The 72,089-nt window shown below is 37.2% G+C and overlaps 1 protein-coding gene across 1 annotated transcript; it reads right to left on the bottom strand.

The window, feature by feature from the left end:
- Nucleotides 1–37,416: 37,416 nt before the first annotated feature.
- Nucleotides 37,417–57,193, bottom strand: LOC128657534 (mucin-4-like). The gene is made up of 21 exons (XM_053711907.1): nucleotides 57,160–57,193; nucleotides 56,883–57,017; nucleotides 56,456–56,575; nucleotides 55,938–56,143; nucleotides 54,837–54,912; nucleotides 54,112–54,297; nucleotides 53,875–53,976; nucleotides 52,694–52,951; nucleotides 51,929–52,063; nucleotides 51,339–51,517; nucleotides 51,011–51,170; nucleotides 49,471–49,569; nucleotides 48,462–48,629; nucleotides 48,202–48,275; nucleotides 45,032–45,099; nucleotides 44,315–44,490; nucleotides 43,496–43,649; nucleotides 40,480–40,665; nucleotides 38,881–38,924; nucleotides 38,662–38,768; nucleotides 37,417–37,850 (listed from the first exon to the last, which is right to left on the bottom strand). Exons 1-21 carry the CDS (start codon nucleotides 57,191–57,193, stop codon nucleotides 37,818–37,820), a joined length of 2,700 nt encoding a protein of 899 aa, XP_053567882.1. The 3' UTR covers nucleotides 37,417–37,817.
- Nucleotides 57,194–72,089: the final 14,896 nt, after the last annotated feature.

The raw sequence follows: 72,089 nt of genomic DNA, 5'->3' as shown, positions 1-72,089 counted from the left end.
CCTTAGAAAAATAATTTACTGCACATACCTCGTTTGCGGGATTCCCCGCATGCTATTCCCTTTCTGAAAGTTACCCCACTCCTCAGAATGTGCGAGAACAGCCAGTGGATCTTAGTTACTTCCGCTAAGATCATAGAAAAACTCAGGCAGATTCTTCTTCTAAATACTGCCTGAGAACAAACAGCACACTCCGGTGCCATTTAAAATAACAAACTTTTGATTGAAGAAATAAACTAAGTATAAAAACACCACAGACCTCTCACAACGACCTATCTAGTTGAGTTGCAAGAGAATGACTGGATATGACGTGTGAGGGGAGGAGCTATATAGCAGCTCTGATTGGGTGATCCTCTTGCAACTTCCTGTTGGGAAGGAGATATAATCCCATAAGTAATGGATGACCCGTGGACTGAATACACTTAACAAGAGAAAATACGAAAGATTTTGCGGGATTTCCCTCCATGCCGGTAAAGTTTTGAATATCAGGCGCTCTGTGATTTTGCTAAGTTACATACAGAATAAAGCATTTACCACAGACCTTGTGAGTGCTACACATAAATTAAATAACATACACTTAGATTAGTTTTGCGTTAGAGGCTTTTTCTCTCACCGCTCACTTACATACAACGCTGGTATTACGAGTTTTTACAAACCCGTTGTTAAAAGACAAAAAGTGAGCGTTGAGCAAAATTTTGCTCCAAATCTCACTCCAATACCAGCGCTGCTTAAGTCAGCGGTGAGCTGGTGTAACGTGCTCGTGCACGATTTCCCCATAGGAATCAACGGGGAGAGCCAGCTGAAAAAAAGTCTAACACCTGCAAAAAAGCAGCGTATAACTCACTAACGCAGCCCCATTGATTCCTATTGCGAAATAAAATTTACGTTTACCTAACACCCTAACATGAACCCCGAGTCTAAACACCCCTAATCTTACACTTATTAACCCCTAATCTGCCGCCTGTACTTTTTAACCCTTTAGTTAAGAGTTTTATGCTATGGCTTTGTAGTGTAAAACTCTTAACTACTGACTTTAAAATGCGGTACCAGTCTTGACAGGAGAAAAAAGAGGATCCGCAATTTACATAAGTGGATTTGCTGTATTGCTAAGTCTGGCCAAAAAAGTGAGCGGTACACCTGTACCTACAAGACTCGTAATACAGCGGGCATTAAATAGCAGCGTTAGGACCAGCTAACGCTGCTTTTTAAGCTTACAGCAAAACTCGTAATCTAGCCGATAGTTCTCATATTTTTAAAGTCGTACAATTTATTCGGACATTTTAAAGTATATAAAACATGTTGTCTTCCCACTATACTCTGAAAATAATTTATTTATTTTATATAAAAATATATACTTATATAGAAATGCATGATCCTTCCACGTGTTTGTATGTGGAGCAATTAAGAACTAATATTGCTTAGCTGGGGTGTCAAGGAGGAATCATATTTCCCATTGCTTAGAGCAGTACAAAAACTAAATATGTCACTGAGTAACCCTCATCACTGCCATAGCAGAAACATTCGGCTAGAATACGAGTTTTGCGTTATGAGGGGTACGTTGCTAACTTGCACGTTATTCTCACCGCTCACTTACCTGCAGCACTGGTATTACAGGTTTTTACAAACCCGGCATTAAAAGGCAAGAAGTGAGTGTAGAGCAAAATTGTGCTCCTTACCGCACTCCAATACCAGCGGTGCTTAAAGGGACATTAAACACTTTAAGATAGTAATATAAAATGATAAACCGTATATATAAAAGAATCTCTACAATATACTTTCATTATTTATTTTGTCCCCAATTTCTGTAATTGCATTCTGAAATTGTGAGCGTTTCAGTTCCTGTTAGAAATGGAAGTGCAGAACACTGTTATATTTCACACAGCTATTGACTGCACACTCTAGTGACCTATTTATAACTGTCCCTAATTGGCCACAGCACAGAAGGTAACCTAAGTTACAACATGGCAGCTCCCATTGTTTTATAGACACTTAGGCCCCAAGTTATCAGGTCCGACAGACCTCGCTGAATACGGCGAGGAATACGCTCTCCGTATTCAGCATTGCACAAGCAGCTCACAAGAGCTGCTGGTGCAACGCCACCCCCTGCAGACTCGCGGCCAATAGGCCGCCAGCAGGAGGGTGTCAATCAATCCGATCGTACTCGATCGGGTTGATTTCCAGCGATGTCTGTCCGCCTGCTCAGAGCAGGCGGACAGATTATGGAGCAGCGGTCTTTGTGACCGCTGCTTCATAACTGGTGTTTCTAGCGAGCATTCGGAGCTTGATAAATATGCCCCTAAATCTTTACACTTATTTTGTCAATATTTAAACAACTAATGAAAAATACATCTACAGCTTATTCACAGACTAATCTTTTCTTTGAATGCATCATTCTATCTAACATTTATTTAGTGCTTAATGTCCCTTTAAATGAGTGGTGAGCTGGTTATACGTGCTTGTGCACGATTTCCCCATAGACATCAATGGGGATAGCCAGCTGAGAAAAAGTCTAACACCTGCCAAAAAGCAGCGTAAAGCTCTGTAATGCAGCCCCATTGATTCCTATGGGGAAACAAAATTTATGTTTACACCTAACACCCTAACATGAACCCCGAGTCTAAACACCCCAAATCTTACACTTATAAAACCCTAATCTGCCGCCCCTGACATCGCCGACACCTACATTATATTTATTAACCCCTAATCTGCTGCTCCGGACATCGCCGCAACCTACATTATACTTATTAACTCCTAATCTGCTGCCCCCAACATCGCCGACACCTACATTATATTTATTAACCCCTAATCTCCCTCCCCCAATGTCGCCTCAACCTACCTACATTTATTAATCCCTATTCTGCCGCCCCCAACGTCGCCACCACTATTCTAAATTTATTAACCCTTAAACCTAAGTCTAACCCTAACCCCCCTAACTTAAATATAATTTAAATAAATCAAAATAAAATTACTATCATTAACTAAATTATTTCTATTTAAAACTAAATACTTACCTATAAAATAAACCCTAAGCTAGCTAAAATGTAACTAATAGTTACATTGTAGCTAGCTTAGGGTTTATTTTTATTTTACAGGCAAGTTTGTATTTATTTTAACTAAGTAGAATAGTTACTAAATAGTTATTAACTATTTAATAACTACCTAGCTAAAATAAATACAAATTTACCTGTAAAATAAAACCTAACCTAAGTTACACTAACACCTAACACTACACTACAATTAAATAAATTACCTAAATGAAATACAATTAAATAAATCAAATACAATTAGCTAACTTACAAAAAAAACACACACTAAATTACAGAAAATAAAAAACAAATTACAAGATCTCGTAATACCGGCGCTATGGAAGTCCCATAGAATAAAGACTATACGCAATTTGCGTAAGTTAGTTTGCTTTAAGGCCTAAAAAGCGTGCAAGACTTGTAATAGCAGCGGGTGTAAAAAACGCTGCTTTTTCACCTTCCCGCAAAACTCGTAATCTAGGCGATAGTTAATATTGTTATAGTCTTTAGTTACCTGCATTGCTTTAACAATTTTTCTAAACAATGGACCAGATTATGAGTGTAGCCCTATTTAACGCTCCTGAGCATTAAGGGCTAGATTACAAGTGAGGCGCAAATGGTTTTGCACAAGTGATATCTTGTTTTCGCAAGCCTTTTTATTGCGCAATCTCCATTTACGATTCAATCCTTAATGCGATCTTAGAGCTGTGGTTAACTGTTTTTCAAAACAAAAATGTTCTAAAAAAAAACTCTTAAAAAATACATTACAAAGTACAGTTACACTCATATTAACACTGTCTAATAAAACAGTGTTGGAAAAAAACCCAGCCAAAGTACATAGAGATAATGCAGATACATTGATAAAGATGTATTTGTATATATATATATAGAAACAAAAGGTATCAGCGCACATCCATTTTACCAAGCACAACATATTTTTTGAACTGCTGCAAAAAAATGCTTGCAAACAACATCAAGAGACAACTATACTTTCTCTTGTAAGGTGTATCCAGTCCACGGATCATCCATTACTTGTGGGATATTCTCATTCCCAACAGGAAGTTGCAAGAGGACACCCACAGCAGAGCTGTAATATAGCTCCTCCCCTAACTGTCATACCCAGTCATTCTCTTGCAACTCTCAACAAGCAAGGACATTGTAGGAGAGAGTGGTTAAATATAGCTAGTTTATTTTCTTCAATCAAAAGTTTATTTTTAAATAGTACCGGAGTTGTGCTATTTTATATCAGGCAGTAAATAGAAGAAGAATCTGTCTGAGGTTTCTATGATCTTAGCAGGTTGTAACTAAGATCCATTGCTGTTCTCACATATGTCTGAGGGGATTACACAGATGAGGTAACTTCAGCGAGAGAATGGCATGCAGGTTACTCTGCTATGAGGTATGTGCAGTTATAATTTTTTCTAGAGATGGAAAACACTAGAAAATGCTGCTGATACCGGATTAATGTAAGTTAAGCCTGAATACAGTGATTTAATAACGACTGGTATCATGCTTACTCCCAGGGGTAATACCCTTATGATATTGCAATATAAAACGTTTGCTGGCATGTTTAATCGTTTTTATATATGCTTTGGTGATAAAACTTTATTGGGGCCTAGTTTTTTCCACATGGCTGGCTTAAATTTTGACTAGAAACAATTTCCACTGTTGTAGTATAAAAGTTACAGTTGGTGCAGTTAAAATTACAAACTGTGACATCCAGCTTCCCTCAAAGGCCCTCTGAATGCTATAGGACATCTCTAAAGGGCCCAAAGGCTTTCCAAAGTCGTTTATTGGGGAAGGTAGGGCCACAGCTTGCTGTGGCAGTTGGTTGTGACTGTTAAAAAACGTCTATTTCGTTTTTTTTTATCCGTTTTTTTAACTAAGGGGTTAATCATCCATTTGCAAGTGGGTGCAATGCTCTGTTAGCCTATTATACACACTGTAAACATTATGTTTGATTTACTGCATTTTCTCACTGTTTTTCAAATTCTGACAAAATTTGTTTCTCCTAAAGGCACAGTACCGTTTTTTATATTTGCTTGTTAACTTGATTTAAAGTGTTTTCCAAGCTTGCTAGTCTCATTGCTATTCTGTATAAACATGTCTGACATAGAAGAACTCCTTGTTTATTATGTTTAAAAGCCATGGTGGAACCCCCTCTTAGAATGTGTACCAAATGTACTGATTTCATTTTATGCAATAAAGATCATTTTCTGTCTTTAAAAAATTTATCACTAGAGGAATCTGACAAGGGGGAAGTTATGCCGACTAACTTTCCCCACGTGTCAGACCCTTTGACTCCCGCTTAAGGGACTCACGCTCAAATGGCGCCAAGTACATCTAGGGCGTCCATAGCGTTTACTTTACAAGACATGGCGGCAGTCATGGATAAAACACTGTCAGCGGTATTAGCCAGACTACCTAAACTTAGAGGTAAGCGAGATAGCTCTGGGGTGAGACAAAATGCAGAGCATACTGACGCTTTAAGAACCATGTCTGATACTGCCTCACAATATGCAGAAGCTGTGGAAAGAGAGCTTCAGTCAGTGGGTGATGTTAATGACTCAGGAAAGATACCTGATTCTAATATTTCTACATTTAAATTTAAGCTTGAACACCTCCGCGTGTTGCTTAGGGAGGTTTTAGCTGCTCTGAATGACTGTGATACCATTGCAGTGCCAGAGAAATTGTGTAGACTGGATAAATACTTTGCAGTGCCGGTGTGTACTGATGTTTTTTCAAATACCTAAAAAGGTTTACAGAAATTATTAATAAGGTATGGGATAGACCAGGTGTGCCGTTCTCTTCCCCTCCTATTTTTAGAAAAATGTTTCCAATAGACGCCACCACACGGGACTTATGGCAGACAGTCCCTAAGGTGGAGGGAGCAGTTTCTACTCTAGTAAAACGTACTACTATCCCTGTCGAGGACAGTTGTGTTTTTTTTTTTTCGATCCAATGGATAAAAAATTAGAGGTTACCTTAAGAAAATATTTATTCAACAAGGTTTTATCCTACAGCCCCTTGCATGTATTGCCCCTGTCACTGCTGCTGCGGCGTACTGGTTTGAGTCTCTGGAAGAGGCTTTACAGGTAGCGACTCCATTGGATGACATACTTGGCAAACTTAGAGCACTTAAGCTAGCCAATTCTTTTATTCTGATGCCATTGTTCATTTGACTAAACTAACGGCTAAGAATTCTGGTTTTGCTATACAGGCGCGCAGAGCGCTATGGCTTAGATCATGGTCAGCTGACGTGACTTCAAAATCTAAGCTACTTAACATTCCCTTCAAGGGGCAGACCCTATTCGGGCCTGGTTGAAGGAGATTATTGCTGATATCACTGGAGGAAAAGGTCATGCCCTTCCTCAGGACAGGTCAAAATCTAGGGCCAAACAGTCTAATTTTCGTGCCTTTCAAAACTTCAAGGCAGGTGCGGCATCAACTTCCTCTAATAATAAACAAGAGGGAACTTTTGCTCAATCCAAGACGGTCTGGAGACCAAACCTGACCTGGAAAAAAGGTAAGCAGGTAAAAAAGCCTGCTGCTGCCTCTAAGACAGCATGAAGGAACGGACCCCTATGCGGGAACGGATCAAGTAGGGGGCAGATTTTCACTCTTTTCCCAGGTGTGGGCAAGAGATGTTCAGGATCCCTGGGCGTTGGAAATTATATCCCAGGGATATCTTCTGGACTTCAAAGCTTCCCCCCCAAAAGGGAGATTTCACCTTTCACAATTATCTGCAGAACCAGATAAAGAGAGAGGCATTCTTACACTGTGTACGAGACCTCCTAGTTATGGGAGTGATCCATCCAGTTACAAAGGAGGAACAGGGACAGGGTTTTTACTCAAATCTGTTTGTGGTTCCCAAAAAAGAGGGAACCTTCAGACCAATTTTGGATCTAAAGATCTTAAACAAATTCCTCAAAGTTCCGTCGTTCAAGATGGAAACTATTCGTACCATCCTACCACTGATCCAGGAGGGTCAATATATGACTACAGTGGATCTAAAGGATGCTTATCTTCACATTCCGATACACAAAGATCATCATCGGTTTCTCAGGTTTGCCTTTCAAGACAGGCATTACCAGTTGTAGCTCTTCCCTTGGGATTAGCTACAGCCCCAAGAATCTTTACAAAGGTTCTAGGGTCGCTTATGGCGGTCCTAAGGCCGCGGGGCATAGCAGTAGCCCCTTATTTAGACGACATCCTGATACAGGCGTCAAACTTCCAAATTGTCAAGTCTCATACGGACGTAGTACTGGCATTTCTGTGGTCGCATGGGTGGAAAGTGAACGAGGAAAAGAGTTCTCTATCCCCACTCACAAGAGTTTCCTTTCTAGGGACTCTGATAGATTCTGTAGAAATGAAAATTCACCTGACGGAGTCCAGGTTATCAAAGCTTCTAAATTCCTGCTGGGTTCTTCATTCCATTCCGCGCACTTCGGTGGTTCAGTGTATGGAAGTAATCGGCTTAATGGTAGCGGCAATGGACATAGTGCAGTTTGCACGCTTACATCTCAGACCACTGCAACTATGCATGCTCAGTCAGTGGAACGGGGATTACACAGATTTGTCCCCTCAACTGAATCTGGACCAAGAGACCAGGGATTCTCTTCTCTGGTGGCTATCTCAGGTCCATCTGTCCAAAGGTATGACCTTTTGCAGGCCAGATTGGACAATTGTTGCAACAGATGCCAGCCTTCTAGGTTGGGGTGCAGTCTGGAACTCACTGAAGGCTCAGGGATCGTGGACTCAGGAGGAGTCTCTCCTTCCATTAAATATTCTGGAACTAAGAGCGATATTCAAGGCTCTTCAGGCTTGGCCTCAGTTAGCAACTCTGAGGTACATCAGATTTCAGTCGGACAACATCACGACTGTAGCTTACATCAACCATCAAGGGGGAACGAGAAGTTCCCTAGAGATGTTAGAAGTTTCAAAAATAATTCACTGGGCAGAGATTCACTCTTGCCACCTATCAGCTACCCATATCCCAGGTGTAGAGCACTGGGAGGCGGATTTTCTAAGTCATCAGACTTTTCATCCGGGAGAGTGGGAACTCCATCTGGAGGTATTTGCACAACTGATTCATTGTTGGGGCAAACCAGAACTGGATCTCATGGCGTCTTGCCAGAACGCCAAGCTTCCGTGTTACAGATCCAGGTCCAGGGATCCCAAGGCGATACTGATAGATGCTCTAGCAGCGCCCTGGTCTTTCAACCTGGCTTATGTGTTTCCACCATTTCCTCTGCTCCCTCGACTGATTGCCAAGATCAAGCAGGAGAGAGAATCGGTGATTCTGATAGCACCTGCGTGGCCACGCAGGACCTGGTATGCAGATCTAGTGGACATGTCACCCTTTCCACCATGGTCTCTGCCTCTGAAACAGGACCTTCTACTTCAGGGTCCTTTCAACTATCCAAATCTAATTTCTCTGAGGCTGACTGCCTGGAGATTGAACGCTTGATTTTATCAAATCGTGGCTTCTCCGAGTCAGTTATTGATACCTTAAGACAGGCACGAAAGCCTGTCACCAGGAAAATTTACCATAAGGTATGGCGTTGATATCTTTATTGGTGTGAATCCAAGGGTTACTCATGGAGTAAGGTCAGGATTGCTAGGATATTATCTTTTCTCCAAGAAGGTTTGGAAAAAGGATTGTCAGCTAGTTAAGCGTCTGGCAGATGTTCCAGACGTTCAGGCATTTTGTCAGGCTTTAGTTAGAATCAAGCCTGTGTTTAAACCTGTTGCTCCACCATGGAGCTTAAACTTGGTTCTTAAGGTTCTTCAAGGAGTTCCATTTGAACCTCTTCATTCCATAGATATCAAGCTTTTATCTTGGAAAGTTCTTTTTTTGGTAGCTATTTCCTCGGCTCGTAGAGTCTCTAAGCTATCTGCCTTACAATGTGATTCTCCTTATCTGATTTTTCATACGGATAAGGTAGTCCTGCGTACCAAACCTGGGTTCTTACCTAAGGTGGTATCTAACAAGAATATCAATCAAGAGATTGTTGTTCCATCCTTGTGTTACACAATCTGGACATGGTCCGTGCTTTAAAGCTTTACTTACAAGCTACTAAAGATTTTCGTCAAACATCTGCTTTGTTTGTTGTCTACTCTGGACAGAGGAGAGGTCAAAAGGCTTCTGCAACCTCTTTTTATTTTTGACTAAGAAGCTTAATCCGCTTATACTATGAGACTGCTGGACAGCAGCCTCCTGAAAGGATTACAGCTCATTCCACTAGAGCTGTGGCTTCCACATGGGCCTTTAAAAATGAGGCTTCTTTTGATCAGATTTGCAAGGCGATGACTTGGTCTTCGCTTCATATTTTTTCAAAATTTTACAAATTTGATACTTTTGCTTCTTCAGAGGCTATATTTGGGAGAAAGGTTTTACGGGCAGTGGTTCCTTCCATTTAAGTTCTTGCCTTTTCCCTCCCTTCATCCGTGTACTTTAGCTTTGGTATTGGTATCTCACAAGTAATGGATGATCCGTGGACTGGATACACCTTACAAGAGAAAACACAATTTATGCTTACCTGATAAATTTATTTCTCTTGTGGTGTATCCAGTCCACGGCCCGCCCTGTAATTTTAAGGCAGGTAATTTTTAAATTTAAACTACAGTAACCACTGCACCCTATGGTTCCTCCTTTCTCGGCTTGTTTTCGGTCGAATGACTGGCTATGACAGTTAGGGGAGGAGCTATATTACAGCTCTGCTGTGGGTGTCCTCTTGCAACTTCCTGTTGGGAATGAGAATATCCCACAAGTAATGGATGATCCGTGGACTGGATACACCACAAGAGAAATAAATTTATCAGGTAAGCATAAATTGTGTTTTTTAAATAAAATTGGGATCTTAGTCACACAATATGGCCATATTTTGCTTAGCTTGTTACTACTTACAAGGTGCCCCAATATAGACTGGTCCTAACACTACAGTCCTTTTGCCAGGAATTATTCAGCCCTCTGTGGCAAAAGGACTGTAGTGTTAGGACCAGTCTATATTGGGGCACCTTGTAAGTGGTGACTGGCTAAGCAAAATATGGCCATATTGTTTGACTAAGATCCTAATTTTATTTAAAAGTATAGTTGTCTCTTGATGTTGTTTGCAGGCATTTTTTTGCAGCATTTAAAAAAAATATGTTGTGCTTGGTAGAATGGATGTGCGCTGATACCTTTTGTTTGTGTAATTACTGGGTCATATTGGCAGCACTCAGGGAGATTGACCATCTCCCATTGGTTTAAGCACCCTACCCTAGTTCCGGTGTGCTCAAGACAGTGTAATAGAGTTGTGAATATAAGCCAGGGAGTCTCATTCTATTATGAAGAGTAAAAGCAGGAATGGTTCAGCCCTCTGTGGCTAAAGGACTGTAGTGTTAGGACCAGTCTATATTTGGGCACCTTGAAGTGGTGACTGGCTAAGCAAAATATGGCCATATTGTGTGACTAAGATCCCAATTTTTTAAAAAAAGTATAGTTGTCTCTTAATGTTGTTTGCAGGCATTTTTTTGCAGCAGTTCAAAAAATATGTTGTGCTTGGTAAAATGGATGTGCGCTGATACCTTTTGTTCGTGTAATTACTGGGTCATATTGACAGCACTCCCAAAGATGTGTATATAAAACTTTTCGTAAGGTGTGCTAAAAAAAACAAATTTTTGTAATTATATATATATATATATATATATATACAGTATATATACACGTACAGGGAGTGCAGAATTATTAGGCAAATGAGTATTTTGACCACATCATCCTCTTTATGCATGTTGTCTTACTCCAAGCTGTATAGGCTCGAAAGCCTACTACCAATTAAGCATATTAGGTGATGTGCATCTCTGTAATGAGAAGGGGTGTGGTCTAATGACATCAACACCCTATATCAGGTGTGCATCATTATTAGGCAACTTCCTTTCCTTTGGCAAAATGGGTCAAAAGAAGGACTTGACAGGCTCAGAAAAGTCAAAAATAGTGAGATATCTTGCAGAGGGATGCAGCACTCTTAAAATTGCAAAGCTTCTGAAGCGTGATCATCGAACAATCAAGCGTTTCATTCAAAATAGTCAACAGGGTCGCAAGAAGCGTGTGGAAAAACCAAGGTGCAAAATAACTGCCCATGAACTGAGAAAAGTCAAGCTTGCAGCTGCCAAGATGCCACGTGCCACCAGTTTGGCCATATTTCAGAGCTGCAACATCACTGGAGTGCCCAAAAGCACAAGGTGTGCAATACTCAGAGACATGGCCAAGGTAAGAAAGGCTGAAAGACGACCACCACTGAACAAGACACACAAGCTGAAACGTCAAGACTGGGCCAAGAAATATCTCAAGACTGATTTTTCTAAGGTTTTATGGACTGATGAAATGAGAGTGAGTCTTGATGGGCCAGATGGATGGGCCCGTGGCTGGATTGGTAAAGGGCAGAGAGCTCCAGTCCGACTCAGACGCCAGCAAGCTGGAGGTGGAGTACTGGTTTGGGCTGGTATCATCAAAGATAAGCTTGTGGGGCCTTTTCGGGTTGAGGATGGAGTCAAGCTCAACTACCAGTCCTACTGCCAGTTTCTGGAAGACACCTTCTTCAAGCAGTGGTACAGGAAGAAGTCTGCATCCTTCAAGGAAAACATGATTTTCATGCAGGACAATGCTCCATCACACGCGTCCAAGTACTCCACAGCGTGGCTGGCAAGAAAGGGTATAAAAGAAGAAAATCTAATGACATGGCCTCCTTTTTCACCTGATCTGAACCCCATTGAGAACCTGTGGTCCATCATCAAATGTGAGATTTACAAGGAGGGAAAACAGTACACCTCTCTGAACAGTGTCTGGGAGGCTGTGGTTGCTGCTGCACGCAATGTTGATGGTGAACAGATCAAAACACTGACAGAATCCATGGATGGCAGGCTTTTGAGTGTCCTTGCAAAGAAAGGTGGCTATATTGGTCACTGATTTGTTTTTGTTTTGTTTTTGAATGTCAGAAATGTATATTTGTGAATGTTGAGATGTTATATTGGTTTCACTGGTAAAAATAAATAATTGAAATGGGTATATATTTGTTTTTTGTTAAGTTGCCTAATAATTATGCACAGTAATAGTCACCTGCACACACAGATATCCCCCTAAAATAGCTATAACTAAAAACAAACTAAAAACTACTTCCAAAACTATTCAGCTTTGATATTAATGAGTTTTTTGGGTTCATTGAGAACATGGTTGTTGTTCAATAATAAAATTAATCCTCAAAAATACAACTTGCCTAATAATTCTGCACTCCCTGTATATATATGTGTGTGTGTGTGTGTGTGTGTGTGTTCTATTATATTTATTAATCTAATTATATTTGTATATATGTATTGACAGACATATAAACACATAAATATATATGTGCACATATATAGACATATTTGTATAAGTGCATTAGAGCCCTTTCCATTAAGTAGATTAATAGATGTAAAAACATATTTATGCAATATTCATATTTAATAAAAAAATGTAACTATGTAGTTACTGTAAATATTTCAGATTTGCTAATGTTGTTTGTGAGATGGGTGTTTTTTTCTACCTTTTTTTCTCAATTGATTTCTTTGGGAGAATACATGCACGTGCACGCAAAAACTTGTTTGGATTTTTGCCCTATTATGGTTATTGCTAGCGCAAAATACGCTTTTTTTAACTTGCAATAAGAATACAACCCGACTAGCGCAAAAAGCTTAACTCTAGCGGGTTTTTGCGATTTGCGGGAAAAAAATCCCAGGCGACTTTTAATCTATCCCTAACTGCGCTAGAAGTAGGCTTTTTGCACTTGTTGGGATTGCGCTCATTTAATGAGTTGAAAGTAAACTGTTTTCGCCCGTGTGCTAACTTGACATGCCAAAGAAGCCGAAGTTAGAATATATAGTTATAGATATATAGGAATATCTATTTATAAATATATAGAACATATTCTGCTATTTGCAGAACATTGGAATGCCAAATATTTACAGTAAATACACAGTAAAACACTTTCATATCTTTAAGCCCTTATAACGTTTGTGTGCAATTTGTTTTTTAGAATAAGTTTTAATTAGATGGTGTTATTATGAGTGTAAGTGTACAATTTTGATGTGTTTTGTAACACTTTTTAGTTTCCAGTTAACCAGAGTTCTGAGGATGCTATAATCATTATAGTATAAATCACGATTGCGCTCAAGTGATTGCAGTTACTTTCAACTCGTAATACCACCGGTAAACCTGACGAGTGCAAACACTCACAATAAACCCCTCATTGCTTGCACGCAAACGTTAGCGCTCCACTCGTAATCTAGCCCAATGTTGGCTAACAATCTTTCTTAATGACTAGATTATTTAAACTCTTTATATTTGTTTGCTAACAAGGTGGTCGATTACAGTCCTGTTGAAAAAATGATCTAATAATTTTCAACAGAAAATCATAATGAAAGTTTATGGGGATTTGTATAGATAAACAGTTAGATACAAACAATTCAATATAAAATTTGCATATGCAAACACAAATAACAATATGGTAAAGAATATGTATTCCCCTCACAAAAGGACCACTGCCATCCCACAGTCTCTCCCAAGATTTTGGGACAAACAGATATGTTTTTCTACAGGCTGGTGGTCGACCCCAAGGAAATGAAACTCAAGACAATTAAAAAATTGCCCTAAACATTTTCTTTGTTTAAACATATCTCTGTATTTTACTGCACATGGAAGATGTAAAGAAACATAAGGTAATAATTAATCTTTCTTTTTTTGTATTCTCCCATATAGATTAAAATCCAAAGACCATCTCTGCAGGGATCAGCAAATTCCAGCACAGAACAATAATACTCGTCTTCTGTATTCTCTATAGTATCAGATGGGCACTAAACTCAGGGAAATATAACATTTTGTTATTTTTATATATATATATATATATATATATATATACACATATATATATATATATATATATATACACTGTATATATATATATATATATATATATATATATATATATATATATATAAATATATATATATATATATATATATAAGGTTGACAGATTTTCATAGAAAATTCTATTTTAATGTTTTATTTGTATTTTTATTTATATTGAAAATATTGTTAAGTTGTACTCAGGAGATGCTGAAACAGCATCAAATAGAAAATAATTTATTATAAATTAAAGCCTTGATATTAAACATTATTGCTGAGAATGGGGCAAAGACTTAGATGTGATTATCTGTGATAGCTACTGTAGCAAGGTATGAACAGTTAACACTACTGAGTGTTTGGAAGCAATAAAAATGTTACCTATGAAGATATATTTTGCCAGTATTGCACTTTATGTTTCTAGTCTTTTTCTAAATAAAGACAACTTTGCATTAACATATGTTGTCTATATGCTTCTTTTAGATGTATAAACTTATTGATGTTTTTTTTACATAGTTTTAGATTAATTTTTGCATAGCCAGCTAATTACTATTTGCCTATTTTGGTAAATAAAGAAATACTCTTGTGACTTGTGTATAGCTAGTTTCAACATCCATAGCTTTCCAACTACAATTAGAATCCTTCCATTTTCCCTTTTACTCAATAGAGTTACAAATTCTGGAGAAACAAGAGGTATACAACATGAAGACAGATCAGGGAAGAGGACTAGAACACTTGTGTGCGAGTCGTCCCACAAAATAAGTAAAACGCTTGAACATAACAAAATAGAACATGTTCTTTTTTATATGTATGGGAGAATATATACATAATTTTAGTTTCCATCTTTACCCCTTATCTCTCCTTTTGATGTCCATTATTGTTCTTAATTTTGACGATAATATACTGGTTTAGGTATATGTTTTTTTATTTCCAATCTTTACTTTATCATTTTATAACCATTTTTTTTATTTTTACCAGTTCTTGTTACTGAAATCCTAGTTTAATCTAGATCTCACTTTATTGGTTTACTTTAACTTATTTACGGCTAAATTTAGAGTTTTGTCGGTAACGACCCGCATAGCTAACGCTGGTTTTTTTCCCCCCGCACCTTTTAAATACCGCTGGTATTGAGAGTTCACAGAAGGGCTGCGTTAGGCTCCAAAAAGGGAGCGTAGAGCATAATTTACCGCCACTGCAACTCTCAATACCAGCGGTGCTTACGGATGCGGCCAGCTTCAAAAACGTGCTTGTGCACAATTCCCCCATAGGAAACAATGGGGCAGTTTGAGCTGAAAAAAAACAGCGTTCAGCTCCTAACGCAGCCCCATTGTTTCCTATGGGAAAACACTTCCTATGTCTGCACCTAACACCCTAACATGAACCCCGAGTCTAAACACCCCTAGCCTTACACTTATTAACCCCTAATCTGCCGCCCCCCCCCCGCTATCGCTGACCCCTGCATATTTTTTTAACTCCTAATCTGCCGCTCCGTACACCGCCACAACCTACTTTATCCCTATGTACCCCTAATCTGCTGCCCCGCCCCCTAACACCGCCGACCCCTATATTATATTTATTAACCCCTAATCTGCCCCCCCCCCAACATCGCCGCTACCTACCTACAATTATTAACCCCTAATCTGCCGACCGGACCTCATCGCTACTATAATAAAGTTATTAACCCCTAAAGCTAAGTCTAACCCTAACACTAACACCCCCCTAAGTTAAATATAATTTAAATCTAACTAAATAAATTATTTCTTATTAAATAAATTTTCCTATTTAAAGCTAAATTACTTACCTGTAAAATAAAACCTAATATAGCTACAATATAAATTATAATTATATTGTAGCTATTTTAGGATTAATATTTATTTTACAGGCAACTTTGTATTTATTTTAACCAGGTACAATAGCTATTAAATAGTTAATAACTATTTAATAGCTACCTAGCTAAAATAATTACCAAATTACCTGTAAAATAAATCCTATCCTAAGTTACAATTAAACCTAACACTACACTATCAATAAATAAATTAAATAAAATACCTACAATTATCTACAATTAAACCTAACACTACACTATCAATAAATATATTACTTACAAATACCTACAAATAAATACAATTAAATAAACTAACTAAAGTACAAAAAATAAAAAAGCTAAGTTGCAAAAAATAAAAAAATAATTTACAAACATAATAAAAATATTACAACAATTTTAAACTAATTACACCTACTCTAAGCCCCCTAATAAATAATAACAAAGCCCCGCAAAATAAAATAAATGCCCTACCCTATTCTAAGAAGAAGTACAGAAGAGGCTCCAAAGTCTTCATCCTATCTGGGCAGAAGAGGAGATCCGGACCGGCAAACATCTTCATCGAAGCGGCATTTTCTATCTTCATCCATCCGACGACGAGCGGCTCCATCTTCAAGACCTCCGGCGCGGATCCATCCTCTTCTTCCGACGTCCTAACACAGAATGAAGATTCCTTTAAGGGACGACATCCAAGATGGCGTCCCTCGAATTCCGATTGGCTGATAGGATTCTATCAACCAATCGGAATTAAGGTAGGAAAAATCTGATTGGCTGATGGAATCAGCCAATCAGATTCAAGTTCAATCTGATTGGCTGATCCAATCAGCCAATCAGATTGAGCTCGCATTCTATTGGCTGATCAGAACAGCCAATAGAATGAGAGCTCAATCTGATTGGCTGATTAAATCAGCCAATCAGATTTCTCCCACCTTAATTCCGATTGGCTGATAGAATCCTATCAGCCAATCGGAATTCGAGGGACACCATCTTGGATGACGTCCCTTAAAGGAATTTTCATTCTGTGTTAGGACGTCGGAAGAAGAGGATGGATCCGTGCCAGAGGTCTTGAAGATGGAGCCGCTCGTCGTTGGATGGATGAAGATAGAAGATGCCGCTTGGATGAAGATGTTTGCCGGTCCGGATCTCCTCTTCTGCCCGGATAGGATGAAGACTTTGGAGCCTCTTCTGGAATTCTTCTTGCCGGATAGGATGAAGACTTCGACACCCTCTGGAGGACTGATCGGTGATACCCGGTGTGGTGAAGATAAGGTAGGAAGATCTTCAGGGGCTTAGTGTTAGGTTTATTTAAGGGGGGTTTGGGTTAGATTAGGGGTATGTGGGTGGTGGGTTGTAATGTTGGGGGGTGTTATTGTGGGGTTTTTTTCAGGCAAAAGAGCAGAATTCTTTGGGGCATGCCCCGCAAAAGGCCCTTTTAAGGGCTGGTAAGGTAAAAGAGCTTTTCAATTTTAATTTTAGAATAGGGTAGGGCATTTTTTTATTTTGGGGGGCTTTGTTATTTTATTAGGGGGCTTAGAGTAGGTGTAATTAGTTTAAAATTGTTGTAATATTTTTATTATGTTTGTAAATTATTTTTTTATTTTTTGTAACTTAGCTTTTTTTATTTTTTGTACTTTAGTTAGTTTATTTAATTGTATTTATTTGTAGGTATTTGTAGGTAATTTATTTAATTAATTTAATGATAGTGTAGTGTTAGGTTTAATTGTAGATAATTGTAGGTAATTTATTTAATTAATTTATTGATAGTGTAGTGTTAGGTTTAATTGTAACTTAGGTTAGGATTTATTTTACAGGTAGTTTGGTAATTATTTTAACTAGGAGCTATTAAATAGTTATTAACTATTTAATAGCTATTGTACCTGGTTAAAATAAATACAAATTTACCTGTAAAATAAATATGAATCCTAAAATAGCTACTATATAATTATAATTTATATTGTAGCTATATTAGGGTTTATTTTACAGGTAAGTATTTAGCTTTAAATAGGAATAATTTATTTAATAAGATTTATTTTATTTCGTTAGATTTAAATTATATTTAACTTGGGGGGTGTTAGGGTTAGACTTAGCTTTAGGGGTTAATAAATTTATTAGAGTAGCGGTGAGGTCCGGTCGGCAGATTAGGGGTTAATACTTGAAGTTAGGTGTCGGTGATGTTAGGGAGGGCAGATTAGGGGTTAATTCTATTTATTATAGGGTTATTGAGGCCGGAGTGAGGCGGATTATGGGTTAATAACTTTATTAGAGTAGCAGTGAGGTCCGGTCGGCAGATTAGGTAGGTAGGTAGGTGGCGGCGATGTTGGGGGCGGCAGATTAGGGGTTAATAAATATAATATAGGGGTCGGCGGTGTTAGGGGCAGCAGATTAGGGGTACATAGGGATAACGTAGGTTGCGGCGGTGTGCGGTCGGCAGATTAGGGGTTAAAAAATTTTATTAGAGTGGCGGCGGTGTGGGGGGGCCTCAGTTTAGGGGTACATAGGTAGTTTATGGGTGTTAGTGTACTTTAGAGCACAGTAGTTAAGAGCTTTATGAACCAGCATTAGCCCAGAAATCTCTTAACTCCTGGCTTTTCTCTGCGGCTGGAGTCTTGTCGTTAGATTTCTAACGCTTACTTCAGCCAAGACTCTAAATACCAGCGTTAGAAAGATACCATTGAAAAGATAGGATACGCAAATGGCATAGGGGGATCTGCGGTATGGAAAAGTCGTGGCTGGAAATTAGACCCTTTCCTACAAGACTCTAAATACCAGCGGTAGCCCAAAACCAGCGTTAGGAGCCCCTAACGCTGGTTTTGACGGCTAATGCCAAACTCTAAATCTAGCCGTAAATTATTTGTTTATTCTAACAAACTATCACAACATTATAACAAAAAGCAAAACACTTTCTTATCTTCTTCCCCTTTTTTCTACTGGTTTTTTTCTATAGACTAAAAATCAAAAATCCACATTTGTAATATTTTTATGTTCAAAACACTTCCACTATAGTGATTAATGAAGTTCTTTCATCATCCTATAACAATTTGATTTACACTAATTTTGTTCATCTTGCAAACTGTTATTTTATTTCATCTGTATTCCCTCTCCTCCAATGGATCCTGTTTACCACAAAGTCTAGAATTGTCCTCTAATGATTAGCATAAACGTCAGTACAGTTTAATCAAACTAATGTACCTACCTATTAGTCATTATACCATTAGACTACTAATTGACACTAGTCACCTAATGGCTCACATACCCTATTTAAGGTCCCAGTGAAAGAGAGGTCATTGTCTCTTATGAAGCGCATTTACACATGCACAAAACGCGTCAGGCAATAGGGAGCACCTACTGTCCATTACAGGCTCTGTTCCAATAAACCTATGGACCTACAACTTTTGGGACTCATTTTTTCATTTTTCCTAACCGGATGTTTTTCTGAATAAAGACAACTTTACATTAAAGGGACACTGAACCCAAATTTTTTCTTTCACGATTCAGATAGAGCATGACATTTTAAGCAACTTTCTAAATGACTCCAATTATCAATTTTTCTTTGTTCTCTTGCTATCTTTATTTGAAAAGAAGGCATCTAAGCTAAGGAGCCAGCCGATTTTTGGTTTAGAAACCTTGGACAGCACTTGTTTAATGGTGGCTGACATTTAGCCTCCAATCAGCAAACCAAAAATGGGCCGGATTCTAAACTTACATTCTGCTTTTCAAATAAAGATTACAAGAGAATGAAGACAAATTGATAGCTGAAGTAAATTAGAAAGATGCTTAAAATTGCATGCTCTATCTGAATAGTGAAAGAAAAAAATTGGGTTCAGTTTCTATATGCTTCTTTTAGATTAATACACTTATTGATGCTTTTTGACATAGTTTTAGATTAATTTATGCAAAGCCAGCTAATTTCTATTTGCCTATTTTAGTAAATAAAGAAATACTCTTGTGACTTTTCACGTGTGTAGTTGTGTTCTAACTGCTATTTGTAAAAGTGTCTGGTAGACCTCTTTACCACCCTCCATGTCTGATGCAGGTATCTGAAGCTGCCCCTGTAAGAAGTAGTAAGTTGTGTGGGAGATAATTCTACATGCAGATGCTACTATTAAACTGCCCCCTGCCTCTTTACTCATTTTAATTAATAAATTAATCATATACAGTATATCTGCCTGCATTGCTCCACTGCAGACAAACCTCTGCCTAAGTTACTCCATCCAATTAATAATAAAAAATTCCAAAAAGATAGGAAGAATGGAGGCTGCACAGTGGAGTAAAAAGTAAAATATACAAACTTTATTTTGTTATGTTAAAATCTATAGCAAGCACATACTCTCAGTAGAATCACCCTAGCACACAGGGATTATGCTGATCTCCGACGCGTTTCCTGCGCAACAAGAGCACTTCATCAGGGATGGCAGCTGATTCCCTCACAAACCATTTATAGCTGTTAGCTTGTTAACCCTTGGTATACCAATAACATGGTTTAGATAAAAAAGTATAATATAATATCTTAGGATAACAATATATATATATATATATATATATATATATATATATATATATATATATTAATTACCAAGGTATAACATGTCTAACACTGCAAATGTAACATTTACATATTCATATTGACAACGATAATTCCATTATTAAAAAATATAATAACAATCTATTTTCATAGTATTTGTATACATCTCATCAAAAGGTTACTTATTATAAATTCATGGGAAAATAAATTTATAATAAGTAACCTTTTTATGAGATGTATACAAATACTATGAAAATAGATTGTTGTTATATTTTAATAATGGAATTATCGTTGTCAATATGAATATGTAAATGTTACATTTGCAGTGTTAGACATGTTATACCTTGGTAATATATATATATATATATATATATATATATATATATATATATATCGTTATCCTAAGATATTATATTATACTTTTTTATCTAAACCATGTTATTGGTATACCAAGGGTTAACAAGCTAACAGCTATAAATGGTGTGTGAGGGAATCAGCTGCTATCCCTGATGAAGTGCTCTTGTTGAGCAGGAAACGCGTCGGAGAGCAGCATAATCCCTGTGTGCTAGGGTGATTCTACTGAGAGTATGTGCTTGCTATAGATTTTAACATAACAAAATAAAGTTTGTATTTTTTTACTTTTTACTCCACTGTGCAGCCTCCATTCTTCCTATCTTTTTGGAATTTTTTGTTTATCACCAGCGTATGGGAAATCGCTGTATGGAAGTAATTGGACTGCTTTATGCTTACTCTGAGAAGCTATTGCCCAGAGTGGCTTTCAATCAGTGAGCTGTGGTGCCGGTGTGCACAGCCTTCTGGATTTGCAACCACAAAAGTTGTTACACAGAGTCTCCCCTCCCTGCGGTGAGTAGGACCGGGTAATCTTTACAGTTTACAACTGATTATACATTTTTGTTGTTCCGGAATGGGGTTGTACTTATGTACTAATATGAATTATGAACAAACATGTTGATCATTGCTGAAAGATAGCGGATATACAAGCTGTGAAACTCCAGAGAGACCAGTGCCACGAGTGGCGGTGAATGATTTGTGGATTGACGTCCTGGTACAGTTCCCCCCTCCCTGCGGTGAGTAGGACCGGATAGGCATAGAAGGTTACTTCACTCTCCGGTGTGGGACGAAAATTTGAAGTTTACAAGAAGCTAAAGGTACAATCCTTTTTCTATTTACTGTTTACGGCAGAAGTACAAAATCTACTTGATATAAGTGATATCATGCCATTACTTTTTAGTCTATTTACAAATAGTCGTTACTAGTATTGAATATACAGCTATAAATACAGATATATATGTGACAACAAGTTTTTACTATTCAGGCTCAAGACAAACTTAATTTTGGGACGCAATCATCATACTACTAGAAATAACTAACTGAAACAGAGTTAAGATTATACTCAGCCGTTTAGCCAAGGTTGGTATTTTGTGAAGAATTTGTGTGTGTGTTGAATTTTCTGTTTTGATTTTCTGTTTTGATATCTCTGAAAAATATAACCACATGGTATTTCCCCTATGATCTCCCCCATACCTGAAGGGACCCACTTTGAGCTTCAAATAAAAATGAAACCCTCTGCAAACAAACCTCATTGTGACTCAAACCTAGTTTAAGATCGATGAGATCACCTACTGTTATAGACTATGTACAGTATTTTTTTTCTCACTGAATAAGAAAATTAAATATTCAGGGATTAGAGAGTTGTCTCTTATAAAATATGACAAACAGCTAGATTCCGAGTTTTGAGCATTATAGGGATTTTAACGACCGTCACAAAAGTGGCGTTATTTCACCTCCTTATAGGGCTGGTATTACGAGTTTAAAAAAAGCAGGCTTGTACGGGCGATATGGTGGCGTTGAGCTCCATACCGCACCGAAAACAAGCGCTGCTTTGACGTGCTCATGCAGGATTTCCCCATATACATCAATGGGGAGAGCCGGCCAATAAAAAGCCTAACACATGCGATCGAGGAAACAAAAGCTTTGTAACACAGCCCCATTGATGTCTATGGGGAAAAAGAAAATGTTTAAACCTAACACCCTAACATAAACCGTGAGTCTAAACACCCCTAATCTGCTGCCCCTGACATCGCCACCACCTACATACAGTTATTAAATCCTAATCTACCGCCCCCACAATCGCTGTGACCTACATACAGTTATTAACCCCCAAGCTGCCATCCCCAACATTGCGGCCAGCTACATACAGTTATTAACCCCTAATCTGCCGCCCCCAACATTGCCGCCACCTACATAAAACTATTAACCCCTAATCTGCCGCCCCCAACATCGCTGCCACCTACATAAAACTATTAAGCCCTAATCTGCCACTCCTGATGTCGCCGCCACTATTATAACGTTATTAACCCCTAAACCTCTGGCCTCCCACATCGCTACCACTAAATAAATCCATTAACCCCCTAACCCTAATGTAACCCTAACCCTAACACCCACTAACTTTAACATAATAAAAATATAGCTAAATTAAATTTACAATTATTAACTAAATAAACCTATTAACGCCTAAATCGCTAGCCCCCCCACATTGCAACAAGCTAAATTAAAATATTTTCACCCCTAACCCTAACCCCCCTAATTTTAACATAATTAAAATAGAGCTAAACTAAAGTTATAATTATTAACTAAATAATACCTATTTAAAACTAAATACATACTTATCTGTAAAATAAAACCTAAGCTAACTACAGTATAACTAATAGTTATATTGTAGATAGCTTAGGTTTTATTTTTATTTCACAGCTATTTATTTTAACTAGGTAGACTAGTTAGTAAATAGTTATTAACTATTTACTAACTACCTAGTTAAAATAAATACAAACTTACCTGTGAAATAAAAGCTAACCTGCCTTACACTAAAACCTAACATTACAAAACAAAATAAACACTAAAATTGCTAAAAATGAAAATAGCTAAACAACATAAAAAATCACTACATTACAAAAAATAAGAAACAAATTTTCAAAAGTAAAAAAGAATTGCACCTAATCTAATAGCCCCCCCCCCCCAAAATAAAAAACCCCTAGCCTACAATAAACTACAAATGGCCCTTAAAAGGGCCTTTTGTGGGGCATTGCCCCAAATAATTCAGCTCTTTTACCTGTAAAAAAAATACAAACACCCCCCCCAACAGTAAAACCCACCACAACCAATCCCCTCAAATAAAATAACTATCTAAAAAAACCTAAGATTCCCATTGCCCTGAAAAGGGCATTTTTATGGGTATTGCCCTTAAAAGGGCATTTAGCTCATTTACATGCCCAGGCCCTAATCTAAAAATAAAAACCTCAAAAAAAACCTTAAATAAACCTAAAACTAACCCCTGACGATCCACTTACAGTTATTAAAGTCCCGCTTGAAGGATCCATCCAGCTGGCAAGAAGTCTTCATCCAGACGGCCTCTTCGATCTTCATCCAGCCGGCGAAGTCTTCATCCAGACAGCATCTTCTATCTTCATTCATCCGGCGTGGAGCGGGTCCACCCTGAAAACATCCGGCGTGGAGCAAACTCTTCATATGGTCGCCACTGTAAACTGGAACTTCAATGCAAGTGATGTCATCCAAGATGGCGTCCCTTGCAATCCTATTGGCTGAAAGATTTCAATCAGAAAATAGGATTAGAGCTGCTAAAATCCTATTGACTGTTCCAATCAGCCAATAGGAATTGAGCAGCTCTCATTCTATGGGCTGTTTTAATTAGCCAATAGGATGAGAGCTCTTATGACATAAATAAGGGCAGACAGCCCGAAACGTTGTCTTTTTCTGTTCCCTCTATGCTGGAATAAAGTTGAGCATTTATATCTCAAATTCACAGTGCTGCTTGTATTGTATTGTTACCTTGATTATTTTGGGTTGCAGGCCCCTACAGCGTGCACATCAGTAAAAAGGAAGGTGCTGGACAGTGATATTGATTGTTTGAGCCAATAGGAATGCAAGGGACACCATCTTGGATGACATCACTTGCATTGAAGTTCCAGTTTACGGCAGTGACCGTATAAAGAGGATGCTCCATGCTGGATGTCTTCAGAATGGACCCGCTCCACGCCGGATGGATGAAGATAGAAGATGCCGTCTGGATGAAGACTTCTTGCCGCCTGGATGAGGACTTCGCCGGCTGGATGAAGATCGACGAGGCCGCCTGGATGAAGACTTCTTGCCGGCTGGATGGATGGATCCTTCAAGCGGGACTTCTATAAAAGTGGATCGTCGGGAGTTAGTGTTTATTTAAGGGTTTTTTGGGTGGGTTTTATTTTTAGATTAGGGTCTTGGCATGTAAAAGAGCTAAATTCCCTTTTAAGGACAATGCCCATACAAATGCCCTTTTCAGGGCAATGGGGAGCTTAGTTTTTTTTAGATAGTTATTTTATTTGGGGGGATTGGTTGTGGGGGTGGTGGGTTTTACTGTTGGGGGGTGTTTGTATTTTCAGGTAAAAGAGCTGAATTCTTTGGGGCAATGCACCACAAAAGGCCCTTTTAAGGGCCATTGGTAGTTTATTGTAGGCTAGGGTTTTTTATTTTGGGGGCTTTTTTATTTTGATAGGGCTATTAGATTAGGTATAATTCTTTTTTTTTTTTGATAATTTGCTTCTTATTTTTCGTAATTTAGTGGTTTTTTTGTAATTTATTTTATTTGTAATTAGATACTTTTTTTAATTTTTAGAGTAGTGTTAGGATTTTTTTAATGTGCAGTTTAGTTTAATTTAATTGGTAGTTAGTTTAATTGTAGTTTAATAATTGTCTTAGTTTCAAATTTATTTATTTAATTTGACAGGTAAGTTTTAATTTAATTTAAGATAGGGAATTTTAATATAAAGTTAGGGGGTCATTAGGTTTAGGGGTTAATAGTTTATTTTAGTATATTTTGTTGTGGGGGGCTTGCGGTTTAGGGGTTAATAGGTTTATTATAGCGGCAGTGTGGGTGGACGGCAAATTAGGGGTTAATAATATTAAAATAGTGTTTGTGATGCGGGAGGGCGGTGGTTTAGGGGTTAATATAGGTTTATTATAGTGGCGACAATGTCGGGGAGCGGCGGAATAGGGGTTAATACATTTTAATAGTTGCAGTGATGTCCATAGTGGCAGATTAGGGGTTAATAATTGTATTATAGTGTTTGCGATGCAGGAAGGCCTCGGTTTAGGGGTTAATAGGTAGTTTATGGGTGTTAATTTACTTTTTAACACTTTAGTTATGAGTTTTATGTTACAATTTTGTAACGTAAAACTCATAACTACTGACTTTAGATGGCGGTACGGATCTTGTCAGTATAGGGTGTACCGCTCGCTTTTTAACCTCCCAGGTAAACTCGTAATACCGGTGCTATGGGAGTCCCATTGAAAAAGTGCAGTACTGACGTTGCGTGACAGGCTAAAAGGTGTGCGGTACACCTTTACCTACAAGACTTGTAATTGCAGCATTAGGGAAAAAGCAGTGTTATGGGCCATAACGCTGCTTTTTCAGTCATAACGCCAAACTCGTAATCTAGCTGATTGATAGGTACCAATGTTACAGCGACTAGCACAAGAAGCTACTAACATCACTAACTGAAAGGAGGCCCTAGATTTTCAGCACACACACATAACTTGCTGTCACTCAAAAGGCATGGCTGCATTGCAATACAGACACACAAACTGAGCAACTACACAACATTAGTTTGTTTAGGGGCTTCATTTGGTTGTCTGGAATTTAATCTAGGCTAAAGATATAAATATTTCAATTCTAGGATGAAAATATCCCACTTACATCACCTTAACCTTTGAACACTATGATGTAAGTATACCAATACTTCTATAGGTACGGATAATGCTCCTAAATCAGACGAAGATAAGAGACAATTAATCCATCATAGTTCAGTTAAAGCAGCTGCTACCAATAATCTACAGAGTAGAGAAAAACAGAGTTTCCCTCACATGGCTGGCAATAAGGATACATTTTTGTTTTCTTGAAATACCAGGGGTGAGTATGAGTGTATGCTAAATGCTGAACCATCTTGTATGTTTTATACCATTCTTCCTGCTGCACAACTCTTAATGGAATTGAAAAACAGACAATCAATAAAAGCCAAGTTGTCAAAAAAGAAAGTAGGGTTCTATTTTTGAAACCGATAGCCACCTTTAGTATGTGTTATGTTTTGTATTTGTTAATACAGAAGCGCTCTAATTATATATATATATATATATATATTATATTTGGACTATTGAAACTGTCCGGTCTACTATTACTTTAACCAGATAGAAGCTAGGCCCCATTATGACAATCTGGTTCACAACCACTCATTATATAACTGAATATGCACAGCCACATAAAACCCTCAGATAACAGTGTTTATCAATCTTTGAAATATTTAAAAAGGTGTGTCTAGCCAGCGGCCGTGTATGGTCTCATAATCAGAAGCTCCCAGAGTGAACTAATAATCCGCCGATTATTTTAGGAACCTCACTACATCTTACCCAGTGTCAGGCACAACTAAGAAAGAAAACTGTAAAAATATGAAGAGCTTTAGATTTCTGGACCTCAACTGCTGGGATAGAGCATATAAAATAAAGTTTTGTTGCAGAAGTGTGATAGAGGAATAACATATGGAAGGATAGGCAACTATGTTAATCCATATTCACAAATGCAATGTATTTTATATACAGGTAGCATTTGAATATAGTCCCTATGGCTGCCACATGTATCAAAAAAGACACTGTGAAAATGTTTGCAGCAGAAATAGATTCAAATAGGCCTGATCTTGTAATTAGGCAAAATAAGATAACAGGAAAACCGGAGACTACTAGTAAGACAAGTGGTAAAAAATATGTGCACAGCAGTAGCAGTAGTGGCTGCATAGGAATGACCGGAGGTAGTGAGGGTCAGCGTGGAAACAAATCACATGCTATGTAAGCAAATGGATAATAACAGGCTAATTATGTTTGAGGCGTAAATGAGTAGGCAAAAGTTGAAAGTAGCTTACAGCAGCTAAACAGTTCAGCCGTTTGAGGCAAGGAGTGAACAGGAATGGCGGCTTGGTACACAGAGCAGAGAGGTGCAGCTGGCGGATGACGTCACCGTGTTCCGGTCCGGAGGAGAGACAAGCTGTAAGCAGTGAGCAGCGGGGCATGTACAGAGATCCTCTATAGCGGCACAAGTAAGTCTGTAGAATACACAACGGAAATCCACACAGGACCAGGACATCAGGTTAGGAGTCAGCTCAGCTTGGAATCCAGTACAGGAGAAAACTTAAACTGGGAGAAGTAGGAAGGAGTGAACAGCGTTCACAACAAATAGGCTCAGAGTAGGTTTAGAATACAAACTACAATACTAAGCAATGAGAGAAGGCAGGGAGGAGCCTTAAATAGGCAGGAGAGATTAGAATCTGTAGGATTTAAAGGCACAGTACAAATGTGAAGAGCAAAAGAATGAAGATAATTCCTGACAGAATCCCCCCTTCAAGGAGCCACTCCAGGGGCTCAGGGCTTAGGCTGGTCCGGATATCTCTGGTGGAAGAGAGAAAGTAAACGTGGAGCAGAGATATTGGTAGCCGGTTCCCAAGAATCGTCATCATGTGAGTAACCTTTCCAGTGAACAAGATATTCTAAATGTCCCCTGCGTAGTCGGGAGTATAGAATTGAGTGTACCTCATACTCCAAATCAGGGTCAATAGAAATCGGAGGATGGGAACCAAGAGTAGAGGAATCCCTAAGGTCTTTATAGGGTTTGAGGAGGGAGACATGGAATGTAGGATGAATCCTGAGAGTATCCGGTAACTTAAGGCGAACAGCGGTAAGGTTGATAACATGTTCAATGGGATATGGACCCACAAAAAGTGGAGAGAGTTTCTTCGATGGAGTTTTTAAACATAGGTTTTTTGTGGAGAGCCACACCAAATCTCCCTTTGCATAAACGGGAGGAGGTGTTCTTCGACGGTCGTAGTACTCTTTCTGTAATTGTTTTGCAGCTATTATGGTAGTCTCAATGGTTTTAAAGTTAGATGAGATGGAGTCAGACAACTAAGAGATACTGGGTAAGGAACTGTTGGAAGAAGGGAGAATCTGGAAATTGGGGTGGAATCTATAGTTTGCGAAGAATGGAGTTTGACCAGTAGTGGAATGGAGGGTGTTGTTGTAGCAGAATTCCGCATAAGGGAGAAAGTCGGTTCAGAGGTGTTGTTGAGAAGAACAAAAGAGTCTTAGGAATTGTTCCAACCATTGATTACATCTTTCTGTCTGACCATTACATTGTGGGTGGTAAGCACTGGTTAGCTTTCTTTCAACAGAGAACGTTTTACAGAATTGATACCAAAGTTTGCTAGAGAACTGACTGCCACGATCACTTAGGACGGAAGTGGGAAGTCCGTGATGTTTGACTACATGTTTAATGAGTAGCTGTATGGTCTCCAAGGCTGTAGGGAGTTTGGAGAAGGGGATGAAATGGCACATCTTTGTAAAAAGATCGACCACCACGAGGATAGTAGTATTCTTAGAAGAGGCTGGCAAGTCCACAATGAAATCCAGAGCAATCTCAGACCATGGTTTCTTTGGAGTAGGCAAGGGCAGAAGCATGCCATAAGGTGAATGCTTGTCTTTTTTGGAAATGGCACAGATAGGACAGGAGTATACATGATCCTTAACATCAGTTGACATGTGAGGCCACCAGTGATCTCTTTTGATTAATTCGAGAATCTTGTGAAGACCTGGATGACCAGCTAAAAGAGATTCATGAACAGATCGAAGAAGAGTGGGTCTGAGAGATGGTGGAATATAAAATTTTGAGTTGTAAAAGTAAAGTCCTTGCGTGTTGAGTTGAAGAAGGTGTAATGACTTTGTAAGGTCTTTCAACTGTTCCTTTTTAAGAATAGATGCGATATCAAGTGTGAAGGAAACGAAGTTCTGTTTTGGAATGATGGATTGGTCAGTAGTTGGAGGCAAAATATGAGTAGTAATACGTGACAGAGCATCAGCCTTTTGGTTCTTTCCGGCTGGATGGTATGTAATGAGGAAGTTGAAACGATAGAAAAAAAGATTCCAACGGACCTGTCTGGCTGACAATGTTCTAGTGGCCTTCAAATATTGCAGGTTCCTATGATCTGTGTAAATGAGTGTTGGAATAGAAGTACCCTCAAGTAGGTGTCGCCAATGTTCAAGGGAGAGTTTTATGGCTAAGAGTTCTTTGTCGCCAATAGGATAGTTTTGTTCAGCAGAATTTAAAGTCCTAGAATAAAAGGCCACAGGATGTAAAGGTTTTGTCAAGTTTTCTCTTTGTGAGAGCATGGCACGGCGCAGTTTGATGCGTCCACCTCCAATACAAATTGTAGATTAGGGTCAGGGAAACAAAGTATCGGTGCAGAAGTGAACTTTTGTTTGAATAGTTCGAATGCAATTTGTGCTTCGTTAGTCCACCTGAAAGGTGTATTGGCTTTCGTCAGGGCAGTCAAAGGAAGTGCAATTTTGGAGAAGTTTTTTATAAATTTGCGGTAAAAATTCGCAAAACCCATAAAGGATTGAACTTGATGTTTGGTTTTTGGTGTGGGCCAATTTAAGACTGCTTCAACCTTTTTGTTTTCCATACGGATTCCTGATGGTGAGATCTCATATCCCAGAAAGGATATGGACTGTGAGTTGAATAGACATTTCTCAGCCTTGGCATACAGGTGATTACCTCTAAGCCTTGAGAGAACTTGTCTAACATGTGAGATGTTTTCTTGATAGGATTTGGAGTAAATTAAAATATCATCCAAATAGATGACAATAAAGACGTCTAGTATGTCCCTGAAAAGGTCATTGATAAGGTGCTGAAAAGTTGCGGGCGCATTACCGAGCCCAAAAGGCATGACGACGTATTCGAACAATCCATAACGTGTTCGAAACGCCGTCAGCCACTCATTTCCAGATCTAATACGGATGAGGTTATAGGCACCCCTTAAATCTAACTTGGTAAAGTATTTTACACCCTCTAACCTTTCGATTAATTCTGGAATAAGGGCTAAGGGGTATCGTTTTTTTACTGTAATTTTGTTTAGTTGTCTGTAATCAACAATAGGCCTGAGTGAGCCATCCTTATTCCTAACGAAAAATATTCCAGCACTAGCTGGGGATGTGGAGGGGCGTATGAATCCTTTCCTTAGATTTTCGTTTAAGTAGGACTTTAAATGTGAGAGTTCTGGGTTTGAAAGTGGATAGATATGTCCAGTCGGGATCTCAGAACCGGGTATGATCTCGATAGGGCAATCATACTTTCTGTGGGGTTCTGTTTGCTGAAAACATCGGCATAATCCTTATATACCTCAGGTATGTGAAGAACCTCATTGACTTCAGAAGTGTATAAAACAGTAACTGGAAAACAAGTAGTTGAGCAAAATTTAGAGTTAAAGGTGATTGTTAAAGTAGACTAATTTACTTTATTTATTATGGGTACGGAGCCAGTTTATGCCGAGTACAATGGGTGAAATAGGGGATGAAATAACATTAAATGTAATATATTCCCTATGGTGGTCAGAAGAGACGACAAGTAGGAGTATCGTTTGATATTCTACAGGACCTGTTGTAATAGGGTTACCATCTATCCCTCGCAATAACACAGGAGACCTTTTTTGCACAAGGGGTATTTTATTTGATTTAGTGAATACAGTATCAATGTATGAGGCTGTGGCTCCGGAGTCAATTATCGCGGAAGCGTTGACCCGATTAGAGTCCCACTGTAAGAGAAGAGACAAGTTTAAGTAGGGAAGTGCATAATCCTGAGTGGTACAGCAAAAGGGTTGAGTGTGTATCTTACCCTTGTTTTGCTTCTGGAGGGAAGGACAGTCTCTCACAGTGTGGTTTTCTGAGGCACAGTATAAGCAGAGGTTGTTAGCCCTTCTCCTGATCTTCTCCTCAGGGGATAGGGGACCCTTTATAAAGCCTATATCCATAGGTTCGGGAGTAGTTTTGCTTGTGGTGGGTGCATGTTGTTTCTTAGGAAGCTAATCATGGTAAGACCTCTCCTGCTGTCTCTCTCTAAGCCTTCTGTCTATAGTGATGCTAAGTGACATTAAACCCTCAAGAGTCTGGGGTAATTCAGATCTGGACAGCTCATCCTTGATTCCCTCTGAGAGGCCCAGTCTAAACTGATTTCTCAGTGAGAGATTGTTCCACTGCTTGTCTTTTGCCCATTTTTTAAACTCCGCAATGTAGTCCTCAACTACTCTTTTGTTTCAAACCTCTCATTGCATTTTTGGCGGTAAGCTGTTTGTAAGGGTCCTCGTAAAGCTGACCCATAGCAATAAAGAAATTCTCTAGGGAATTTAGTATATCATCATTATTTTTGAAGTATGTATTAGCCCAAGTACGGGGCTCACCCCTTAAATAGGAAATAACTGTAAGAACCCTTGCTCTATCAGGGTAGGTATGGGGTTTAAGGGAAAACATAATTAAACATGCATTTTTGAAATCTCTATATTCAGATCTATCACTACTAAATTTTTCTGGTGTACTGACCTGAGGCTCAAGTATGGGCACTCTTTTGTCTACAACATCCCTAATGTATGCTTTCATAGTATCATTTTCAATTTTCAAGGCATTGAGAGCATCAGTTACTAGATCAACCCTCTATGTAAGATTCTGCATGTGTGTGTTCATCCCAGCTGGGTCCATGTTTCAGGCTTAGTATTATGTCAGGCACAACTAAGAAAGAAAACTGTAAAAATATGAAGAGCTTTAGATTTCTGGACCTCAACTGCTGGGATAGAGCATATAAAATAAAGTTTTGTTGCAGAAGTGTGATAGAGGAATAACATATGGAAGGATAGGCAACTATGTTAATCCATATTCACAAATGCAATGTATTTTATATACAGGTAGCATTTGAATATGGCTGCCACATGTATCAAAAAAGACACTGGGAAAATGTTTGCAGCAGAGATAGATTCAAATAGGCCTGATCTTGTAATTAGGCAAAATAAGATAACAGGAAAACCGGAGACTACTAGTAAGACAAGTGGTAAAAAATATGTGCACAGCAGTAGCAGTAGTGGCTGCATAGGAATGACCGGAGGTGGTGAGGGTCAGCGTGGAAACAAATCACATGCTATGTAAGCAAATGGATAATAACAGGCTAATTATGTTTGAGGCATAAATGAGTAGGCAAAAGTTGAAAGTAGCTTACAGCAGCTAAACAGTTCAGCCGTTTGAGGCAAGGAGTGAACAGGAATGGCAGCTTGGTACACAGAGCAGAGAGGTGCAGCTGGCAGATGATGTCACCGCGTTTCGGTCTGGAGGAGAGACAAGCTGTAAGCAGTGAGCAGCGGGGCATGTACAGAGATCCTCTATAGCGGCACAAGTAAGTCTGTAGAATACACAACGGAAATCCACACAGGACCAGGATATCAGGTTAGGAGTCAGCTCAGCTTGGAATCCAGTACAGGAGAAAACTTAAACTGGGAGAAGTAGGAAGGAGTGAACAGCGTTCACAACAAATAGGCTCAGAGTAGGTTTAGAATACAAACTACAATACTAAGCAATGAGAGAAGGCAGGGAGGAGCCTTAAATAGGCAGGAGAGATTAGAAGCTGTAGTATTTAAAGGCACAGTACAAATGTGAAGAGCAAAAGAATGAAGATAATACCTGACACCCAGCAAACACAAGCTTCAGGTGCACTATAAAATGATGGTTCAGACAATACCAAGAATGATCCAGAAGTACTTTCTGGGACCTGATCTGGACCGTTGAGAGCTCAGGCGGTGGCCTTCATGGGTGATCTCAACACCCCCCCCCCCCCCTCCAGTAATCCGGGTCAAGCAGCTATTAGCCTACTGTTTTTGAAGCTACATTCTATGCTAAAATTTTCCTAGGCTGATATCTATACCATATGTGACATGGATCTTAATATACAAGTACTCATAAAGAATTTGAGTGTTTTACTGGATAACCATTTTGCTCAACTATCTCGGCAGATTACAGAGTGTTTTGGCGCAACTGCATGTGTCGATCCTCCTAAAGATGGCAATCTCCTTACAACAATCTTTGAAGATCCGGCAGCCAGAAACGCTAACAAGCTGCTTGTAACTTCAGAAATTTTTTTCCAACACCTCTGAGTGAAAAAATAAAGCCCAATAGTCGAAAAAACAGTAAGGCTGATGAAATAAGTGATAAAACTTCACCTTTTATTGAAATTCCGTGAGTAAAAAGACAAAGGCACAGCACACAGACTAGACTACCGCTGACGCGTTTCCTGCCCTATTGGGCACTTCATCAGAGCTACCTAACAGGTGTGTAAGGACTCCTTAAAAACAGGATATGAGCCCTACACACCTGCTGCATAATTAATTATAACAACAAAAAATTGTATTGTGAGATAAACATCCGATCAAACGTGAAATATAATAATAAACATTATGCATAACAAATAAACTTGAAGATATCGATCATAAACAAAAAAAAATATATACATTATTACATACTAAGACATATGCTTTCATATAAAATTGTATCATTTAGTAAGCACATTAAAAACGATAGTACAATTCTGCTTGTGGGCGATAACGATTCTTACTATAACTTAATACATGAATATCTGTCTAATACTTCCCAGTTTACTGTGGTTGGTATACACATATTGAGAACAATTAATATGAAAATAAAAATATAAAGAGGGATTTGATATTCTAATAAACCTTAGTTAAAGCAGGATGTGAAATATATTCATGTATTGAGAAAAACACAGAGAGCAAAAGCAGTTACATGTGCCAACGTGTATTATATTATATAAAAGTCAAATGCCACAGAGTATAAACACATTGCAAAGACATAAAACTGCCTGCTCACCGTGAAACCAAACATGAATGATATATCACTATGCATTTGTATGATCTAGGCTATTTAGATCTATTGTAAAATCCAGATCCAAGATGTATGTATAGAAAAAAATAATAAATGAATATTGAAAAAATGAGGTCATTAAAAAAACAAGAAGATATAACACTAAGGATACATGATTCCATGGTCTACGTATTATCAATAAACAATTTGATGTCACTTATTTTATTAATACCAAAAGGAGCACCAACTGCATGTGTCGATCCTCCTAAAGATGGCAATCTCCTTACAACAATCTTTGAAGATCCGGCAGCCAGAAACGCTAACAAGCTGCTTGTAACTTCACCCCAGACACTGCAGAAGGCTTGTGACCCGAAGGAACTGACCCGATCCACAAATTAGAACGCTGTTGCTGCCACTTCTAATTAGAATTAGAAGAGGAGAGAAGCCATGCCGGGAGACACCAAGCGGTTGTGGAGTCACGAGCGTGAGACCTCCTCCCATCATGATAAAGTAGAGATGGATCGCTCAATAGGCATTAACACTGATGCAATACTGTTCTCTGAGTCTGCACCGCAACCTTCTCTATTGAATCTGGAAGTGCACCGTTATAGTGACATATCTAACCTTGTTATTATCGGCCTGATTATGTCTGTACTAAGGCGGATATCAGGATTATTATTCCCTTTTGGTAGCGCTCAGGATGAAACAACTTTGAAAATTGGAATAGGGTAACATCTTATTGGGCATTATATTAAACTGTAGTTTATTATTAATCTTCCTTAATTGTTTTTAGGTCTTAGCATGCCTAAGGTTTGTTAAAGGAGACTTGGCTGCAACATGGCCGTATGATAGATCCTGTCTGGATTCATGATGATGACCTGCTGCTGGTTTTGAACTCTCAGATCTTCCTAAAGCTCACTCTTATACTGACACAAATAAGGGTGCCCTACACGACATACAGACATAAGATGTGCATTCAGGAGTTTGGTTTCTGTAGCTCACTAGTGTTACCTTGTTTATATTCATAACATATTATACATACAGTATGTACCTTGTTTAGCCTGTTAACACAGTTCTCTAAAGTTAGGCTATAGTACTTATTTTATATATTTAAACAGTAAAGCTTCTTTTAAATTTGTTTCAGATATTTAAATAACCCATACGGTGTATACTTCAGAATTTGGTTGTGCTTCTACAACTTGGTCCTTTACAGTTATACACTCTCTTGATACTTATTGACTTTATTTCCCCAGCTTCATATGATATAAATGCTGCTTGCTTATATTTACATATGTATACCATCTGCTTCATAATTCAAGTTGAGGCCCCCCAATAATCTGTACTAGTACGGACTCTTGATTGATGACCCTCAGGTTTTGACTTTGAGGGGAGTCAAGTCAGTCCCACTTTTAGCGGCCGAGACAGTGGGCTCTGGCTGAACTTATGTTACACTTATTATAAATATTGAATATAATAATAATATAATATTATAATATCTTTGAAAAAGCGCCAACCGGCGTGAAACGCGTCAGATGACGTCATTACCTCCCTGTCTCTCTGCAATACTGTGAGTGACTGCGTGTACCGCAGCTCCTGTGTAAACTTTTTTACTATTATCTGCAATAAATTTTCTATGTTTATCTTATCTAAGTGCAGTGTGCATAGTGTCTATACCTGATAACAACTACTAAAGTTTGGAAATGTGTGCCCTAGACTATGGGCTTTAGACCTCTCTTTTTCTTTGGGACTCCGGAATCCTTTTTTGCTATTTTGTATCAGCAGCTCTGTATGTGCTGATTCTTAGCCGCGTGGACGGCGGCCATTGGTCTCCCAGGAATAGAGAGTTTTCTTTGTCCGTTTACCTTACTACCTATATTTATTTATAAATATTGAGTGAAGCACCTGTATACCATTTAGGATCAAGTTTTAAACCTGTTAATGTGGGTATACTTTTGTGCTTAATATTCTAAGAAACATAATTGCATTATTAGAGAGTGAATTATGCCAGGTTTAGCTAATCTCAACTAAGACATTATTGGAGATACATATTTCTACTTCATTTGCGTGACAACACATAATAGCTAACTTTTTGAGTCCTGCATCTATACTCTGATATTGATACTGATGGGCCCCTTATCAACACATTCCCATTAAGTCCTCTAAATTAGCCAGTGGAGGTCAGTATAGGAAAATTAGAGTTATTAGTCACACTTAGTTAAATGATACATCAGTTGAGTGATTTCCTTTTCCCAGATTTCCTGTCCCTCTATTATTCCTCTTAAAATCTCAAGAACATAACTTAATTTGTTACAATTCCCTAGGAGATATCTAGATATACAACCCATGCTATTCTTTTCTACTACAATAATTTATATCACAAGATTAGCCAATGACTTTTTACTATTTAGTATCAGCTGCTAGTTAATTTCTCATACCAGTGGTCCAAGAGTGACCATCTTAATCTCTTAAGAACCTCCCTTATGCAACATCTCTTAACTTGGGTACACGAGTGAACCAATTCAGCATAGGAGGTGTTCTAGCCCTCTCTAAACAGAAAGAGATATCATAATACTATGTCCATATATTCAGTTATTGTTGTTTTAAACAGATAGCAGCCAGAGAATTGAACTTGAACAAGATGCACTTGAGATTGTTATTGTGGTGCTTAACATTAACAACCTTATAAAGCCCTAATTATGCTTGAATGTTGTTCATCATAAGATCAACTTGCAGTTATATGATATTGTAATACCATGTTCATTTAAAATATTTATGTTGATTAATATAGAGAGTTAGCTGCTAGGAAAGTGAACATGTACAAGTTATATTTGAGAATTTTACTGTAGCACTTAACCTTCGCAGCCTTATTTAGCCCTAATAATGCCTACAAGTTCACCGTTTGCAATATGTGCATTTTCTTTTACACCTGTAATTGACACTTTATTGATTGTCATTGCCAAACATCTCAATAAAAGAATATAAATAAAAAATAAATAAAAAAAAAGGTTTAAAAGTAATGCAACTCAGAGTAGCCCAATAAGAAGTACTAAGTAAATATGGTATATAATTATTTCTTTATTATAGTGATATTAATATAAATAAAGCATCAGATAAACATTTTTTTACAAGTTCAATATCATATATCAGAGGTCAGATACACTGTATTACATTTTAAGATTAACTAACATTTGATAAGCTAATGAACGTTTATATTATAAAACTTATTTCCAAATAATTACCTTAAAATAAGATATGAAAATATATTCTCTATTTTAATAGTATTGCACAAATCTCTTTATTCGAAATATTTTAGTGCAGTATGTTCCAAGAAAAGATAAATATTTTCTTTAATAAAATAATGAACCCATTGTTCATCACTCTTGTCAATCCCCCAAAGCAGCTGGTCTTTAATTTGGCACCTCATTATTTGTCAATGTTTATATGGGTACACACGTATCCTTAATCACTAAACAGCAGATGCACTTTATTGGTACAGTCTGAGCCCTTCTTCTTAAAGGAAAGGTGCACATCAGCGATAAATAAATATAAAGCAGACTTTGATCCTTTGTTGCCCTGGCAGTTTTCATATATAATATGTTTCACAACAATGAGATAGATCTTTGTAGATGTAGATCAGTTTGTTTTAAACCTCGTACACTACTTCTCAGTTTTAGAAAACCAGCTAAAACTTCATTAAAAAACTGCTTAAAACGTCTTTTCTGTTTGAGTCAATGTTCAGAAACTCACATCTGGTCTTTTTATCTTTACCTGCAAAATAAATAGGAAAGTTATCTATAATATTGTATGTGTTGACAGATATACATATACAGTACTATAGTAAATTTTAGCCAAAATTAAACTTTCATAGTTAAAATAGAGCATACAACTTAAAGAGACGTTTTAATTTCTTTCAGTTATGTTTACTTCATTCTTTTGTTAACTTTAGTTGAAAAACATACCTAGGTAGGCTTGGCAGCTGCAATACACTACTGGGAGGTAATTTTTGATTGGTGGTTACACGCATTTGCCTCTTGGCATTGCTTCGCTAGATGTCTTCAGCTAACTCCCATTAGTACATTGCTGCTCCGGAGCTGACTTCTATAACAGTGTTCAACTAATTTTAAAAGCGCTAAAAATAACTATTTGTGCTGGATTCATAGATTCCCACAATGACATTACAATTGACAGTGGATTTTTAGACAATATTAAATTAATTCTATCAGAGACCTTGTGCTTCTATATGGTCGGGAACTCCTTTATAATAACCTGTAACTAACTAGCAGTGAGGTATTTTTCATGTGTTTCAATTATTCATGAAACTGAAAACATTTCAAATTTAAATATTGAAATGCAAATGTACCTAAATATATGGAATATAGGGTCAAGAGATAATGTGAAATTATAGTACTTTTTTGTCTTTTATGACAAATACTACTGAGCAAAGAAAATCATTAATATATAAGGTCAGTAATCCTGTACATGGTTAGTTTTTAATATGTTATGTTATGTTAGTGGCTAGTAGAATTAACTAGAGTTAATGCAGTTAAATTCTTGTGTTTACAGAAAGCTTGATTTTTACCTCTTGGGAAATGTCAACTTTCTCCAGATTAGGTGTCCAACTGATTAGATGTGGTTCCTTTGCCGTTTGTGTTAAATTTGGTATTGATGATTTTTTCATCTTAGAGGCTGGTGAAATGATATGAAAAGAAGATAACTGATAAATATAATTTCTGACAGATATAGGAATAGGATCAATATAAGGATTTTACATGAACATGAGAAAGTGCGGTCTACTTACATGAAAATGGTGTTTTTTTCCACACAATCTCTGTATTGTAAAACCTGCAATAATAAAGAGAAAATATATAACAAACTGTCAAAACAAAAGAAAGTGCACATTGCTGAACCAAACTGACCAGCAGTACACAGCTACTAAATAGACGAGTCAACCAAATCAATAAACATAGATTTATAAAAATTGAAACTGTCTCAGTTCTTATGGTAGTCTATGCAACTGTAGATGCTGGTATTTTCAATTGTTGTACCTAATAGATACCTGAGATGATTGTTCAGATATTAATTAGTATTTATTCTTCTATTATAAAGAATCTCACTTCTTAAATGATATGTATTTAAGAAAGTGTTTTTTTCTAGACAAACATCAGTAACAGTAACAATTACCACAGATATGGTTAAAGTAAAATGGTAAGTAGCAGGCTATAGTTTGACACCATACTATAGTTAAGAATAGACACGTATTGTAACTAATAAGGTCTGTCACATTACAGCATAAACTTCCTGTGTTAAGGTATAAAAACTTATTTCAGTATTTGTGAATTGAAAGAAAGATCTGTTTGGGTCCCTCCCAGACTATCCATGCTCTTTAGGAGTGCTTGGGTTCCCATACACCCCCATACATTTCTCTTGCAACCCCAAATCTCATAGGTCCCAGCTGGCTAGAATTTAAAAAGGTAGTGTCTCTGGTGGGAGATTTAAATGGTGCAATCTGTGGGCTGTGATATTGTGCCACGTTTTTTCCATGAGGTATAAGTTTCACAAATGTATTTTTATTAAATCTAGGCTGATTTTTATCCCCATGCTCTACCTATTATTGGCAAATGAACATTTTTATTTCTATTTTAATTGCCACTACAATTAATGCATGCATTAGTTAATGAATTAATGGAACCCTATAATATCTGTGAATTGTAGATTTTTGATGGTATGGCAGCAAGTTTCGCAACTGTAATCTTCATTACAGAAATGCCCTGGCTACAATGAAAGTGAAAGTGCAGTAATTCTGTACAGAAGCCATGCCCTTTTTATTTTATCAGCTGAGTCAGGGCATATATCATGTCTTCTCATGATAAGTGCATTCTTGTTATTAAAGGGACCTTAAATTCAAAATGTTATCCTGCTATAAAATGTTTAATTATGCATAATTAAAAACTTGCACATTCATTGTTTGTTTTGCCTGGGGTACTGTAATTTAGCTTTATAATTTATAACATTTCCACAACCCCACAGAGAGATTGGTTTGCATTATGTGCAATTTAGGATCCTGCTGCACAGCTGTCTGATATCTATGTTTAAAAGCTTTTTACTTATTGGCCACAGCAAACAAAGTTATATAAATAACAAGAATCTTTTCTATTCCAGAGCCTGAATGTCTGCACAACGTAGACAATACATATTTTCTAACATAGTGACACTTTAATGCTTATAAATCTTTTATTTTACATGCAGATCTTTTGCATTTCAGTGAATCATTTTGATGCATAAATAAAAATTTGACTTTAACATCCCTTTAATATTCTTTGTATTTGAAATGCAAGTGCTTTATTTAAATAATTTCTTTTAGATAACATATGTTAATACAGCTGCACGTGTTACTCACTGTTCCGTATCATCAGCGATATTTCTCTTCTTCTTGCGGCAGAAGTAGATAGCAAGTCCAACACCGATCATAAAAAGGAAGAGGAAAGCCAGTGCGCCAAACAATATCCCAAAGAAAGCATTCAGGTTCATAGAGAGAATTTCGCAATGCTTCCCTGACGTGGTGTACATGGTGAAAGGCTTGCACCTGAGATATAGGAAACAATGTTCGCTCAGTACAATGTAAAGTGAAAAAGGGAAGTTAGACCCAAAATTGAATTCCCCATAAAGGCCTTGTTTACAAGTGGAGCACAAAAATATTAGCACTATACTATTGGTATTAGAATAGGGATAATTTTTATTATTTTTGATAATTCATTTTTTATTTTCTGTAATGTTTTTATTTCGTTTTAGGGTGGCTTTTAATTTTTAGATTAGGGGTTGGGCATTTCATAAAAGAGCTGAATGCCATTTTAAGGTCAGGAAAAAGAGCTTAATATGCCCTTTTAAGGACAATGCCCATACAAATGCCCTTTTCAGGGCAATGGGTAGATTAGGTGTTATACTTAATGGGACAGTCTAGTCCAAAAAAAACTTTCATGATTCAGATAGGGCATGTAATTTTAAACAATTTTCAAATTTACTTTTATCACCAATTTTGCTTTGTTCTCTTGGTATTCTTAGTTGAAAGCTTAACCTAGGAGGTTCATATGCTAATTTCTTAGACCATGAAGGCCGCCTCTTAAGAATGCATTTTAACAGGTTTTTCACCACTAGAGGGTGTTAGTTCATGTTTTTCATATAGATAACACTGTGCTCATGCACGTGAAGTTACCTGGGAGCCATCACTGATTGGCTAAACTGCAAGTCTGTCAAAAGAACTGAAATAAAGGGGCAGTTTGCAGAGGCTTAGATACAAGATAATCACAGAGGTAAAACCTATATAAATATAACTGTTGGTTATGCAAAACTGGGGAGTGGGTAAAAAAGGGATTATCTACCTTTTAAAACAATAACAATTCTGGTGTAGACTGTCCCTTTAAATTTAATTTTTTGGGCTTGGGGGGTGGGAGTTTGTATACTGTTAAGGGGTTAAGGGTGTTTGTTTTAAGGGCCCTTGGTAGTTTATTGGTAGTTTATTATAGATTTATTTTGGAGTGTTTTTTAAAAAAAACAAAAAACAGGGTATTAGAATAGGAATAATTTTTATTGTTTTGGATGTTTTTTTTATTTTTTGAAATATTAGTTTTTTTATTTTTGTAATGTTAGGTTTTAGTGAAAGGCAGTTTAGGTTTTATTTCACAGGTAAGATTGTATTTATTTTAACTAGGTAGTTAGTAAATAGTTAATAACTATTTACTATCTAGTCTACCTAGTTAAAAAAAATACAAACTTACCTGTGAAATAAAAATAAAACCTAAGCTAGCTACAATATAACTATTAGTTATATTGTAGCTAGCTTAGGTTTTATTTCACAGGTAAGTATGTATTTAGATTTAAATAGGTATTATTTAGTTAATAATTATAACTTTAATTTAGCTCTATTTTAATTATGTTAAAGTTAGGGGATATTAGGGTTAGGGTTACGTTAGGGTTACGGTTAGGGTTAGGTTTAGGGGTTAATATAGTTTAATTTAGGTTGTTGCGATGTGGGGGACTGGCGGTTTAGGGGTTAATAGGTTTATTTAGTGGTAGTGATATGGGGGACAGAGGTTTAGGGGTTAATAACTTTATTTAGTTGGGCCGATGTCGGGGAGCGGTGGAAACGTGGTCAATATATTTATTATAGTGTGGGAGTGATGTTGGGGTGCAGGGGAATAGGAGTTAATAACTTTAGTATAGTAGTGATATCAGAAGCGGCAGATTAGGGGTTAATAACTTTATTTAGGTGGCGGCGATATCGGGAGTGGCAGATTAGGGGTTAATAAATTTATGTAGGTGCCGGCGATGTCAGGGGCAGCAGATTAGGGGTGTTTAGACGTGAGGTTTATGTTGGGGTGTTAGGTTTAAACTTATCTTTTTTTCCCCTCATAGACATCAATGGGGCTGCGTTATAAGGCTTTTCATTCTGCGATCACAGGTGTTTTTCTGACACCTTCTCCCCATTGATGTCTATGTGGAAAGCGTGCACAAGCACGTCAAAACAGCGATTGTATTGTGTGTGGTATGGAGCTCAACACAACCATATCACATGCACAAGCCGTCTGTTTGAAAACTTGAAATGGCTGCCCTATAGGGGGTGAAATAACGCAACTTTAGTTGCGTTCGATAAACTCCCTATAGCGCGCATAATTTGTAATCTACCTGTGTGTTAAGATGTGCTGGTTAAAAGACCTGGTCTTTTTGGATATACCCTATATCGGTAGATCCACTTGTCTATTTACTTGTTTTGCATATTTACTTACCAGGCTGCTCCTCCAGACTTAAAGATTTGAAACAAGATTATAATAAATTTTGCATCAAATATAGTTGAGCTTATTAATTTTTATGTTTTCTTTGTTTAAAATTTGTAACCATCCACTTGTAATACTATATTATGGGTTATTCTTAGCAACGGACCGCACACAAGATAATACACCCTGTGCTATTAATTGTGTTTCACTATATAAGGTAATTTCATCAAATATTTTGCCAGTTTTTCCTGTATTTTACTCTGAAAGCTGTTTTTTCTAATACCTCCAATACAGGCTAGAGTTTGCCTTGCTTGATTTTGACCCTGTAACATTTTATACAGTGATTGCTTGATTGGTGCAGGAGCTAACATATGACATATTACAATAACATAATTTACAGACTTTTCAAGGACTAAATCCACAGAATACAAAACAATACAAACATTGCTAACAAAATTACAGCTTTAAATGTTTTTAAAACATTTAGGGCTTGATTACAAGGGGTGCGCTAATTTATCCCCGCTCCCGCAAATAGGCAAATAATTAAACCAAATATTTTCAATGTCAAGTTCATAACTGATGCAGTAATAAGTTTTTTCCCCAAAAAATTTAAATAGGTAATGTACTTAACATATAGGCACATACCTGCATATAGTTTCATTTTTCAGATGATAGCAGCTGGCATCGTTCTTACAATTAACACAATCTGACACGCATTCAAAGGTTTCCGTGTTTAATGTGTATCCGCTATATCCATACAAATCACAGGTGAATGCATTTTTCAGTTCTCCTAAAGTCACTAAGATAAAAACAAACAAACATTGTAATTTAAAAGGTTCATTTGATTGGCCATAAAAATCACCTGATAAGTTTATTTGTTGACATTGGTTTGTGCTTAATCATTTTTAAAACTGCACACGCATATTACAATTGTCTTTATTTAAAGGATTACTCAGTCAAAATAAAATGTTATGATTCAAAAAGAACATGTTGTTTTAACAAACTCCCCAATTTAGTTTCATTTTCACATTTTGCACAGTCTTTTTATATTCACACTTTCTGAGGAATAAGATCCTAATGAGCACGTGCACAAGGTCACAGGGTATACATATACTAGTCTGTGATTGGCTGATGTCTGTCACATGATACAGGGGGGGCGGAAAATGGGAGAAAAAAAGGAATTTGTCAGAAAAAAATCTACTGCTTATTTTAAATTCAGATAAGGTGTTATTGCATTGTATTTTAATTATGTACAATTCTGCTGCATTAAGTGGTCCTTTAAGCTCTGCTGTTTGTAATTGTCTCAAATGATAAAGATTGCTCCTGTTTGTACTTATGAGTCAAAATTAAATAAAGTAGATAAATAACAGATCTATTTCCTGCACTTGTTAAGATGATCTAATGCACACAAGTGTTGCAGTAAGTCAGTGAGGGGAAATATTCATATATAATTCAAATACTCACATCTGTCACCATCATAAACATGTGTTATGGTAATATTTGTTACAGATCTTCCATTATTTGTTTTAGAGATATCCTGCTGTATCAGTGGCACTGCTAAATCATTTAGTCTTGATATTGCTAAACCATTTGCAATATATGTAAACTCTGCAGTAAAATTGGTAGGTAAACCATTTGTGCTACAAAAAAAAAAGAGAAACAAAATAGTAAAATGTATTTCAGTCACTGTTGCAATATATTGTTTTCTACATAAAAGAAACAATAAATATTCTACATAGTAAATTTTTTGTTATCCAACACATTTAAAAGGATATGAAACCCAAAAAATGGTTTTGTGATTCAGACAGAGCATTCAGCCTTAAATAAAGTCTCCAATCTACTTTTATTATCAAGTTTGCTTCATTCTCATGTAATTCTTTGTTGAAGAGATACCAAAGTGTCTGGAGAACTTCATGGCAGGAAATTGTGCTGCCATCTAGCGTTCTTCTAAATGGATAACATTCTTGCAAAACTGCTGCCATATACTGCTCCAGACAAAACATACCAAGAGAATGAAGAACATGTGATAGTAGAAATAAATTAGAAAGTTATTGAAAATTGCATGCTGTGAATCAAGAAAGAAAAATTGTGGGTTTCATGACAGAAATATAGAAAAATGTTTTTTATTATATGCATTCTTAATAAATAAAATATTAAAATGATTGAAAAATATATACTTACAATGAATTTCCTAGAGTCACAACATCCTTAAGCTGTTTTATTGAATACAATTCCATGGTGGCATTGACCTGAAGAGGTTGAAAAAGTGTTTAGTTAGTGAATTTTTAATGGATACATTTACTGAACTTTCGGCTAGATTACGAGTTTTGCGTTATGAGGGGTGTGGTATTAACTTGCACGTTATTGTCACCGCTCACTTACCTACAGCGCTGGTATTACAGGTTTTCATAAACCCAGCGTTAACAGGCAAGAAGTGAGCGTAGAGCAAAATTGAGCTCCATACCGCACTCCAATACCAGTGCTGCTTAAGTCAGCGGTGAGCTGGTTATACGTGCTCGTGCACGATTTCCCCATAGACATCAATGGGGAGAGCCGGCTGAAAAATATCCTAACACCTGCAAAAAAGCAGCGTTTAGCTCAGTAACGCAGCCCCATTGATTCCTATGGGGAAACACATTTTATGTCTACACCTAACACCCTGCCATGAACCCTGAGTCTAAACACCCCTAATCTTACACTTATTAACCCCTAATCTGCCGCCCCGACATCGCCGACACCTACATTATACTTTTAACCCCTAATATGCCGCTCCGGAAATCGCCACCACAAACATATTAACCCCTAAATAAATAAATAAATAATACAAACTTGCCTGTAAAATAAAAATAAACCCTAAGATAGATACAATGTAACTATTAGTTACATTTTAGCTAGATTAGGGTTTATTTTACAGGTAAGTATTTCGTTTTAAATAGGAATTATTTAGGTAATGATAGTAATTTTTATTTATATTTATTTTAATTATATTTTAGTTAGGTGGTGTTAGGGTTAGACTTAGGTTTAGGGGTTAATAAATTTAATATAGTGGTGGCGACGTTGGGGGCGTCAGATTAGGGGTTAATAAATGTAGGTAGGTGGCGGCGATGTTAGGGACAGCAGATTAGGGATTAATAATATTTAACTAATGTTTGCGAGGAGGTAGTGCAGCGTTTTAGGGGTTAATATGTTTATTATAGTGGTGGCGATGTCCGGAGCGGCAGATTAGGGGGTTAATAAATAAATTTTAGTGTTTGCGATGCGGGAGGGCCTCGGTTTAGGGGTTAATAGGTAGTTTATGGGTGTTAGTGTACTTTTTAGCACTTTAGTTATGAGTTTTATGCTACGGCTTTGTAGTGTAAAACTCATAACTACTGACTTTAAAATCTTGACGGTATAGGGAGTACCGCTCACTTTTTGGCCTTTCAGGACAAGCTTGTAATACCAGCGCTATGGAAGTCCCATAGAAAAAAGACTATATGCAAATTGCGCAAGTTGATTTGCGTTAAGGCCAAAAAAGTGTCCGGTCACATGCACTACAGCATGCTACGCCGTTCCCTGTAATACACAGGATAATGTTACAGTAAAACTTTTTATGTGATACTTCCTCATGCTTAGGGAATCTATTCAGCAGAGTAAAACAGACCTTACAGATATTTCTGTCTTAATAATTAGATATAATTTATGTAAAGAATTAAAAAAAAACATATACACAAATATTTATAACAAATGTTTGGTCCATCTTAACACCTAGAGGTAGATTTATTAATGGTTGAGCAGATATGATTCGCTGTAGCTCGACCTCACTAAATGCAGACAGCAAACGCTGTCTGCATTTCTCATTGCACAAGCATTTCTAGTGAAATTCTTGTGCAAAGCCACGCCCTGCTCACCAGCGGCCAATATGCAGCTAGCAGGGGAGTCAATCATTTGGATCAGGATGATTTCAGTCCGCCACCTAAAATGTGGCAGAGAAGTTAAGGAGCAGCGGTCTTACGACTTCTGCTTCTTAACTTCCATTTCAGGTGAGCCTGAAACGATTGGCATAGAATGCAGCATCCTCTGCTTAATAAATCTGCCCCCAGGTCTTTACACGTGCATTAAAATAATTATTCCTTATATTTAAAAGAACATAGCAGTGCAATAATAAAATGACTTAACATATTAGAGCATTTAATTATAACTCATGTACGTAAGTTGATTTGCGGTAAGGTCAAAAAAGTGTGCGGTGCCCCTAAATTTGCAACACTCCAGCGGTAGTAAAAAAGCAGCGTTATAAGGCTTAACGCTGCTTTTTTACTCATAACGCAAGACTCGTAATCTAGCCGTATATGCGTATGTATATATAAGCCGCATAATATAATTTATATTGGTTGCAGGATTTAATTTTTAAAGTCTAACGTCTGCTCACCGCTAACTTCACTCTATGGAGCAAAGTGTTCCTTTCCAGTGAGCTTCATTACTTTCAATAGGAAACATCTCGCCACTCACAGGGACTGCCCCTTTTTTTTACAATAATTCCACCAGGGCAACCCCTTCAAGGGTTAACGTGAAAAACCATGTCTGAACTTGCGAGGTTTAGATCATCGGGCCCCAAATGGGTTAACTAAACTATTCTCATCCAAGGAAGTACAAGAAACTGATTTCATGAGAACTGGATTTGGTAAACTTCAGTCTACTCAATTTAAAGGGACAGTCTGTTTAAAAATATAGATAATCCCTTTATTACCCATTCCCCATTTTTACATAACCATCATGGTTATATTAATACACTTTTTACCTCTATGATTATCTTGTATCTAAGCTTTTGCAGACTGCCCCCTTATTTTAGTTCTTTTGACAGACTTGCATTTTAGCCAAATAGTGCTGACTCCTAGGTAACTTCACTTATGTGAGCACAATTTTATTTATATGGCACGCAAGAACTAATGCCCTCTAGCTGTGAAAACTGTGAAATGCATTCAGATAAGAGGTGGACTTCAAGGGCTTAGAAATTAGCATATGAGCCTACCTAGGTTTAGCTTTCAACTAAGAATACCAAGAGAACAAAGTAAATTTGATGATAAAAGAAAACTGGAAAGTTGTTTAAAATTGCATGCCCTATCTGAATGATGAAAGTTTATTTTGACTAGACTGTTCCTTTAAAGATAAAAAGGTTTAATGAATCACTCAAAATTATAATCCAAGAACTGATGAGTTTAGAGTGGTGATAAATGAATAAGGTTTTTAGTAAATAGTGCCCCATACACAACATGTACCATATGTATTTCAAACAGTTTAGCTATCTTTTGCACATGGAAGTAACAAGTATTCTCATATAATGGCTGCATTATTAAAGCAAATATTAGTAATACCTTGTCAAATGCATCCTGTTTTGAGATATTTTCGGAAGATTTAAGTGTTAAAATTATTGTTCTGCTCCGTGTGCCTGCAAATAAGATACAGAATATTTAATAAACTATGTATGAAATGAAATATAAAAAGATCCTATGTTTGTAAAACATTACTATAAACAGTTAGAGGAAATATACAGATATAAATAAACTCTAGAGATTTAGAAAATCAGCTTTACTATAGACCACTGATTTCAGCATCAGTACTTGTGTGAACCTACCATTTCTAAGTGCTGCTGGGAAATTGTTGCCGGCAACTGTGCAGGAACTATCACTAAAGGCTGGGTGGCAAATACATTTCTTGGTACAGGATTCTCCAGTATTAATGCAGGTTCCTCCATTGTTGCAGTAAATTTGGTCACATGCACTACAGCATGCTACGCCGTTCCCTGTAATACACAGGATAATGTTATAGTAAAACTTTTATGTGATACTTCCTCATGCTTAGGGAATCTGCTCAACAGAATAAAACAGACCTTACAGATATGTCTGTCTTAATAATTACATATCATTTATGTAAATAATTAAAAAAAACATATACACAAATATTTATAACAAATGTTTGTTCCATCTTAACACCTAGGGGTAGATTTATTAATGCTCGAGCAGACATGATTTGCTGTAGCTTGACCTCGCTAAATGCAGACAGCAGACGATGTCTGCAATTCTCATTGCAAAAGCATTTCTAGTGAAATTCTTGTGCAAAGCCCACCCTGCTCACCAGCGGCCAATCGGCAGCTAGCACGGGAGTCAATCATTTGGATCAGGATTGTTTAAGTCCGCCACCTAAAATGTGGTGAAGAAGTTAAGGTGCAGCGGTCTTACGACTGCTGCTTCTTAACTTCATTTCAGGTGAGCCTGAAATGATTGGCATAGAATGCAGCATCCTCTGCTTAATAAATCTGCCCCCAGGTCTTTACACGTGCATTAAAATAATTATTCCTTATATTTAAAAGAACATAATAGTGCAATAATAAAATGACTTAACATATTAAAGCATTTAATTATAACTCATGTACTTCGGTGTTCTATATGTATTACTACAGGGAAGCAATGCAGTTGAAAACTTATTCAGTCTACATGTTGGTTTGTTTTAAAGTCTAATTAATGTGATTGTGGCTTTTATAACAATAAAGAAATGCAATCAAATATAGTAAAGAGGTTTCCAGACATATTCAGATAATCTTAAAGGAATAATGTGATTGTAATACTACTTTACAGAATACTCACATGTATAGCCCTCATTGCAAATGCATTTATAGCTGGAAAGGCTGTTTACACATGTAGAATGCGCAGGACAAAGATTATTTGATTCACATTCATTAATATCTGTGAACACAAAGAAAGGGGAAATTAGTATAAAATTCAGTTCTGTTTAAATCATTAAGCGTACAATGTAGAAAAAAAAAGAAAATAGCAACAAACATGGGTCAGATCCAAAAATGTATGTACAGTGTTATAATTTCTTATGTATGGTTGATATCCAAGTATGTTGGCGCTTTCGCTCACATGCAAACTCTGCCAGAAGTAAACTTTTAACATGCTCAGGTTAGTGCAGGCATTACAAGTTGAAAGTAAAATGTTTGCGTGCGAGCGAAAGCCGGTGCGAGCTAACTTCAGGACTTCGGATATCGTGACCACGCTGCCTTCACCCCATAGACTTCAATGGAGGACACAAACTAACACCTATCGCTCGTGCACTAACCTAACACCACGTTAGACCTACAGCACTAACATGAATTGAGTAATAAATATTTTACATTCCTATACCCCTTTCCAGTTAAACACCTTGTCATATACCATATACTTTTTAACCCTTATAACTTTATTTTTATTAATATTTCTATCAATATTTTTTATTAGATAGTGTATATATGAGTGTAACACTTTATGTTGTGTTTGGTGTAACCTTTTATTTAGCCTTAACCCTTTACAAGAAGATTTTTCGTGTTTTCTTTCAAATTGTAATATGAGCACTAGTTAACGATAGGGCGCCACTTGTAATCTAGCTCATTGCATAATAAATTAAAAGTGTCAAGATATTGATCGAGTAAGACTTCTCAGAGGCTTCTACATAATTAGATGGAAAAACCTATATGCTCCTGTTAATCACACTAATATTGCTTTTACCATAATGTTAAATAAATGCACAAAGCAGTTGTCTAAAATATAAGTCCTTGGAGCTTTAAAACAAAACAAAACAGAAGTTGACTTCATGTCTAATCTGAAACGTAGTTTTATTTCTTAAATGACATTCACCTTTCTTTCCTACTTACTTTCAGTACCTAGACAGCCCATGGCCATTTCAAAATATTTTTATGAGGAAGCGTATGAACACATTTCTAGAAGGAAGTTCATGAAAACTTCTTCATATATAAACCAGGGACAAATCTGTATGCAGTTTTTATTTTGTAATTGGCAAGTTTCTGAAACAGCCATCAGACTTTTTAGAGTGGCAGTGAAATCAAAACCAATTATTATTATTATTATTTTTATTATTATTATCAGGTATTTGTAGAGTGCCAACAGATTCCACAGTGCTAAACCAAGGGAAGATGTAGCCCATACTAAATAATGCATCATTACATGTTTCACTATATAAAAGGCATTAAGAACATTGTTTTATAAAACTCATAATCAATTTAAATAATGCTTTAAATTTAAACAAAGAATAGAAAAGTACCCTTCTGACAAATAAGAAGAGACCATTGATATGGGACATCAACAGAGATGGTGGTGGGATAGATGAACTTTTAGTTTTGTTGCTCACCTTTACATTGTAGCCCATCTCCAGTGAGGCCTGCGGGACATGGACCACACCCAGTTCTACTGTTACACGTTACCCCAGGAAAACATTCTTGAGCGCAAAGATTAGGGGCTGTTTTGCAGAAATCTCCAGTGTAATTATTTTTGCAATTACAACTTGCGATCTGTTTAATGAAAAAGAAACATTGTAACAATTGATCCATTCAGGAAGATGGTATTACACAGAGTTGCTGCTCTCTGACACTTGCAGGCCGATTTATAATGGGAATGGATTTTGATATTTAAACTTTAAGTTTACCTAGAAGATGTATAAACTACCTTGTTATACTTACAGAAAGAGAAGTTTCATTGACCATGTATGTTTGTGCATTGTTACATTCCTCTTTGATACGACAGTCGCAGAGCACAAACTTAATTTGAAGGGAGGAAGCGAGGTTTTCAGAATCTTTAGCCACAATCAGGAAGTTAAATCCCTTTTTGCTGGTTGGTTTCCATGTCAGAACTCCCAAAGCTATTAAGAAGGAAAGTATTTGTATCAGAAAGAATAGCATATAAATTATACTTTAGTTAATTACAGCTGCATATTTATTAGAAAGCAACTTTCTAATTTACTCCTATTATCAATATTTCTTCGTTCTCTTGGTATCTTTATTTTAAAACCAGGAATGTAAAGCTTAGGAGCCGGCTAATTTTAGGTTCAGCACCCTGGATAGCGCTTGCTTATTGGTGGTTCTGAACCAAAAATGGGCCAGCTCCTAAGCTTTACATTCCTGCTTTTTAAATAAATATAGCAAGAGAACGAAGAAAAATTGATTATAGGAGTAAATTAGAAAGTTGCTTAAAATTGCATGCTCTATCTGAATTATTAAAGAACAAAATTGGGTTTAGTATCCCTTTAAGATGATGTTTGTGATATGCTTACCTGATACAGTTACATCAGGATAACTCTCAGCCGCAGAAAAAGTAACTGTGCTATTGGAACGGTACAATGAAGTAACTGTTTCACCCATAAAAGCATAGATGGTGATAGATCCATTTATGACAGGAGGGTTGGAATCTGAAACACATGGGAAACACACATTGAACAAGCTGTAGAAGAGTGTAAAATATATTACAATCTACTGATTATAGGATTTAGGTAATCACCATATGTTTCATTCACACTAATATGTTTATTCCCCAGGTCAACATAATTATAAACAATATCCCTAAAAAACAGACCTAAATGAATAAAATATTAGGATTCCACAAGTCTAATAAGTTTACTACAAAGCTAATTTAATAAAAAGAAAGGTCCATGCTCTGCTTTAGTATTTTTACATTCCATACAGCAACTGCCACCAAACTAATAAACTATTTTAAAGAAGGAAACACTCAAAAATTGTTAAATTATTTGTTAAAATTAAATTGTTAAATATCATAATGTAATGTAAATGTATTGACAGTGATACTATAATCACAAAGCTTAAGATAACCTATGTAAATTATTTTGTGTTAATGATTATGTTATTACATGGGGTGAGGCATAATTACTTTCTATTCCTTTAACATTTCACTCTGTTGTATGCATTTCCTATGTAAAATTGTCAGTTAATTCTATAGTTTAATAGCATTTTACAACATAACATGGTATATGTAGGAAAACATAATAACAAAACTAGCATAATGTCATATTAAGATTACTTACTAAGCATTTTCTTAATAACTTGGAATCTATTGGACACTTCCATGGTTGCTAAGCCAAAAGAGCGATTTTTTGTGCTCAGGGCATCATAGATACATTCTGTGTTGTTTTTGCACGCTTGTGAAATAGCTTCATATTGGGTAGAATTCTGAGCTATAAGGTCATTCAAAAATAGAGGTTTAAAGGTTGCTGAGCTTTTGACTTTTTGTCCCGAACTGAACTTAGTGAATAGGTTGTATGCGCTGCCTTCGTCAATTCTCCCTGTTATAAAAGAAAAAAAAAAAGTTGAAAGACCAAACCAAGTTATTTTGCATACTTAAAGGGACATGAAACCCAATTTTTTTTCTCTCATGATTCAGATAGAAAATACAATTTTAAACAACTTTGTAATTTACTTCTATTATCTAATTTGTTTCTTTTTCTTGGTATCATTTGTTGAAGAAGCAGCAATGCACTAATGGTTTCTAACTGAACTCATTGGTGAGCCAATCACAATCGATATATATATATTCAGCCACCATGGTTCTCTGCTGCTCGCGAGCTTGCCTAGAAAAACCTTTCAGCAAAGGATAACAAGAGAAGGATGTAAATTAAATAATAGAAGTAAATTGGAAAATTATTTAAAATTGTTTTCTCTATCTGAATCATGAAATAAAAATTTGGGGTTTCATGTCTCTTTAATATTGATGTGTTTTTTTTTCCATTTTAAGTGATATTGCACTAATTGTATGTACCATGCAAATATTTTAATATTTTCTGCTTAAAAAATATTAAGTAAAAGCAGTTAATTTCCAAGTTCAAATGAATACAGCACTTTCGGTTGCCTGCTTCCTACTAATGCTCAATAATATGAAAAACTTCATCTATATTGGTAATGAATACTCCTCTAGAAACCTGTTAAAGGTCTGCATCTAAATCTGTAGTTTCCTTTAGACGAAACAACAAAAATAATAACCACAATGTCTTATTTTTAAGTGTTTCATATTATTTGAATTCTTTGAATATTGAACACATTTTGACATAAAGTTAATCATTCTTAAAACATTTACTTTCTTCAGATTGTTTCATAGCTGGTAGAAATGTAACCTATTTTATTGGTCAACAGTGAGATTTGTCTGCTTTTCAATAAAGAGCAATACAAATATGCATAATGTTATTCTAGGGCTTAGAACACAAGTACTTACATGTCATGCCAAAATTAAAGATCTCTTCTTCTGAGCTGTTCTTTGGAATGCTTGTGCCATCATATTTAACAAGGTCATCATCTGGATTAGAGTTCCACCTCCCTGAAAAAGAAAATAATGTCAATATTAAATGAAAAACTGATCTGCAAGGAAATAGAAACTCCATCTAAAGTGCATATGGGTTTGTATATCTATATTATTTTCTTCAATTTTTATGTTTAGCTACACAATACCTACCAAGCAATCCTTGAGTCTTATCTATGAATTGAGATGGGAGACTTGACATGGCATTCAGCATTCCATAGGTTGATGATACGCTGGTTGTTATAGATTCAGAGAGAATTCCTTTGAAGGTTGCAGTGACTGAATTGTTCTTTTGCAGAAATACATCGGGGTATGAACTATTAATTTTTGCGTCCATATCTAAAATGAATGATAGAGAAAATATAGCTGAAGATTCATGAGGAAATACATGTTATTGTGTGTACAGAACCATCATGCATTGGAATAGAAAGCATTAACAGAAATTGTACATAAACAAATCAATAAGATTTTCTTTTATATTTTTACATAAAGAGGTACAAATGTGTTGGTTTTGGAAATATCCAGGTATAAAAGACTTCAACCTACACTTTTATTTTCAGATGATCTCTGTATGTGCTATCCAGAGCAGTGAACACAAAATAGCTACAGATAAGACACTAAAAGCTATTGAATATTATCAAATATTATAGGCATGCAGAACCCATATCTAATAGCAAACACTTTAAGAGATATCTAGTCTATTAGTCGCATCATGCTTTGTGAAATTAATTTTGGACAGTTGTATGAATTTAGTTTTGCAGAGTGTTTGAAGAGATCAGCTGAACTCAGCTTTTGTTCCTGAGCAGTTATGCTTATTATATTCATGTTATTCTATACAGGTAGCAAAAACAAAGTTTATATAATCATCAATAAAGTACCTTGTGAGTCTGTGAATGAGACTTCCGTTGCATTAACATAAACAGAAATATCACTGTTATTGAGATACCATTCGACCTGCAAAAAAATCAAATGATAAGTAAATGTAAAAAATATGTCTAAATTATTTGGACTGCAGATTCGTTGAATTTTTAACCTACTCTTATTAATTCTAGTATAATAATCTAGTACTTTTCGTGTTTTCTAATATAATCTGTTAAAAATGAACAGTATTAGTTACAAATTATTAATTTATTCTTGTATTGCTTTTTTCTTTGAAAAATTTTGTTTTTTTCTGGTACCCTGTTAAGTCTGTTTAAAGGAAAATTCTATAATACAAAAGCTGTCCTTTTTTATATTGCTTAGTATAATTTAGTTTCCTAACATTAGTGTTGTTCTTCCAAATACCAAATAAATCATGAACAAATCTATAAACTTCATTAGATATGTTCAGATTAAATTTCCTGTGAATTCATAGACTTTGTGGTTTGCCTTTTGAAGATGTTACCTTTATTCATGCCACTTACTAGTACGTGGATCTAAACTTAAATGGACAGTCTACACCAGAATTTGCATTGTTTTAAAAGATAGATAATCCCTTAATTACCCATTCCCTAGTTTTGTATAACCAACACAGTTATATTAAAACACTTTTTACCTCTGTGATTACCTTCTATCTAAGCCTCTGCAAACTGCCCCTTATCTCAGTTCTTTTGACAGACTTGCATTTTAGCCAATCAGGGCTTACTCCTAGGTAACTCTACATGCGTGAGAACAGTGTTATCTATATGACACACATGAACTAACACCCTCTAGTGTTGAAAAACTTTCAAAATGCATTCAGATAAGAGGCGGCCTTCAAGGTTAAGAAATTAGTATATGAACCTCCTAGATTTAGCTTTCAACTAAGAATACCAAGAGCACAAAGCAAAATTGGTGATAAAAGTAAATTGGACAGTTGTTTCAAATTGCATGCCCTATCTAAATCATAAACATTTATTTTGGACTAGACTGTCCCTTTAATATTTTACCATTTTATTGTACATGGACTCCAGAATTCCCTTCTACAAAAACAAGATATGACTGATAAAAGTGCAACTTACTTTGATACTTGTGCTGCTGGAATTGTAAAAAGCAGCAAATGCCACAAAGTTAGTTGCCAGCGCTGTACCAGTCTGTGCCGTGCGGCCCTGAAGGACAAAAGAGGTGCCAGAACCAGAGGCATTTATCAGGGTGAAATCTCCCAGACCATTGAAAGTGTAACTGAAGCCATCCAAGGTGGTAATGTGAGGGTCTCCATACATCCAAGCTGTCAGTGATGAAACATCAAGTCAGTATAGCTAAGAAACTGTTTAAGTTTATGTGGCAATATTTCAGTACAGTAAATATACAATATATTTTGGTTCAAGGGTCAGTGTTTAGTGTAGAAGAATTTAAAGGGGGGAAGCAAATTTGAGTCAAGTTCTATGACATGATGCCTTTTCACTCCATTTAAAGCATTTTTCTTTTTAGGCATTTTGTTTTGCAGTACATAACTGTTGACCTATACCATGCATACATAAACAAATGTACTTTTATAAGCCTTAAACATTTACATTATATAGATCATAAAATTATTTACCAGGGGAGAGAGGTGTGTAGTCTCTGCAGTTTATTGGTATTCTCTTCTGCTTGTATTTTGAACAAAAGGCTGTGTCATCCACTTTTTTGCAACACCAGTCATATGCCAAGAGCTCCTCATCTATAAAATGCATAGTGATTGTTAGCAGCTGCAGGATAGTCCAGGATTTAAAAAAAACTGTACTTGAAAGAATTGACATAAAATAATTCATCCATGAAATGTAATGGCAGTGGCCAGAGTAAGTGGGACAGTAAGACCCATCACAAACATTTAAAATCTCCATCTTACAGTTAGATTTGAAATGATTGGAAAAGGAAATAACAAATAATAGTCTCTTGACTCCAGGTTTATATTTATTTCATTTAACCCATTAAGGTCACTACTGATTCTATCGCAAAATCTGAATATTAACAAAACACTTCCTTACCACTTTCAGCAAATGAATGCACCTTCTCCTGGTAACCTTCTAAATACTGATTTCCACCGTAGTACAAGCATCTTACTCCAGCATTAGATATACTTGGAATTGTGCTGCGAAGCATCTTCACATTGTTGCTTTGACCTGAAAAATGTAATGGGAACACTTACATTAAACATTTAGGCCTCATTTATCAGTCTGCACATGTAGCTTTGGGGGCCAATTCCTTCCTAACCAGTACGTCAGCTATTTGTTCGCCCTGGAGTGAATAACAACCCCTACTCACATGCCATTTGGCTAGCGTGAGCAGGGGGCGGCATTGCGATCCCGGGGGGACAGGCTCATGTAAGAGAGCACGGTCTGTTTGGCAAATTATAACGGCTGGCGTTTGGGGACGTAAATATGGTTCATGGAATTACAGCAGACGAAAAAGAGTTAATAGGTATGTGTAAGTAGTGGAAAGTGATACGAATAGATAATAGACATAATGTTTTTGTTAATTTGTATTGTCTTGATCTAAAAAAAATATAAAAATATAAATATTTTGCAAAACATCATATCAGATATGTATCATATTTGGTAAACATAATATAATGTATTTTCATATTTTATAGGATCAACTATACAGAAAGTATGGCCAAACCGATGAGTGTTGGAAGCTTTATTTGATCTATTGCAACCTAAGTCCTGTATTTTTACAATTGCAGAGTATTATAAGAAAAAACTGAGATATCTCAGAATTGTATTTCTACTCCAATTACCAAATATTTCCACCTTTATTAAATTGTTCTAAATCGTTGATGGACAATTAGCATTCACAGAGACCCAAATTGGACCACTTAGTCATCAGAAGAGATACACAATACTTTTAAACCCACAATCAACTCAGAGGAAGTGTGTATATGTGTGTGTGTGTTTTAAAACAGAGGTTTATGTGCTTTTGTATTGTTATTTAAAAATGAAGCGTTCTCACTTCTCACTTGTGTCGTCTTCAATGGGCTGAGTAAAATGCCTTGCTACGTTCCCTGAATTAATTACCCAAATTAAGAGAATCCTTACAGTCAGCAAGGTTTAGGTAAGTTTTATATAAGATTTTGTAAATGACTTATCTCTTATTGTGATAATCTACTGAATTAAGACTAGAATTGACTTCATTTGTTGAAGAGTATTACAGAAACCTACCTGCTTTGGTTTGTCTGTATCGGGAATCAGAGAGCCCCTGTTGATATAAACATGGACAGGACAGCAAGTTGGAATTCCATTGGGATGGGGGAGGTTGGGAGTTGAACCAGCTAAGGCACTTCATTTGGTAATTTTCCAGATATGAACTGTTTAGTTGATATATCCAGAATCCTTTCAAACCTACAAAAGATATAAAGCAAATAAAAGAATTTTAGGCAAAATTACATAAGCCACATTTCATGCCATATATATATAGTGGGTAAGTTGTAACTTTAGGAAAATAATGTGTAATTTGATAATGTTACTTCTATAGAAAGTAATAATTGTGTCACTATTGCTTCAGTGCTCACAGCAATAAAGGTAAAGTAAGATGGCTGACCCTTTACTTTTGATCTCAGCATGGCTGTGACTATGCTACAGATCTTTCATTATCAATTGTGCCTTGCATAAGATCTAGCACTTTTTTTCTAAAATTTAGTTCATTCTCACGCTATCCTTTGTTGAAAGAGCAGTAATGCAGTATTGGGAGCTGTCTAAAAACATCTGGTGAACCAATTAAAAGAGGCATTTATGTGCAGCACCAATCAGAAGCTAGCTCCCAGTAATGCATTGCTGCTCCTGAGCCTACCTAGGTATGCTTTTTAACTAAGGATATCAATAGAATGAAGCAAATTAGATAATAGAAGTAAACTGGAATGTAGTTTAAAATCATGTGCTCTGCCTGAATCATGAAAGTAAAGTTTTGAGTTTCATGTCCCTTTAAGGCTTCTTGAAGGGATATTGGCATTAACAGGAAGTGCAAGTATTGATCTCAGTCAGATTTGATGAACATGGACACACCTCTACAAACATAAAAACAGTATTATTTATTTTTCACCACAGAATAGCTTTTTTTTTTTAGCAACACATTTTTTTTAATATATTTTAATTATGTGTTGTTGTTTCTACTCCAAATGTAACCCAGGAAGAAATTGACAGAAATGCCTATTTTATAAAGGGCAGTCTATTAATTGGAATGTAAAAAAACCTGACAAATATATGCTTGTTATGAAGTGATAAATAGAAATACTAACGTCAATGTATTAAAATACTTTTTGTGGCTTTGTTTCTTGCAAGTGCCTCATACCTAAATTTCCAATGTAGTTATTCGGACGATATTTATCTGGCAATGTAACACTGGTGTAAAAATCATCATTGTTTCCACTGAATGCAAAATAAGAGATACAAAAAATTAGCAGTGAAAGCCATTTCTTCATTTCAGAGATATGAAATGAGGTGCATGAATAGTAACTATTCAGATGTGATACACATATGTATAGATACACAATAAAGTAGCAGATTATTGTAGTAACATATCCATAACTCCAGATGTTACATTCCATAAGCATTCAAGACCACATACATCACAGACATTTACACACAAAATCTGTCTTATTAGCCAGTTGGTCACTGTTACCTGGAATAGCCCATAATGACATTGGTACGTCTATTGGTTGCATCCCAGTTCATCCCACCATCCTTATACAGCATCAGGACATAAGAGACATAGCCGTCTGTGGTCAGCACAGCTTGGTATGTGTTGGTCTAAATGAGTAATTAGTGTTGAAAGTTAATCACCTTTTCTGTTTTAGAAATAATCAAATGAATATATATTACACTATGTAGCTTGTGGCTCACAGCAAGCCATATTCATAAATATCTAAATTGTGCTGTTATACTCACCTGATTATCATTTTTCTTAGCAGGGTAACCAGGAGCATCAACCCAGGTAATTTTTAAGGTCCACTCAGCTGTGTATGAGGTTTTCCTATAGCGCTGGACCATGGTTTCTACATCTTTAACCACACCGCTACTTCCAGGGCTGCTCTTTGTGTATTCCTAAAGATTGCAACAAAGATTTAAATGCTTTCTATACTTGTTCTTTGGTTATATACTGTATATGAACCTCCATTTATTAAACCACCAGACGAACACAGTCGGACATCTTCGCCCCTGTCCACCCAGCATCGCTGATTGAGAAACAACACTTTATAGTTGGCCTAGTTGGTAAAGAAGCATGAACGCGGCTTCTTAACTATTGGCTGCAGGCTAGCCATCACCCAAAGGCTCTCTAAAGCTGCTTGTTAAATGGAACCCCTACTGTTTAATCAGCTTTGTATTTGCTTATACTTAAGAAGTAGATCCCTACACTTTGTTTCCTACTCATAAAGTGTTAATATGTGATCATTCTATATTCAGCAAGCAGAGCTGTGAACTCATTCCTCTTTTTCATTGTTTTCCTCACCATGATATAAAATTCAGTACATACCTACATATCTTACTTAGTTCACCTATCAAAACTTAAAAATAATAACAGCCCTATAATTAAGTAAACCAACCTGATAATATGTAGTTCCCACTCCCTGTGAAAAATCTGCATCATCCCAAAATACAGCTACCATGGGAACATTATAGTCCTTAGTTAATCCTTTTTGTGGTGGGTTAGGGTTAGAGATAATGTTGTTTTTGGAAACTGGAAAGATAATTTGTCCATTGTCCGTATACTGAAAGAGAATAAAATGAGTTTGTTATTTTAATTATTACTGTAACTCAAAGATTTCTGAATATTAGTGAATCTGAACATACATATACAAAATTCCTTAATTTGTTTCCAAAAGGAAATCCCATTTCTGGCCAGAAAAGCGGTGAGTTGAAATCAGATTTTCGGTCGACAAGTTCTGTATCATTAGCATCTATCCCATAAGGAAAAAGAGCTGGAGGGGGGGGAAAAAAAATCAAACACTGAACTCAAAATAATGTCTTTCTTTATATTAAGCAGTGTATATTTTATTGTACCAAAATGTAACAGATAATGTAGATAGTTGTATAATATTCATGGTTTAAATGAAATAAGAAATATCATTAAAGCAGTGTTTTTCAATTCCAATTTTAAGGACACATCAATGGGCCAGATTTCCATGATATCTGAACTACAGAACACGTACGATAATCAGCTCATGGGTAAGAGTAGGTTAGTAATCATGGTTTCTGATCAGCTGTGATCTAGTTCAGATATCATGAGAATCTGGCCTGTTGGTGTTTCTTGAGGACTGGAGTTGAAAAACATTGCTCTAAACTACAGTGAACTAGCAGCATAAGATTTTCATATTTTTAAATACTGAATCTGTGGTTCTAAGACTTATAGCAGCTGGCTATGTTAAATGATTGAATATTTTAGGTTGCCAATAATGTGCTTACCTCTCATATTTCCACTTGCACTAGAGGATGCAGTCATTCTGGTTGTATACATTGCAGTAGTTTTTGTAGTAGATGTGGTAGTTGATGTTGTTGTAATAGATGTAGAGGAGACCAATGTAGCACTAGTCTGAGTACTGGTGTTTGTAACAGGTGCTGTACTTGATACAGTTGACTGAGTTGATTCTGTGCTGTCTGTGACTGTGCTATGAACAGTTCTATTTAGTGTCACTGATGGTGCAGAACTGACAGTACTGGTATTTGTAACAGGTGCTGTACTTGATACAGTTGACTGAGTTGATGCTGTGCTGTCTGTGACTGTGCTATGATTAGTTGTATTTAGTGTCACTGATGGTGCAGAACTGAGAGTACTGGTATTTGTAACAGGTGATGTACTTGATACACTTGTCAGAGTTGATGTTGTGTTGTCTGTGACTGTGCTATGAATAGCTGTGTTTAGTGCCACTGATGGAGCAGAACTGACAGTACTTAATACAGTTGAATGAGTAGATGCTGTGCTATCTGTGACTGTGCTATGAATAGTTGTATTTAGTGTCAGTGATGGTGCAGAACTGACAGTACTGGTATTTGTAACAGGTGCTGTACTTGATAGAGTTGATGTTGTGCTGTCTGTGACTGTGCTATGATTAGTTGTATTTAGTGTCACTGATGGTGCAGAACTGACAGTACTGGTATTTGTAACAGGTGCTGTACTTGATACCGTTGTCTGAGTTGATGTTGTGCTGTCTGTGACTGCGCTATTAAAAGTTGTATTTAGTACCACTGATGGTGCAGAACTGACAGTACTGGTATATGTTACAGGTGCTGTACTTGATACATTTGTCCAAGTTGATGTTGTGCTGTCTGTGACTGTGCGATTAATAGTTGTATTTAGTACCACTGATGGTGCAGAACTGACAGTACTGGTATATGTTACAGGTGCTGTACTTGATACATTTGTCCAAGTTGATGTTGTGCTGTCTGTGACTGTGCGATTAATAGTTGTATTTAGTACCACTGATGGTGCAGAACTGACAGTACTGGTATTTGTAACAGGTGCTGTACTTAAAAGAGTTGTCTGAGGCGATGTTGTGTTGTCTGTGACTGTGCTATTAATAGTTGTATTTAGTGTCACTGATGGTGCAGAACTGACAGTACTGGTGTTTGTAACATATGCTGTACTTAATACAGTTGTCTGATTTGATGTTGTGCTGTCTGTGACTGTGCTATGAATAGTTGTATTTAGTGTCACTGATGGTGCAGAACTGACAGTACTGGTATTTGTAACAGGTGCTGTACTTGATACAGTTGTCTGAGTTGATGTTGTGTTGTCTGTGACTGTGCTATTAATAGTTGTATTTAGTGTCACTGATGGTGCAGAACTGACAGTACTGGTGTTTGTAACATGTGCTGTACTTGATACAGTTGTCTGAGTTGATGTTGTGCTGTCTGTGACTGTGCTATTAATAGTTGTATTAAGTACCACTGATGGTGCAGAACTGACAGTACTGGTATATGTTACAGGTGCTGTACTTGATACAGTTGTCTGAGTTGATGTTGTGCTATCTGTGACTGTGCTATGAATAGTTGTATTTAGTGCCACTGATGGTGCAGAACTGACAGTACTGGTATTTGTAACAGGTGCTGTACTTGATCGAGTTGTCTGAGTTGATGTGTTATCTGTGACTGTGCTATGAATAGTTGTATTTAGGGCCACTGATGGTGCAGAACTGACAGTACTGGTAATTGTAGCAGGTGCTGTGCTTGATAGAGTTGTCTGAGCTGATGTTGTGCTATCAGTGACTGTGCTATGAATAGTTGTATTTAGTGTCAGTGATGGTGCAGAACTTACAGTACTGGTATTTGTCACAGGTGCTGTACTTGATACAGTTGTCTGAGTTAATGTTGTGCTATCTGTGACTGTGCTATGAATAGTTGTATTTAGTGCCACTGATGGTGCAGAACTGACAGTACTGGTATTTGTAACAGGTGCTGTACTTAAAAGAGTTGTCTGAGGCGATGTTGTGTTGTCTGTGACTGTGCTATTAATAGTTGTATTTAGTGTCACTGATGGTGCAGAACTGACAGTACTGGTGTTTGTAACATATGCTGTACTTAATACAGTTGTCTGATTTGATGTTGTGCTCTCTGTGACTGTGCTATGAATAGTTGTATTTAGTGTCACTGATGGTGCAGAACTGACAGTACTGGTATTTGTAACAGGTGCTGTACTTGATACAGTTGTCTGAGTTGGTGTTGTGTTGTCTGTGACTGTGCTATTAATAGTTGTATTTAGTGTCACTGATGGTGCAGAACTGTCAGTACTGGTGTTTGTAACATGTGCTGTACTTGATACAGTTGTCTGAGTTGATGTTGTGCTGTCTGTGACTGTGCTATTAATAGTTGTATTAAGTACCACTGATGGTGCAGAACTGACAGTACTGGTATATGTTACAGGTGCTGTACTTGATACATTTGTCTGAGTTGATGTTGTGCTATCTGTGACTCTGCTATGAATAGTTGTATTTAGTGCCACTGATGGTGCAGAACTGACAGTACTGGTATTTGTAACAGGTGCTGTACTTGATCGAGTTGTCTGAGTTGATGTGTTATCTGTGACTGTGCTATGAATAGTTGTATTTAGGGCCACTGATGGTGCAGAACTGACAGTACTGGTAATTGTAGCAGGTGCTGTACTTGATAGAGTTGTCTGAGCTGATGTTGTGCTATCAGTGACTGTGCTATGAATAGTTGTATTTAGTGTCAGTGATGGTGCAGAACTGACAGTACTGGTATTTGTAACAGGTGCTGTACTTGATAGAGTTGATGTTGTGCTGTCTGTGACTGTGCTATGAATAGTTGTATTTAGTGTCAGTGATGGTGCAGAACTGACAGTACTGGTATTTGTAACAGGTGCTGTACTTGACAGAGTTGATGTTGTGCTGTCCGTGACTGTGCTATGAATAGTTGTATTTAGTGTCAGTGATGGTGCAGAACTTACAGTACTGGTATTTGTCACAGGTGCTGCACTTGATACAGTTGTCTGAGTTGATATTGTGCTATCTGTGACTGTGCTATGAATAGTTGTATTTAGTACCCCTGATGGTGCAGAACTGACAGTACTGGTATTTGTAACAGGTGCTGTACTTAAAAGAGTTGTCTGAGGCGATGTTGTGTTGTCTGTGACTGTGCTATTAATAGTTGTATTTAGTGTCACTGATGGTGCAGGACTGACAGTACTGGTGTTTGTAACATATGATGTACTTAATACAGTTGTCTGATTTGATGTTGTGCTGTCTGTGACTGTGCTATGAATAGTTGTATTTAGTGTCACTGATGGTGCAGAACTGACAGTACTGGTATTTGTAACAGGTGCTGTATTTGATACAGTTGTCTGAGTTGATGTTGTGCTGTCTGTGACTGTGCTATTAATAGTTGTATTAAGTACCACTGATGGTGCAGAACTGACAGTACTGGTATTTGTAACAGGTGCTGTACTTGATCGAGTTGTCTGAGTTGATGTGTTATCTGTGTCTGTGCTATGAATAGTTGTATTTAGGGCCACTGATGGTGCAGAACTGACAGTACTGGTAATTGTAGCAGGTGCTGTACTTGATAGAGTTGTCTGAGCTGATGTTGTGCTATCTGTGACTGTGCTATGAATAGTTGTATTTAGTGTCAGTGATGGTGCAGAACTGACAGTACTGGTATTTGTAACAGGTGCTGTACTTGATAGAGTTGATGTTGTGCTGTCTGTGACTGTGCTATGAATAGTTGTATTTAGTGTCAGTGATGGTGCAGAACTGACAGTACTGGTATTTGTAACAGGTGCTGTACTTGATAGAGTTGATGTTGTGCTGTCTGTGACTGTGCTATGAATAGTTGTATTTAGAACCACTGATGGTGCAGAACTGACAGTACTGGTATTTGTAACAGGTGCTGTACTTGATAGAGTTGTGCGAGTTGATGTTGTGCTGTCTGTGACTGTGCTATGATTAGTTGTATTTAGTGTCACTGATGGTGCAGAACTGACAGTACTGGTATTTGTAACAGGTGCTGTACTTGATACCATTGTCTGAGTTGATATTGTGCTATCTGTGACTGTGCTATGAATAGTTGTATTTAGTACCCCTGATGGTGCAGAACTGACAGTACTGGTATTTGTAACATGTGCTGTACTTAAAAGAGTTGTCTGAGGCGATGTTGTGTTGTCTGTGACTGTGCTATTAATAGTTGTATTTAGTGTCACTGATGGTGCAGAACTGAAAGTACTGGTGTTTGTAACATATGCTGTACTTAATACAGTTGTCTGATTTGATGTTGTGCTGTCTGTGACTGTGCTATGAATAGTTGTATTTAGTGTCACTGATGGTGCAGAACTGACAGTACTGGTATTTGTAACAGGTGCTGTACTTGATCGAGTTGTCTGAGTTGATGTTGTGCTGTCTGTGACTTTGCTATGAATAGTTGTATTTAGGGCCACTGATGGTGCAGAACTGACAGTACTGGTATTTGTAGCAGGTGCTGTACTTGATACAGTTGTCTGAGCTGATGTTGTGCTATCTGTGACTGTGCTATGATTAGTTGTATTTAGTGCTACTGATGGTGCAGAACTGACAGTACTGGTATTTGTAACGGGTGCTGTACTTGATCGAGTTGTCTGAGTTGATGTTGTGCTGTCTGTGAATTTGCTATGAATAGTTGTATTTAGTGCCACTGAGGGTGCAGAACTGACTGTACTGGTATATGTTACAGGTGCTGTACTTGATACAGTTGTCTGAGTTGATGTGCTATCTGTGACTGTGCTATGAATAGTTGTATTTAGTGCCACTGATGGTGCAGAACTGACAGTACTGGTATTTGTAGCAGGTGCTGTACTTGATAGAGTTGTCTGAGCTGATGTGCTATCTGTGACTGTGCTATGATTAGTTGTATTTAGTGCCACTGATGGTGCAGAACTGACAGTACTGGTATATGTTACAGGTGCTGTACTTGATACAGTTGTCTGAGTTGATGTGCTATCTGTGACTGTGCTATTAATAGTTGTATTTAGTGCCACTGATGGTGCAGAACTGACAGTACTGGTATATGTTACAGGTGCTGTACTTGATACAGTTGTCTGAGTTGATGTGCTATCTGTGACAGTGCTATGAATAGTTGTATTTAGTGCCACTGATGGTGCAGAACTGACAGTACTGGTATATGTTACAGGTGCTGTACTTGATACAGTTGTCTGAGTTGATGTGCTATCTGTGACTGTGCTATGAATAGTTGTATTTAGTGCCACTGATGGTGCAGAACTGACAGTACTGGTATATGTTACAGGTGCTGTACTTGATACAGTTGTCTGAGTTGATGTGCTATCTGTGACTGTGCTATGAATAGTTGTATTTAGTGCCACTGATGGTGCAGAACTGACTGTACTGGTATTTGTAGTAGGTGCTGTGCTTGATACAGTTGTCTGAGTTGATGTTGTGCTATCTGTGACTATGCTATGAATAGTTGTATTTAGTGTTACTGATGGTGCAGAACTGACAGTACTGGTATTTGTAGCAGGTGCTATACTTGATAAAGTTGTCTGAGCTGATGTTGTGCTATCTGTGACTGTGCTATGATTAGTTGTATTTAGTGCCACTGATGGTGCAGAACTGACAGTACTGGTATTTGTAACAGGTGCTGTACTTGATCGAGTTGTCTGAGTTGATGTGCTGTCTGTGACAGTGCTATTAATAGTTGTATTTAGTACTACTGATGGTGCAGAACTGACAGTACTGGTATATGTTACAGGTGCTGTACTTGATACAGTTGTCTGAGTTGATGTGCTATCTGTGACTGTGCTATGAATAGTTGTATTTAGTGTCACTGATGGTGCAGAACTGACAGTACTGGTGTTTGTAACATATGCTGTACTTAATACAGTTGTCTGATTTGATGTTGTGCTGTCTGTGACTGTGCTATGAATAGTTGTATTTAGTGTCACTGATGGTGCAGAACTGACAGTACTGGTGTTTGTAACATATGCTGTACTTAATACAGTTGTCTGATTTGATGTTGTGCTGTCTGTGACTGTGCTATGAATAGTTGTATTTAGTGTCACTGATGGTGCAGAACTAACAGTACTGGTATTTGTAACAGGTGCTGTACTTGATACAGTTGTCTGAGTTGATGTTGTGCTGTCTGTGACTGTGCTATTAATAGTTGTATTAAGTACCACTGATGGTGCAGAACTGACAGTACTGGTATTTGTAACAGGTGCTGTACTTGATACAGTTGTCTGAGTTGATGTTGTGCTGTCTGTGACTGTGCTATTAATAATTGTATTTAGGGCCACTGATGGTGCAGAACTGACAGTACTGGTATTTGTAGCAGGTGCTGTACTTGATACAGTTGTCTGAGCTGATGTTGTGCTATCTGTGACTGTGCTATGATTAGTTGTATTTAGTGCCACTGATGGTGCAGAACTGACAGTACTGGTATTTGTAACGGTTGCTGTACTTGATAGAGTTGTCTGAGCTGATGTGCTATCCGTGACTGTGCTATGATTAGTTGTATTTAGTGACACTGATGGTGCAGAACTGACAGTACTGGTATATGTTACAGGTGCTGTACTTGATACAGTTGTCTGAGTTGATGTGCTATCTGTGACTGTGCTATGAATAGTTGTATGTAGTGCCACTGATGGTACAGAACTGACAGTACTGGTATTTGAAACAGATGCTGTACTTGATAGAGTTGTCTGAGCTGATGTGCTATCTGTGACTGTGCTATGATTAGTTGTATTTAGTGCCACTGATGGTGCAGAACTGACAGTACTGGTATTTGTAGCAGGTACTGTACTTGATAGAGTTGCCTGAGCTGATGTGCTATCTGTGACTGTGCTATGATTAGTTGTATTTAGTGCCACTGATGGTGCAGAACTGACAATACTGGTATTTGAAACAGGTGCTGTACTTGATAGAATTGTCTGAGTTGATGTGCTATCTGTGACTGTGCTATGAATAGTTGTATTTAGTACCCCTGATGGTGCAGAACTGACAGTACTGGTATTTGTAACAGGTGCTGTACTTAAAAGAGTTGTCTGAGGCGATGTTGTGTTGTCTGTGACTGTGCTATTAATAGTTGTATTTAGTGTCACTGATGGTGCAGAACTGACAGTACTGGTGTTTGTAACATGTGCTGTACTTAATACAGTTGTCTGATTTGATGTTGTGCTGTCTGTGACTGTGCTATGAATAGTTGTATTTAGTGTAACTGATGGTGCAGAACTGACAGTACTGGTATTTGTAACAGGTGCTGTACTTGATACAGTTGTCTGAGTTGATGTTGTGCTGTCTGTGACTGTGCTATTAATAGTTGTATTTAGTACCACTGATGGTGCAGAACTAACAGTACTGGTATATGTTACAGGTGCTGTACTTGATACAGTTGTCTGATTTGATGTGCTATCTGTGACTGTGCTATGAATAGTTGTATTTAGTGCCACTGATGGTGCAGAACTGACAGTACTGGTGTTTGTAACATGTGCTGTACTTAATACAGTTGTCTGATTTGATGTTGTGCTGTCTGTGACTGTGCTATGAATAGTTGTATTTAGTGTAACTGATGGTGCAGAACTGACAGTACTGGTATTTGTAACAGGTGCTGTACTTGATACAGTTGTCTGAGTTGATGTTGTGCTGTCTGTGACTGTGTTATTAATAGTTGTATTTAGTACCACTGATAGTGCAGAACTAACAGTACTGGTATATGTTACAGGTGCTGTACTTGATACAGTTGTCTGATTTGATGTGCTATCTGTGACTGTGCTATGAATAGTTGTATTTAGTGCCACTGATGGTGCAGAACTGACAGTACTGGTATTTGTAGCAGGTGCTGTACTTGATAGAGTTGTCTGAGCTGATGTGCTATCTGTGACTGTGCTATGATTAGTTGTATTTAGTGCCACTGATGGTGCCGAACTGACAGTACTGGTATATGTTACAGGTGCTGTACTTGATACAGTTGTCTGAGTTGATGTGCTATCTGTGACTGTGCTATGAATAGTTGTATTTAGTGTCACTGATGGTGCAGAACTGACAATACTGGTATCTGTAACAGGTGCTGTACTTGATAGAGTTGTCTGATTTGATGTTGTGCTATATGTGACTGTGCTATGATTAGTTGTATTTAATGCCACTGATGGTGCAGAACTGACAGTACTGGTATTTGTAGCAGGTGCTGTACTTGATATAGTTGTCTTAGTTGATGCTGTGCTATCTGTGACTGTGATATGAATAGTTGTATTTAGTGTCACCAATGGTGCAGAACTTACGGTAGTGGTGTTTTTAACAGGTACAAGTGTTGGTTGAGTTTTCTGATTTCCAGATGTTGTGGTATCTGTGGTTGTGTTCTGAATAGTTGTAATCAGTGTTATTAATGGTGCTGAGCTGACAATACTGGTGTTTGAAACAGCTGCTTGCACCGTTTGAGACGTCTGGTTTCCAGGTGTTGTATTTACAGAAGCTGTGGTCTGAACATGTGTATTTAGTGCCACTGATGGTGCAAAACTGATAGTACTAGTGTTTGTAACAGGTACATAACTTGTTGGTATTGCCTGATTTCCAGATGTTGTCTTATATGTGGTTATGCTCTGAAAAATTGAGTTTAGTGTCACTGATGGCCCAGTACTAACAGTACTGGTGTTGTTAACAACTGATTGGCTCATCTGAGTTGTCTGATTTTCAGATGTTGTGTAAGCTACAATAGTTGTATTTAGTGTCACTGATGCTTCAGACCTTACTGTACTGCTGCTTGTAACAGGTATATAACTTGTTGGGATTGTCTGGTTTCCATATGTTGCACTATCTGCGGTTCTGCTTTGTGTTAGTGTATTAAGTGTCACTGATGGTACATAACTTACAGTACTGATGCTTGTAAAAGGTGCATAACTTGTTGGAATTGTCTCATTTTCAGATGTTGTTATATCTGTAGATGTGTTCGGAATAGTTGTATTTAATGTCACTGATGGCCCAGCACTGACAGTACTGGTGTTTGTAACTAATTCAAAACTTGTTGGGATTGTCTGGTTTCCAGATGTTGTGTTATCTGCAGCTGTGCTCTGAATAGTTGAATTTAGTGTCACTGATGGTATAGAACTGACAGTACTGATTTTTGCAACAGGTGTATAACTTGTTGAGAATGTCTGTTTTCCAGATGATGTGTTATCTGTGGCCATCCACTGAATAGTTGTATTTAGTGTCACTGTTGGTCCAGCATTGACAGTACCTGTGTTTGAAACAGGTGCGTAGCTTTTTGTGATTGTCTGATTTCCAAATGGTGTGCTATCTGTGGCCATCCACTCAATAGTTGTATTTAGAGTCACTGATGGTGCAGAACTGACAGTACTGATGTTGGTATCTGGTGCATAACTTGTTTGGAATGTCTGGTTGTCAGAGGTTATGTTATCTGCAGCTGTGCTCTGAATAGTTGTATTTAGTGCCACTGATGGTGTAGAACTGACAGTACTGATGTTTACAACAGGTGCATAACTTGAGAATGTCTGGTTTCCAGAGTTTGTGTTATCTGTCGCCATCCACTGAATAGTTGTACTTGGTGTCACTGATGGTCCAGCACTGACTGTACTGGTGTTTGTAACTAATTCAAATCTTGTCTGGATTGTCTGGTTTTCAAATGTTGTGTTATCTGCAGCTGTGCTCTGAATAGTTGTATTTAGTGTCACTGATGGTTCAGAATTTACAGTTCTGGTGCTTGTAAAAGGTGCATAACTTGTTTGGATTGTCTGGTTTCCATATGTTGTGCTATCTGCGATTGTTCTCTGTGTTGATGTATTTAGTGTCCCTAATGGTGCAGAACTTACAGTACTGGTGTTTGTAGCAGGTGCATAACTTGTTAAGAATGTCTGATTTCCAGATGGTGTTTCATCTGATGGTGTAGAACTGACAGTACTGGTGTAAACAACAGGTGTATAACTTGTTGAGAATGTCTGTTTTCCAGATGTTGTGTTATCTGTGGTCATCCACTGAATAGTTGTATTTAGTGTCACTGTTGGTACAGCACTGACAGTACCTGTGTTTGAAACAGGTGCATAGCTTTCTGTGATTGTCTTATTTCCAAATGGTGTGCTATCTGTGGCCATCCACTCAATAGTTGTATTTAGTGTCACTGATGGTGCAGAACTGACAGTACTGATGTTGGTATCTGGTGCATAACTTGTTTGGAATGTCTGGTTGTCAGAGGTTATGTTATCTGCAGCTGTGCTCTGAATAGTTGTATTTAGTGCCACTGATGGTGTAGAACTGACAGTACTGATGTTTACAACAGGTGCATAACTTGTTGAGAATGTCTGGTTTCCAGAGTTTTTGTTATCTGTCGCCATCCACTGAATAGTTGTACTTAGTGTCACTGATGGTCCAGCACTGACTGTACTGGTGTTTGTAACTAATTCAAAACTTGTCTGGATTGTCTGGTTTTCAAATGTTGTGTTATCTGCAGCTGTGCCCTGAATAGTTGTATTCAGTGTCACTGATGGTTCAGAATTTACTGTTCTGGTGCTTGTAGCAGGTACATGACTTTCTGTGATTGTCTTATTTCCAGATGGCGTTTCATCTGTGGCCATCCATTGAGTTGTTGTATTTAGTGTCCCTAATGGTGCAGAACTGACAGTACTGATGTTTGCAACAGGTGCATAACTTGTTGCACTGACAGTACTGGTGTTTGTAACTATTTCAAAACTTGTTGGTATTGTCTGGTTTCCAGATGTTGTGTTATCTGCAGCTGTGCTCTGAATAGTTATATTTAGGG

Source organism: Bombina bombina, chromosome 4, assembly GCF_027579735.1.
Source record: "Bombina bombina isolate aBomBom1 chromosome 4, aBomBom1.pri, whole genome shotgun sequence".
Taxonomy (NCBI): Eukaryota; Metazoa; Chordata; class Amphibia; order Anura; family Bombinatoridae; genus Bombina; species Bombina bombina.
The sequence above is the reverse complement of the archived record's forward strand: the minus strand, read 5'-3'. Positions and strand labels throughout refer to the sequence as shown.

Bases quoted from the DNA above. Each gene is read 5' to 3' on its own strand.
- LOC128657534 (XM_053711907.1), bottom strand. From the start codon at position 57,193: ATGCCGCCCCCTGCTCACGCTAGCCAAATGGCAT. The intron at 54,913-55,937 runs GTAAGTTGCACT...ATTTTTTTGCAG, and splicing joins CCAGCAGCACAAGTATCAAA to GTCGAATGGTATCTCAATAA. The intron at 54,298-54,836 runs GTACTTTATTGA...CATTCATTTTAG, and splicing joins CTCATTCACAGACTCACAAG to ATATGGACGCAAAAATTAAT.